General features: G+C 40.3%; 2 protein-coding genes across 2 annotated transcripts; both read left to right on the plus strand.

The window, feature by feature from the left end:
* Positions 1-26,150: 26,150 nt before the first annotated feature.
* Positions 26,151-42,404, plus strand: IFNAR2 (interferon alpha and beta receptor subunit 2). Its single transcript, XM_054383153.1, is given in 10 exon segments — positions 26,151-26,267; positions 27,698-27,750; positions 27,752-27,794; positions 32,116-32,157; positions 32,489-32,618; positions 32,803-32,966; positions 35,255-35,427; positions 36,962-37,124; positions 37,557-37,675; positions 41,655-42,404. Coding segments are annotated over 10 exon segments (1,602 nt in total). The 5' UTR covers positions 26,151-26,239; the 3' UTR covers positions 42,342-42,404.
* A 1,440-nt stretch (positions 42,405-43,844) lies between these two features.
* On the plus strand, positions 43,845-57,082 carry IL10RB (interleukin 10 receptor subunit beta). Its single transcript, XM_054388058.1, is given in 7 exon segments — positions 43,845-43,893; positions 45,856-45,979; positions 47,273-47,442; positions 50,810-50,988; positions 52,615-52,765; positions 54,449-54,606; positions 56,873-57,082. Coding segments are annotated over 7 exon segments (1,041 nt in total).
* The last annotated feature ends 5,436 nt before the right edge of the window (positions 57,083-62,518 follow it).

Raw genomic sequence — 62,518 nt, forward strand, 5'->3', positions numbered from 1 at the left:
ATCACTCTTTGGCATGATGTGTATCAAAAGGGGGATATTTCAATTAAAGTGTTTTATATTTTATGGCAGAGAAAAGACTGTGAAACTGCAAAACCTAAGCTCACAACTGGCTCTTCAGGAGAAAGGTGACAATACCAAGACTGTGTATGTAACTTACAAAGGCAAGGAGTACATGAGACTTCCAGATAAATCCTGTACTGTCTCCGCAATATACAACTAAAACTTTCCTTTTTTGTGCATAGATCACCTAGTCTGTCTCACAGCAAGACCACAAAAAATGACACCACTGAACCTGCAGTGAGAACCTGTGCAAGGCAGCACGTCGGGAGGACATTATATGAGGGCTTGAGGTTTATGCAGTTTTGTATTACATGACTGCATTAACTTGTTGATACATTCTTCTCAGTAAGTCTCATCTTTCTCCACTAGCAATATGCTCTCTACCTCATGTTACTTCCACGGTGTTATGACACTATCAGCCAGAACCACATTGTCCAGGAGAATACCTGCATCTTTCTATAGGAGATATGGCACACAGTGAGCTATGGGTTTCTTCTGGTGGCTCATCAAGCTGCTGCAAGCCAGTCCAATAATCTTCCTCATCCTTGGTATGTAAATAGTTATCTGGTCCTCACTGCAACATAAAATGTGCCAGCTCAGATCTCTCCTAGTGGGATTATTATTACAAGAAAAGAGGAGGATCCAGCTGTCATGGGATAAAAGGAGACTGTTTTTACATGCTCCTCCAGGTGCAGCTTGTAGTGCAGGTAGATGCAAAAAAGTGTTTTGAGGAAAGACAGAATCAGATTCCTTCTCCTTGCTGTGCCACTACCCACTCCTAAGGCAGGCAGCAGTTCAGAGAAATGAGACTGTAACGGGATTGGGAAGGGCAGGCTCAAATCAGTGGCTTCATGGCTGTCCTGATGGAATTGGTTGCTGTTTACATCTCTCCAAGGCAAAGACAACTCTGGGGCCAGGACAGTAACCTCCATGCTCCTAACCCTGCGCTTCCCTGCTGTGGCAATGAACCTGCTTGGGGCAGAATCATCTCACACCTAAGGGGTTCCCCATTACAGAGCTTTTACCAGAACCTAAGCAGTCTCTCCAAGCACAGGCACAAACCAGGACCACACTGCAATGAGGTGCTGCACAAGACAAGTCAAAGCAATAGCCTCTTTTCCAAAGAACAAGCAAATGATACATGCAAATAAAACCACAGGTGGTTGCTGTGCATCAGTAGACCTGCAAGAAAGCTGCCGGATGTTCTGTAGAAAGACATTATTTGTGGTTTATAAGTCTTGCTTTAAAACCTAACATAACTGATGTCATAGGAAGCCCAGCCAAGGGAAGTCAGAAGCCTTAAGACCTGCATAATCCCTGACACTTAACCACAAAGAACAAGCCCAGGCTAGTTGAAGCTTGTTTCACCAGACACACTTCACCCATCACAGCCACAGAAATGCAGCTTTGTGTTCACTTTGTAAGAAGAGCTGTGTTTAGAGGCAGAGTTGTGCTGATAATTAATTTGAGCTGATATTTCTAAGTAAAGATGCCACAAGACCTCCCCTGTTAAGAGTGCAGTCCCTAAAGCTTTAGGAAGCATTACCCATACAGGGCTGGTTCTGTCTCAATGCTGCTTAAAATCCTAGAACTGAGATGTTTTCTTTCTGTTAGCTGTATAAGTGAAATACTATACATGCAACATTTTTGTTGCATCTTGCTGTTTACAGCACTTCCTGTTTAAGAGTATTAACAAAGTTCTTGCAAAAGTACTTGGTTTCTGTGGAGAGCTTCTCACCTCCTGCTCAGTCTGAGGACCAAAAGTAGTGCCTTCACATATTATCCTACTTTTTACTCAGAATGAAAATCAACTTTAAAAAATTAAAAACTAAACTCCCAGGCAAGACTGTCAAACATTTTTTTTTTTCTTTTTAAATCTCCCTATCTGCTGGTGTGGCAATGTTCTCCTAACAGAGGTAACCATTCTATAACTACCCACATGCCAGCACTCCCACCTTGCACTGGAGAGGGAGGAGCAGTCAGTCCCCACACTCTTATCCAATTTCTGTATGACTTAGATTGGGTTTAGTTACTGCAGAAAAGAAGTTTAGATATTTGGGTACATACCATAAAATCAATTTTTAAATAAGGACTTGTTGCATTGAAGTCATTATTTAGTATCAGGGAGTCCCCATGCTGTTTCCCCATGAAGTCCCTCTCTTCACTGCTAAGTGCAGCTAATAGCAATAACAGTTGGGAGGAGAGAAAGGGGCTTAGAGGGTAAATATGGGCATGCTGTGGCCTTGGCAAGGCTCTCTTAAAGTGCAGCTGACAAGTGCTCAGTTGTCCACGATAGTTATGTTCTCCTCATTATGTAAGCAGAGCAACTGCAAAGGTGGTTGGGAACCCAGGTGTTTTCTAGGCTTTGGGAAAACTGGGATCACAAACCACCAATTTGGGGCAAGTTGTTTGTTTGCCCTTATAGTGCCTCAGTTCCTGGCCCCTGAAGTGGAGGTTCCTCACATGCCAGGGCAGAAGCTGCAAAGATTAAACGTGTAGTTCTTGTGGCAACAGCGACCCACATGTGAGTGTGTGATATGCCAAGCTCACTATCACACTTGCACACCAAGTAAACATTTCTGTTCCCAAGTCTCTCTCTCAGGCACCAAAGGAGACCTAGAGCAGATGAGAGACCAGGATTATAATAAGGATGTGTCCACACAGCTGCAGCCAGAGGAGACATCAGAGAAAGCAAAGGACATTGGAGTTGCCAGAAGCAGAGCAAGAGGAGTGGATGTTTTGTAAGCACTGAGCGTGCAGCCGTAGGGGAGGGTATTACCCTGTCTTTTATACCAACACATGGCAGTCTCAGTGTGACTCCATGTTGGCTGTTGTGCCTCCAGGAAAGCAGAGCAAGGAATGCAACTTTGGCACAGGAGACTACTCATCCATTCTTTGGAAGAACTGATATGAGCTTTGTGTACGCCTGCCAAAGGGAAAAAAATAGCGACACAATTTACCTGGCAACAGATGGGCCTTGCTAGGCAGCCAGCCTTAATTAACCAACAAGACAACTTAACAGCCTCCGGCCGGGGCGATTCACAGAGGCCTCGCCGAAGCGGCACAGGGCAGTAGCCCAGCCAGCAAAGACACACCGAGCCAGGAAAAGCCCTGGACTCAGCACAGCAGCTCAGGGGCAGCCGACGAGTCAAAGATGTCACTTGTTCTTTGCTCTCCCTGCTGCTCCTCCGTATCACGCTGCTGACACCGCAGCCTGGGGCTGGCGTTTGGGAGGAGAGGCAGCAACCCTAAAGGCCAAGGACGTTCCCCTTTCAGGACAGAGGGAGGAAGTGGCACGCTGTGTCGCCGAACCTGAAAGCTTGCCAGGAAAATGCCCCCTCCTCCCTGCTCAGAAGAGGTCACCTGCAGTGCCTTGTGCTATCTATTTTCTCAGTTTTATCAGAAGTTAAGAGTTGCAAAGTTAATTTGGAAGCACTCAAAGGCAGATGGGGAAGGGTAAAGGGAAGGAGCACAAAGGGATTGCATTCACAATGCTGGAGGAAGTCTTCTCACTAGACCATTTAACAACTTTCTCTTCGTTTTTCAGCCCATACATGGTTCTTCCTCACCAGCAATTCCTGTCAGGCTCAAGAACCATTAGTGGGTCCTTGTGTGTCCCCTTTGTAACAGTAAATGTTGCTGGTTATCAGACATGGCTGGGACTGTGTCTCTATTTCAGACTGCACATCTACTGGCTTTCAAACTCACACATTTGCTTTCTTACTCTTGTCCTTGAGATTTTGCTTGGCTAAAAAAAAATAAAAATAATTTTAAAAATAAAAACTAAAAAAAAAGGAGAAGAAATAAAAATAAAAATTAAAAAAGAGGAAGAAAAAGAGGCTCTAAAAAAACTTTCCTGCACATCTAGACAAGGAAACCAGAGAGGTTTTGCCTTTCGAATGATGGCACATACTCCTTTTCTACACACAGCTCAAACTGGCTAGATTAAATTTTTTAAAGGTATGAACAGACTGACACTGTAAATAATGAAATCTGTGTATGAGATCTGTTGGAAGTTTCACAGGGTTTTGTTGAAGCTGCTATTGGAAACTACAACACAAGAGCAACTGTAGGTTAAACAGTTATTTGGTTCACAAATAAGACAATTTGATCTTTTATATGTATTTATATATAAACATGTGTCTGTCTAGGTCTGTATACTCAAATACATATGGAGTCTGAGGATCCCACTCTTCCCCTTATTCCCTTCCCCATTTTTAAGAAGTATTTAAAAACTGTCATAAAGATGCTGCAGAGATTAGACTTGGATTATTCTGTATACCCAGCCAGTGAAGCACTGACCATGTAGCACATGACTATCTATAGTTTAACTTCTAGATAATCCAGAAAACAAGTACATCCTTCTCTACCCTACCCTGTGTTGCCATCCTGCCAGTGCTATATGTTTGTTTTGGTGAAGGCTACTTCTCTAAGCCACACCTGGTTATATCTGAGGGATCACATTCGTTTGACGAGGAATCTCTAAAAGCAGCAGGAAACTATTGTTCCCAGCACAGTAATTGTCAGAGTACATATGTTCCTATAGACACTGCTTAGCAATATGAAAAGCTCATATTCACATGGCTGAAGTAAAATTAAGAGTAGATACAGTAGTTTCTGTGATTATTGGATTATCCCTCATTACTTATGAATATAGTAATTTCACTCTCTCGTTTCCTTATGGATGGTTAAGCTAGAGTCACTTGTATAGTCATAAATGATTAGCTGATTAGTTGAAAATTTTGGGGTTTTTCCTACTGAAATCAGACTATTGGGTTTTGAGATAGTCTTCTCATTTTAGAAAGTGTCAACTGCCTTTGAATGTCTGGGATTTTCTGTTAAGGCAAATGAAGGAAATTTCTCATATACTGAGTAAAAGCTCATCAGGTTTATTTTTGTATATATAATTTAAAAGATGAAAAATATTCCCTCCTCTGTTAAATGCAGCTGATCAGAGCTCTCTTGTATATTATGAGCCAAAAGCTGGCCAATGTGAAGAGAGTCTTGCTCCCAACCTAAGCAAGTCAATCATCAGCCCCAGTACTTACAGGCCAAACATGTTCTAGAAGGTTGCAATCAGCCAGAAATATGAAGACAACATCATGAAAGGAGAATATATTTTTTTCTATAATATATTATTATATTACAGGGTATCCTTTTTTTTCCCTCAGATCTCTGTTATTGGCCTTGCATTTCAATGAGCTCATAGCATAAGACTATGGTTAGAGTCTTTGGACAGACCACTGTGGGTCTGACAATGTCAGAAAGGAGTCATGTTTATAGGAAAAAGAAACTGTCTTTTAGTGTTCCTCACAACCAGCCTGATGTCCATACCACATGGAGGGGTTTTAGCCCTCCCCCTTACCTCCCTTAGGCAACTCTTAAAAAGCGGCACAGAACTCCTGATCATTAATGATTCATTATCTGTACCCCTCTCTTTCTCTCCTTTGTCCTAACTGTCGCAGTGTAATTCTTTGTCTATTTACTGTGTATTATTGGCCAATAACACTTTGTAGAGTCTTTAAAAAGAGCTGTTTACTCAGAGTCAATAACACATTCATCCACGAGGAGTTAATACTCTCACATACCCTAAGGGGGACAGTTTCAGAGGGCTGCACAAATCCCACAGCATTGTTCATGGGGATTGGTGCACAAACTTCTGCTTACCCCTGCTTGGAAATCTACATTTAATTCTGTTGTGTATGGTAATGAGAGTGCAGTGTGCTAACATTTCCATGACTGGTAACCCAAACAATTTAACAGAATATACTTTTTATGTCATTGTCAGTCATTGATCGGGTGGTTGATTGGCTTTACTTGATAGGACAAAGGTGAAAGTCTATCTGCATCTTAAGAATTCCTAATCAGGAGAAGTACTGGAGGAGGAGATATAATCCAGCTATAACAATGCCCTGCAAATGACCAAAGAACATGTGTAGCAAGAGCAGCAGTCCTGTGCCTGCTAGCAAAAAGGAGCCTCCAGGACTACTTTTATGCTGCTTGTGTGATGGGTTCAAAACAGGGAATCTATCACAAGGAATTTCCATCAAAAGTGACCTTGCACAACAGCAAACGTGCAAAGTTTGGAAGGAAACAGCATATTAGAAACGTGTATCCTAGGCATGTATAGAATACAACTTCAAAGTGCTATGCAAATTTTACACCCACTGCCAAGCACAGTACTTCATTACTGACCCTACTCAGTAATGAAGTAGCAGTGGTTTTTTTCTACTGTCTCCATACTTCAGGAAAAACTGGGCTAACTGAAGTTACCCTCTTTCTTCAGCATTTTTACCACACAATGTATGAACCTACAAACACACAAAGGGCTTCAAGAGGAGGTGGACAGATAAAGCTCACTCACAGTTTATCAGACCACCTAATGATTGAAACAGTAACCAGTGCTTTCACTCAGCTCCCTCTTTCGTCAGACAGCAAATAATAATAATAAAAATAGAATGACTCAATAAGTCTCTCTTTGGTTCAGTATGTACTTATCTGTTCTTAATTTTTAATTCCTTATACCTACCTTACCACTAGCCAGTGGTCTCTGGGTTACAATGAACTATCAAGATACCCATTTTAGATAGCCTAGAAAAAGAACACCAGGATCTTGCCTCTTCTGTGTATTCATGGACTTTCTCACAGTCTCTGATGCCAACTGTTTCTGTCAGCACTAGCTAAACAAACAGCCAGGAGGACAGCAATTCCTGTTCCTCTGCTTTCCCAAACCTCTATGTTGAACACCAAACCTGAGACAGATCACATCACACTTACTGAGTCAGCCTGGGAGATCAACAACTTTCCCACCTGTGTCTCTAATTCACCAGTGTAGCCCTGCTTCATGATCACACATAAGGACTGTGAGCACAGCCAACATCACCTGAGTTTTTCCTGCTTCTCTGCATTGGAGATGGTGCTTGTAAAAGCTTTTAGGAGCATTCATGTGTACCTGGGGACAGCGTGGAGACAGGCTGTGGGGCATTCTCCTAGCTCTATATAAACCAACCCATATACATTACAGTGATGGCATTTGCAATATCCCAACTGACAAAACAGGCATGCTCAATTTACATAGCATGATTCGGAGGGAACAAATGCCACCCTTCTTTCTATGAGTCTACAGATTCCTTTCCCTCCAGGAATAATCAGGACAGGGACTCCCCACACAGTTATGTTACTGTCTCATTGCAAACCTCTCTTAGTGCCTCCTTTCCTGGATGTTCCTCTGTTCCTACCTGTTGAGAAAGAAGGAGCTGCCATTTCATTTAATGATTGCTAAGTTCTTCCTAGAGAAGAAGGTAGTGGAATTTCTTCATGAGTGGCCTATATCACACTCATACAGGAAAGTCTTTCATTCCACCTCAGAACTGGCTAGGAACAAAATCCAACGCCACCTGTGTGCTTTCTGTGCCACAGACAAATGTATTTGGTGAACAAACAAAACATGGTGATCTTTGATTAAATAGATAAATAAATAAATTCAATCAAATTATTTGTATCACAGAGAAGGAAAACAATGTTTCATTTCTACATGACAGCATAACTCTAAATATCTAATAAACATCTCAATAAGCTCTCATTTCACATGAAAAAAAATGACCTGACTATGTCTATTTCCCATCTTCTACCTTGTTCCACAGAAGAGTAACATTACAAATCTGCACTTCACCACAGACAAACTGGAGAGAGAATTTAGCAAAGGCTGTATAGGAACTACTATAGGAGGACTTAAGGCTTTTAGCCATGGTTTGCACCAGAAATTTAGGTATATCACACTGGAAATAATTGCTGAAAAGGAAAATCAAGGGAAAATATACCCTTAGAAAATGTAAATCTGACTATTAAATATATATACCATGTTGAAATTACCAGATTTAAAGCATCATACACATGGATTGTCCTGAACATTGTCCCTATTCCATGCCACTGTTAAACTAAACTCATCAAATGAAAAACCTGAAATTACTGCTCTGGGAAAGAAGAACTGCTCGAGGGCCCACTGTTAAATCTCAAATATGGGAAATCAGGGCTGTCTAGTTTGAAAAAGAGGAGGCTGAAGGGAGATTTCATTGCTGTCTACAACTACCTGAAAGGATGTTGTGGAGCAGCTGGTGCTGGTCTCTTCTCCCAGGTAATTAGTGATAGAACAAGAGGGAATGGCCTCAAGCTGCAACTGGGTAGGTTTAGACTGGCCATCATTGGAATGGGCTGCCTAGGGAGGTGGTTGAGTCACCAACCCTGGATGTGTTTAAAGGTCATTTGGATGTGGTGCTTGGGGATAGGGCCTAGAGGTGAACTTTGTAGAGTTGTGTTATTGGTTGGACTTGGTGATCCTGAGGGTCTTTTCCAACCTGAATGTTTCTGTGGTTCTGTGAAATTTATTACTGAGTTTTTGAAATCAATTGCATCAATCCCTCTGATAAATTCAGTGAATTAAACCTAACATCAAACTATTAGATTTATCAGTGGAAAACACAATGAAGGAACTGATAAAGTTTATTTTTAAAGAGTATTTTAGCATACCTCCTAGTTTAAGTTCACAAAGTTTTTGAAGAAAACACAGGCTCTGGGCATGATTTGTTCAGGTGTTTACAGCACAGTAAGAAAGAATACGATGAAAATTATTTCTCTTTTTTTCATTTAAAATATATTTTCATCTAAGAAACAAATACCGTCTCATAAAAGAAAAAATCATGAAAACAAAACAGTGAACTGGTGTTTTCTCCCCACAAAATCAGTTGCCCTTTTGAATCTTGTGAAGTAAAAAGAGTATCTCGCATCCATTTTCTCAAAAAACCATGATGCCACTGTTTTGAAACTCCTCTTTTATAATATATACTAATATTTTCCGTGATCAAAAATCTACTAAATAATATGAGATAGAGTTTCTTTGTTTTGAGCAATACAAGAGGACACATTTATGTGACCCACTTATGTTATGGATGTGGAGTGGATTAAAAATCAATAGATGATAAAAAGAATGCCTCAATAACAAAGGAATATTTATGAGGCAGGGTAACTCTCACACAGACACTGAAAAATACTTTCATCCCAAAGAAATTGTAGTGGTATTAAATTATTTCTACCAAATTTTACATTTTAAGGCAGCCCTCACCTGATAGAATAACTGTAAAATTATTTACAAACCATAACAAGGATTGAAGAGAGTTAATGACAGGAAACTTCTTTTTGAAAGTCAGTATCATTATTTTCATGTCACAGAGAAGAAACTGAGGGACATGTAAGTGCAGATCTGCAAGCAAGTTAAGAGACAAGAGCAGACCCAAGATCTCCCAGGCTCAGGGACATGAGACTGGGCTTACACAAAACTCAACAAATACCAAATAACCACCTTAGCTGTCTCTGAAACTTCTGGAAAGTCTTTTACAACTTCAGGGTTTTGTCAGCTGTAACACAAGGATAAATATGGACAACCTTACAAAAGGGATTATCAGAACTGACTGCTTTGTGGTATCTGGCACCATGTTATATGCAAGTATAAATATAGATTAGGGTAAATTTTATTTTCAAAGCAAATAGATGCTAAGGTTTCTCTAAAATAAAGTTTAAGAAATGCAGTTAGTTCATTATTTTGTAACTCCAGGAGCTGTAAAGCTTTAGCCTTTGAAAATGATCTGTTCCTTCATCGATTTTAATCCTCTCTGGATTTCCATCCATTGTTTAGAAGTGTAAAGTGAGTTGTTTATGCAAACAAGGAAAATTACAGTTTTCTGAATTTATATGCAGAATCATGACATTCCACTACAATCCATTATTAGCATGATAATACTTTGCACTTTTATAGTGGCTTCCATAGAAGGAATTCAAAGTGCTCTGCAGAAATTGCCACTTTGGCCATTCAAACTTATATTGCCAGATTGGCTAGGAAAATATGTTTCTGCAATCTTTCAACTGTTCTCAATTAAATAAACTGTGTTTAACAGAATGTGAATGCTTTATAATCACAACTGGTTCAGAAACTGTTGCTTTTGAATAAATACTATATGCAGATCATAATTTAATTCCATAGTAGTCCCCTGCAGCTCCCTGCATGTTGCAACTTTACAGATGTTCCTAGTAGCTCCACGGATTGTGAAAAAAAGATCACAATTAAGGGTTGTCTTGCTAAAGGTCTAAATGCACCACCAGGTCCTGCTGGCTTCCTATGTACCTTCAGTCAAGCAGAGATTTCATAGACATCTGCTTCTCCTGGAGCCATCAATTTAAAAAAGTGCAGCACAGGAGACTTGCTTGTTTTTCTTTTTGGAATTAAGAAATACTAGGGGGGTTTGTTCTCTAGACAACTGTCCTATGGCTTGGGACCTGCCAATTAACTGCAGCCTGGCTACACACAGGAGACACCTTCTGAGTAGGTGTCTGTGGCAAGCTGCACAGAAGCACTTCTATTGCTCTGCAGCTAGCTGTCATTTGTCTGTGCCCTGTGGTTGGATGATTTTTATTCCTGGCAAGTCGCTGGCTATAGAGTTACCATTATTGCCTTTGTGAAGCACTAAGTACTAAGCATTGCCAGCGATGCTTGTGTTGCCCTCCATCCCATACTTCAGAAGAGAAGGGACGAAAATAATGGGATATTTTTAAATATGGCTGAGACTAACAGGTACCTGACTCATATCTGACTCTCACTGACTTTCTCTGGGACCTGAGTACCTGCTGAGATCTCCCTCATACAGGACACCTATGAAAGCCAGTTCAAGAAGGATTGTAATGCTGACCCCACAAGACAATCACTTCAACATTGCCAAAAAAAAAAAACAAAACCAAAACAAAACCCAAAAAAACAGAATAAACAGTAGTGACCACAACTCACCATCACAAAAAACAATGCCAGTACAAAAAGTGAACAACTATCATCCTGGTGACATGGGTTTGTAGGTAACCTTCTGCCAAAGGAATGCATCTAAGAGCACCTGATAGTTTCCTGTGCATTCTTTCAGTTCCTGTGGCTACAGGGGCAAGACATATATATATATATGAGTGTGTGTGTGTGTGTGTGTGTGTATATGTATGTATGTATATACAGGCATAATTCTATTTGGTTTTAATCTGAGCTAATGAGGGGGGGGGGAAAGGCAATTTCATTCCTCAGCCTTGCAAATGTGACACAGTTTAAGAAGCAGCTTACTCAAGTCAAACATATGAAGGATATCATGGATCTGAGTGGCAAGAAGCTGCTTTTGGGGTTTTTCTCTTCTAACATTGTTGCCTAACCTGTTCTACTCCTTTAGAAATCACACAGTAAAAAATCTCACTACAATAACACTAAAATTCTCTGTGTTCCTTCCTATGCAGATATCAGCACTTCAGTCACTTAAATGTCACTTGCCATCACAAATACTCTTGAAAGTCTTCTCAAAATCTTCCTGTCTCCTTACACTACACCCCTCTTCTTGCTACACCCCATCTATCTCTTACTGACATCTGTGAGTCCTTTCCCTGTCCTCACCGATGCATGCAAAACTCAGTTACAATTTATTTCTTTTCTTTCCATTTTTTGTTTTTGGGGTTTGGGGGTTTCTGGCTTGTCTTGGGTTTTATTGTTTGTTTGCTTGCTTTTTCTTAAGATTAGAATGTGGATAACCCATACTCCAGACATGGTGGTCCCTATTTTTCAAATTTAGATAATAAGTTCCTTGAGTCTGAAACCTTCCCTTATTTCTTTATACTAAATAGAGTCAGATGCTTACTTGGAGATACAGTCCATGGGATGCATCTCTTTTGTACATTACCTCCATTGCACAGGTTCATCAGTCTTCTGTTTTGAAAAGCTTCCAGGATTCAAAACTAGGATCAGTAGATGAGTTTTGCTAACTGATTTCTATTCTCAGTAAAGCCCATCAATAAAGAGGTTGTCTTGTCCTCCAGACAGCCAGAACTATAACCATCCATGGGGAGAATTTGGAAATGAAAGACAGCACCTCAAATCCTGACAGCAAGTAAGAGAGTGACAGGAACTCCACATAACCCATCCCACAGGAGAGGGAGGGAGCACAGACCCACACAGGGGTATGTGACAGCCAGATCCACACAATACAGTGTACACTTCTGTCACGTTTCCCCAGTCAGATGTTACTGTCATTTTCAGGTGGATTTAAGCAGCTCCCTCAGGAAGGAGTCCAGGGAGAGGTGCAGCTGAGGGAGAGCAGACTGTTTCCTGATGCTAAACCTTTTCCTTCTCCTGAGGTGTCCTGGGAGTCCGTTGCATAAGGAGCTGCTTCTTCCAGTCCTCAATAAGAAGAAGAGAGTTCACAAATACATCCATCAGCAGACTCCATCAGGCCCTTAAATGAGTTCGGGTTGCTATTCCTTTGGAAAGCAATGCAAGGTTTTTGCCCCTAAGCTACCTAAGCTGATTTAAAGAGCTGGGCTGCACAGTCTTATGTTTCCCTCTCTTGAGTTTTAATATGTTTTGTTGTCTTCTTCCAAGGCCTTGTGTCTGCCAGAAGTTAAAAAGTCATCATTTCTCACATGTGTAAACCATGAAAATTACCAGCAGGAAATGGTTCACACCCACTGCACTTCTCACTGATATCTTGACATTTCCTGTGCCAGCATCCAAAGAGACAAGACTACCTCTGTTTAGTACACAGAAGCTACTGAAAGTTTAAATAATTACCTACAAAAAGAGTACATGTTTCTTTCATCTAATTAGACAATATGCCCAGGTGTTTAGCACCAAGGCATCTACTTCTTAATTGGAAAAAGGCAAGGACAGAAACTAATTACCAGAGTTAATCAAAGCAGAGGTCTAATGATAATTAACAAGACATTCCCATCACAAACCAAATCCCTTTGTTATAAGGTGTTCCAAATTGCAAAATTCAATGAATGGAGTTTTACACTAAATGTTTCCATTTGCCATCTTCTGGCAAAACTACACATTATTTGCCCAAAGTAAAGAATACAAATCAGACTAAAGAATGTAATTTTTTGCACAATAGCTGTGCCCATGTCCTATAATTTGAAGGAGGGAGGAAGGGAAAGAAAAAAAAAGGAGGAAAGAAAAAATGGAACTCCTATGTAACTCTCCATATTATTGCAGCCACTGAGTGCCCAGTGGTCAGACAGGTCTGTGTTCTTGATGGGGCAAAATGCTACCTACCATACTCAACAAAGTGCTCACTAGCAAAAAAACCCAAATCAAATCAAAACAAACAAACAAATAACAACAAAAAAAAACCACAAAAGAAATGAGAAGGGAAACACTGATTCTTGCAAATCAAAACAAACAAACAAATCACAACCAAAAAAAAAAAAACCAAAAACCCACAAACAAAGAAATGAGAAATGACTGAGTTTTGCTAAGGTGGTAGTTTTGCTGCTCTCCACAAGCCTGGGAAGCTGGCTACAAGTATTAAAAGCATTTTCAAAGGCCTTGAACTTTCCTGAAATAAAGAACTAATGAGCTACAAAAAAACAAACAAACCAAAACAAAAACCAACACATCTACTGTCCTCCTCCAAAAGCTTCTGGAGAAGTCAGTGCTGGAGGGAAGATCCTCCCTTTCCAGCACCCCACTTCAGCCCTGCAGTTTTCCAGGAGTATCAAGACATTCAGAGACATCCCAGAACAAAATTTAAATTTGACTGCTCAGTGTTTTAGGTTCGCTGGTGTTCAGGCTGCACTGGGTTGGCAAGAGAGAGAAATTGCTCAGTGGTCACATTAACTACACTCTTTTCCCTGGGACTCCCCAGGGTCACTCCTTCCACCCTCCCTGCACATTTCTACACAAATTCCTATTTTAACTCTGTTCTTTTCTGGATTTCCCATTACAGAGCTAATAAAAATGCATCTTCCTGGCAAGCTAAAAATTATCATCCCATGTAGAAATAATAGTCTGTAGTTGGTTACTGCCAGCTGAGCTGCAAATTATGTTATTATAATATTAACAATGATTTTTGTATGCTCTGACATGCCATTAAGTGATTATTTACAAGAAGGAAAGCATCAAGGGAGGGAAAAACATTGAAACAGTGTGACTCAGTGTTTGAGACCACCAGAGTTAACACTCTCAAGTACAGGATACCCACAGAAAGAGAAATTTCTGCCCACATCTGTAAAGTCTACTTCCCAGGTCCACCACAGCACATTTTGCACACAAGGCCTGCAGCCCTTCACTAGCTGAGTAACTCATAACAGGAGCAAGGATGTATGTAAGTGCTTGCAGGGATACAGTACTACCTGTGTTTCATTACTTCTGTTTAGCAAGCATACTGTGATTTGCATGCATGTTAGGTATAGTGCCTGGCAAACACTGAGAAAAAAATTTCCCAGGGATTCAAGCCACCAGCTTTCCAGAAGCTGAAATTTACAAAACTGAAAACAGACATAAAAGTCCATGAGGCACAGTTTCCACATGTCTCTCAAACCAAGGCTGTTGGTATTTTTCATTCTTTGCACCGAAGAGAGCTGCTATGCATTGTCCTTCCCCCAACTGACTAAGGCAAGGGACTTGGTTATTGAACACCACGTGATACAAAATAAACCTAACTACTCTGTCTGCCTGCTGCAGCTCCAACACCATCCTTTTTATTATTTTGGCATTTCCATCTTACATCTTAGCAAAGAGACAAAGCAAACCAGGAAAATTGGAAGTGTTCATTTCATGTGGTGTGTGAAGTAAGAATAGTTGCCATCAATATTGATTAACTCTTGGGGACACCACTGAATTTAAAACCCACAGACAGTGAAATCCCAGTCAATGCATGCTCCGCTTTGAGTAATGTTTGCTACATGTTTCTATGTTCATATTTCTCTGAGAAAACTTTGAAACTAAGGGTCCCACACTGGGAATAATATGCTACCATCATATGCTCCAGGATTGTGCAGTTTCTGCAGCACTCCTACCAGGTAATCAATGACACGTTGACTAAAGTTCTTCTACAAGCAAGTGTTATAAAAAAAAAATCAAACCATTTCTGAGTGTTTAGTAGTTCCAGAAAGCATTTGATAGTCTTCTAGCTCAGTGATGCCTTTTAATGAATATAAATTACCAGAGACCAGATTCTGTACCACCCTACTGCAAACCATACTAAGTTAATTGACCTCACTGAGGTGGCATGAATTCATGCAGCATTTGGCCTAAAAAGTCAAACCTATATTGTTTTAGTTGTTGCACTGTTGCATATGATGAAAACTATGGACTGGATATAAGATTCACTGTCAGTGAGATAGCAAATCAGATCTCAGCTCAATTATGGGACATACCAAGGCTTCAAAGGCTTGCAGAATAATTTTAACAAAGAGGACAAATTATTAGTAATATTGACCAGTCAAATTAATTCTTTGTAATCTACCTTCTAATTAATATGTATTAAACCAGACTTTTTTTCATAGGTATTTTATATTTAATCTTAACAATTTCATCTACAGCTTACCTCGTTCCTGGAAATGGATTGTTTCAGTGGGGTGTTGTAGGAAGGTTCCCATGTTTTTTTACATTGCACTCAGTCATGTTATCTGGTGATACATTATTGTGTTTAGTTACTGGAAGCAGTCATTAGAGTAGACTGTGCCAATATAAGGCAAGAATAAGTCCTGTTTCCTGCCCACCCATCTGGGAAGTACATATACACATGATTATTATCCATAGAAATGCCTATAACTATCCTAGAACTGAATGAACTATATTGCACTTGCTTAAAACTTTCTTTTTAATACCTGTCCAGATCTTCAGCCAAAGTTTTGAAGCAGGTATGAGTTATGTTTTCAAGTGCTCCCTTTTTCATAAGAACATTGCACTGTGTGCAACAGCCAGAGAGTGGGACCATGGGCAAGGACTGTCTAGCACTGTTTTCCTAAGTGTCATATAAAGTTGCACAAAAATTTAACCAAATTTTTGTTAAGACCTCTTAAGTAGTAAGCTTCCAATACTGAACATCCAAATAGAAATTAAAGTCTTATTCAGACCTCTATTTTCAAACACAAACCTCGAAGTCACTATAAAGCTGGGAGAATGCTTCCCATTTTTAGTTCCTTTCTTCCAGACAGAATACGGAACAGATTTCAGGGTGAAAAGTATTTACTAGGCAACAGGGAGTCACCATTCCTCTACTGCAGATCCCTAGTCCAAGGAAGGAAGTACAACATCATGTTTGCAGTTGCAATTCTCTGCATAATAAACCATATAGAGATCAAATTAAATTTTGCAAATCATGGTAAGCAAGGTTTCAGTCTAGCACCTGCATATCCCCTGAGAAAGTGAACAAGGTTACTTAAGTCAGCAATTTTCAGAGAAAAGTTAGCAGGTTCTCTAAAATAAACAACGTTGAGAGGTAGTATTTGTCATTGCTGCTGCAGAAGTGTCTCAAAACTCCACTCAAAGATCAGGACTCATCTTTTATACACCCATGGCCTGACAGCTATTGTCACCCAGAAAGAGCTAACTATCTACGTGACTCAAGGTAATGCAGGCAGGACACAGTGCAAGGCATCTAAGACAAAGTGAGCAGCACTTTGTGTATAGCAAAATTCTCCATAACCCATGTGCAGAGGCTTAGACAAGGAAAAGATCCGATGGACAATTCCTGAGCTATATTGTATGGTACTGCTCTGGCAGGGGGGTTGGACTCAATGATCTCTTTGGGTCCCTTCCAACCCCTGACATCCTGTGATCCTGTGATCCTGTGACAATCCATTTTCTGCAAATGTGAAAGAGAAACTTTCCCTGATCAGTTGAAATGCCACCAGGACTACATACCATTGTTTCACATGTCTTGGTATGCCTGCAAACTTTATTTCTTCTATGTGGCAGTTGTATGTAGGAATTCAGCTGTATTCCTAGAGTCATTATGCCTATTATGTTCACATGGAGTTTGGAACTTTCTCAGCACCTGAAATTCCACAAAGAACCTTTGTGAGTTCATGGGCAGTGAAACAGACCACGTTCACAAAATCTCGTTTTCCCTAAGCATGGCTGGCTTGGATGTCCTGCAGTCCAACTCTGTCCTCCTGAATTTGCAGGCGTAAGGACATAGGCTCAGTCAGACTGTCTCATGCAGCAGTCAGAAGCACAGAGCTCAGGAATAATGTAAAAACGGGTTAAGTGTCAAATTGTATCTTAACATTTAATTTCACCTGCTACTTTAATCTATCCAGTAGCCCAGTAACAGCTGCAAAGTATTGCAAAATACTTCTAGCCTGCATAATTTCACACTTAGCAGTAAACTTTGTCTTCCTATTCCCTTTCCCATGTGACTTCTGAATGTGCTGAAGAATACAGACCCAATATATTCATATGTGAAAGAATAACATCCTACACCTACTGTTTAACCTATCCTAGAGTTACACATGCCCTCATACTCCAAAAATAACCAAGACTTGTGCTCGGCACTTCGCCTGAAAAGCATGGCATCTCAGACCCTGCCACCAAAGGCAATAGGTGACACTTTTCCCCCCCCACCCAAGCTGAGGATGGAGCAAGTTCTGTCCCCCATTAGGATAATTTGTCTACGAGGTGAGGCACAGATGACAGAGGTGTCACCTGAAAGTGATAGGCCACATCCTAGAAACAGCAAAGACTGGAACTGGTTTTTAAAGCGATCTTCAAGAAACAAAAAAAGGAGAAATATCTCACTAGTTTGCTGAGCCTACAAAGGGGCAAGTTGGACCAAAATTCAGAAATTTGCCTGTTACATTACAGTTGGAGTCAAAACACAGAGGTGGTAATAATTGTCTGAAATTAGTCATTTGCAAGGTACTGAAGTAAAAACCTGCTCTGTCTCTTAGCTTTGCACAGTGAAACCTTTCAAAACAAATAAATGTAACCATTTTTTGTGAGAACTTGCACAGAAACCACGCCTCTCTCCCACCAACAAATCTGAAAGCATATCAAAGCATATAAACAACACAAGAAGACAGATTAAGGATACACATTAATAATAATAATAATAATAATAATAATAATAATAATAATAATAATAATAGAAAATGTTAAATGGCTGGTCAATTATATACTAGAATATTTTTAAGTATGTTTGAGTTCTGCTAAGAGTGGTCTCAGTCTTCCAAAGCATGAAATAAGTGAAATCTTATTAACACAAAGTCAAAGAGAATAAATTGGTGTATATCTAACATTAATGCACACACTTTCTACAAGACTTCCAAAGTAGTCGTCTTCAATGTTTTTCCAATACTTTTTCCTAGAGAAACAGCATCACCTTCAGGCCAAAAAAGCTCACATTCCAATTTTCTGGAAAGTGAAAGTCAGGAAAGACTTGAAAATCATGTATCACAATCTAGTACATGTTTTATTTCTTTCTGATCCTAGATTGCAAAGCATGAACACACACCCCCAAAAAAGGTGAAAATTAAATTTAGGGCTGTACAAGAGTTTTTTTTAAAATAGGGGGAAGGGGCAGTCTCTCCTAGTTTCAAATCCATTAGTCCACACAGTTGGGCTCCGAACAAAATAAAGACAGCAAACCCAGAAATAAGATCTAACAGAAATAGATGTGTGAGAAATAAATAATCAGAGAAATTCATGCAAAGATGCATACACTTAGAAATTACATAACACTGTCCCTAACACTATCACTAAATCAAGTGCACCACTACTGCTGTTGCCCTTAAACACAGCAATTGGAAGACAGGCTCACAGCACTTTATACTAGTTTTAATTAACTCCCAGCTTTTATATACTCATTGAAACTCTGCCTGTATAGAGGATTTGCCCTCACTTGATCTATCAGCAGTGGGAAAGTATGAAGAAGAAATGGAATAATGCAGGACTTGGAAAAACTGAGGAAATCTCAAGTGAATGGGTGTGTTTAAATGAGTACCCTGTTAATTCACAAAGAAAATAAGAGCACCTCAGTCCAATGTTTCTACATCTTTCTTTATCCTCTATACCTTTGAAATGGGCCATTTTTACCAACAAACCTATCAGGAGCCAACTACTATAAGCAATTAGTTTGCAGTCTAAAATCTCCAGAACAATAATACAGGCAAAAAGATCAACATGGCACGACAATGGCAGAAACAAGCTGTTTCAGGGTGTGCAAGCAGAAGAAGCTATCAGCATGTATTAGGTCTAGTCAAACAAGACCTACATGTACACTAAGAACTTCCTTCACATTGAGGAAGAAAAATCCAGATGTACCAGTGCATAATTTCAGCATAAATAACAGTTTGTTGAGCTGTTTCAAAATGATCATTTAGTTTTCATGCTACTGCCTCTCCTGGGGTATGGCATACACATATGATCATCTTTAATAATAGAAAACTGTTGAGCACAATTAGGCTGAGCAGTGCAAAAGTGGAGGTGTGATAATAGTCTGTTATTAAAACAAAAAGTTGGGAATTACCATTCTGTGCAGCACAGCTTGGGGACTGCCCTGTGTGTTTAGCTGTTGTGCTTACTCCTCCAATTCTACAGTAGCAGTTACACACACAGACCTCTCACAGCTGGTAATTTTTTCGCTTGTCTGGATACCACACTGGCTCAGAAAGGAATGGGCTGGCTTGTTGTGATTTGCTCAGAATCCTTTGGACCACCAAACAACCTCTGTAAGCTTTGGCCTGTGCAGACAGCAGCAGTCTGACCTTGTGTCAGTCTAGCCTGCTGGAAGAATTTTCTTCCAGAGAACCCTGCATTCAAAACTGAATAGCAAAGGGACAGTTGGAAAGAGAGGGCTTACTTTATCTAATTTTTAACCCTGGCACTGGGTGTTGAGATTCCTGCTCCAAATTCAGATATAAAGTACAGAGAAGAAAATGTTTCTGTCATTGTCCTAATGAAAGAGCAACCACCTCTCTCTGCCCAGAACAGATGAATGACAGTAACTTCCTCTATGTTAGTTTACCCTTCATAAACTTTGCCTTTCTTACATTAGTTTTGAATCTAGTTTTTAAATTTCCTGGTCTTTTAACAATCATGTATTTTGTCAGTTTGCAGTGGCACATTTAATCCCAAAGTATAACTTTACTGCAAATTAAATTTGTTTGATTCATGGTAACAGATGAATCACAGTGATTGATCCAAATGATCCAAATCATTTTATGTAAACATATATTGCAAGAAACTGAGAAATAGACAGGAGATGCCTTCACTGACTAGGAAATTCTGCATCTCAGTTACTTCCTTAAAATGCCTTCCTTCCTCAACAGTATCAGCTTTACACAGTGTGTTTCAGATGTAACAAGCTGCTCTTCATCCAGTGTTTACCTTGTGCGAGTAATGCATCAGATGCTCTCTCAGAGAGCAACTGACCAACTAGCTAAATGCACACAAACATATATTAATGTATAAACACACATGTGCACATACACAGACATGCATTAACAGAACTAAGAAAATAATTCTTCTGTGACACCAGTGTACTGAGTCTGTGTCATTTCTTCCCAATCATCTTTGAAGAGTAATGTCAATGTTTATTATGGCAGAGCTCAAGGCCAGGCTCCCCATTTCACTGAAAAATTCTCTATGCATTCTTCATATGAATCATAGGATTGTTTAAATTGGAAGATATAAAGATATAATAAGATCATTGAGTCCAAGTGTTAACCTATCACTGCCAAGTTCACCACTAAGCCATGTCCCTCCCTCGGTACCACATTTGCACATCTTTCAAACACCTCCAGGGATGGTGATTCCACCACTTTCCTGGCCACTCTGTTCTGAGATCTGACAACCCTTTCAGTGAAGGTTTTCCTAAGATCAAATCTAATCCCCACCTTGGAACAACTTGAGACCATTTTCTCTTATTTTATCACTTATTACTTTGGAACGGAGACTAACACCCACTTCACTGCCACCTCCCTTCAGGCAGTTGTGAAGAGCAATGAGGTCTCCCCTAAGCCTCATTTTTCCTAGGCCAAACAACCCCAGTTCCCTCAGCTGCTCCTCATAAGACTTATGCTTTAGAGCCTGCACCAGCTTCTTTGCTTTTCTTCAGACACACTCCAGCAATAGATGGAGCCACACTCTCTACATGAAAAACAAACAAACAAACAAGCAAACACATTCACAAAACTACTGGAGATTTCATTCGAAAATATTATTTCCTGCTATAGCTGAGCATCCCTGTGGCTTCAACACATTTTTTCTTCCATGTGAAATGTAAGCTGAGATGCCTAGATTGACTTACTTTGCACTAGCCAAATCTTCACTGTTCCTTGTTTGTAGCCCTACCCTCCTCCCCATCTGCATTAAGTCAGTACCTGCCAAGTGCTCCAGAATCAGGAACAGCAAGAAGTGAAAGTAGTATTTAGCACCTGAAGATACATTTACCTTTAAGTCACAGATAGACCAGTATGGGAGGCAATTTATGTTTACATTGGAAATAGCTGTGACTTGACCAAAAATTTAGGAGAACTGAGTTCTAGCTCTCCTTTGCCACCAACATACAGAATAACCTTGGACAAGTAATTTCTCCTCGTTACAAGAAGTGCCAACAACCTGTAACTCACCCTAAAATTGCTAGTAGCTGGAAGGGTCAAGCACCTTTGAAAATAGACATTCTTACCTCCCTGCCTTAGTTCTCCCCACTATGAAATAATAATATTTAACCCGTCCCCTGCAAACGGCTCTGAAGGCCATGGAAGGAAAATCCTACTTAAATAGAAACAACAAGTATGATATCATGAAAAAATAGTCCAAATAAGGAAAGACATTCCTTACTTTAAAAATAAACAAATGCAGAAAAGGAATAATTCCAGGAACAGGAAACAATGTAAGAAAGACCCTGAGGTTAGTTGGGGGAAAAAAAACAACATCCTGTGTGGAGTAAGAAAACAGAGCATTAACAGATACCACATGTAAGTGAGAGGGATTCTAAGTTATGGAAAGGGTCAAATGTTCTTCAGATAATTCAGCATGTTCTCAGCTCCAGGATGTGCTACTAGCCAAGGGAACAATTAAACTCTTGGTACTCTCTGTTATTCTGAACAAATAGAATAAGCCACAGAAAAGAAAACACAAAAGTACAAAGAGGCATCCAGAAGAAGCCAAGAAGTTGACTTTGAGCATGGGTAAAGGATAATACAGATATCAGCCCAAATCTGATATGGCAAACCACAATTTTATTTTAAGAGCTTTACGAACATTTATCAGCAGTTACTGCATAAATGTGAATGGTTCCCTGTAGCCGTGAGCTGGGGACCTATAAAAAGGGAACCTGATCCACAGGATCTTTGGCTACCCCTTTTCCAAATGGATTCCTTGGAAACATTTTCCAAGGTTTTTCTGGCTTTTTAGCCAATCACTCAGCCAGAAGGCTAGTGTTCTTACTCCTCTCAGCAAAATTCTTCTCTGTTTACCCCTACTAATACTAGGGAATAACAACCTCTTTTTTGCTGGCTTCCTCATCACAAGGTAGGCAGGTAGGTGAGGAGGTGAAAGAGTCCCTACACATGAAGAGTCAAAGGCAAAGGACCTGAGTCCTGCATGAACCCAAGCTGCTGACTTCTTTCCCTTCCTGAACCAATGGAAGATATACTTATAAGAAGTAGTGTGTATGCAGCAGTAATCCAACCTGAACTGGCTTTAGTGCCCAATAACCACAGAGCACATCACCTCTCCTGTCTTGAGTGACCACCGTAACAGATGCAGCCCAAAGTCATGGACTAAATTAACTCAGAGGACATTCGTGGACATTTTAAAGGCATTTTACAGGGGTGGTCCATAGACTAAGGGAATGATATCTGTGTATTATATCAGTGGAAGGAAGGGGGGCAGTGATTAATGAGGATGTATTGGATAGTGTGGTACCTGAGCATGATGTAAATGGTATGGAAGAAAGGGTGGAGAATCTGCTGAGACAGAGCTAACTGTCTTCCTAGTATCTAGTGTGGGGTTATGTTTTGAATTTGTGGTGAAAACAGTGTTGATAACACATGGATGTTTTCTTTATTACACAGTGTTGATAACACAGGGATGTTTTCTTTATTACACAGTGTTGATAACACAGGGATGTTTTCATTATTACTGAGCAGTGCTTTACACAGTCAGACCTTTTCTGCCTCTCACATCACCTCACCAGCAAGTAGTCTGAGGCTGCATGAGAAGTTGCATAGGGACACAGCTGGGACTGCAGACCCAGCTGGATATGCCATACTGTGTGACATCACATTCAGTATATAAAGCTGATCTAGTTGGAGGTGTCCCTGCTCATTGCAGGTGGGTTGGACAAGATGAGGGGACCCCTTGAGGGTCCCTTTCAACCCAATGCAATCTGTGAATCTATGGAAAGAAGGAAGCAGGTGATGTTCATAGTGATGGTGTTTGTCTTTACCTAAGTAACCATTAGGTGTGAAGGAACCCGCCTTTCCTTGAGACAGGTGAACACCTGCCTGAGAATGGGAAGTGATGGGTGGATACCTTGGGTGTTTTTGCTTGCATGCATAGCTTTTGCTTTACCTATTCAACTGCCCTTACCTCAGCCCATGAATTTTCTCACTTTTGCATTTCTGATTCTGTCCCACATCCCACCAAGGACAAGTGAATGAGTGGCTGTGTGGTGCTTGGTTGCTGGCTGGGGCTGGGCCATAACAAACTGGAATCAAAATACATGGCAAAATCATGCCACATGTAATACTCACTTATGAGACAAACTCATGCAAAGACACACAGTGAATTTAGCCTGTTTGGAGTTTCTAGTCACAATTAGGACTTCTTCAGTTTACATCTCAGATCTGAGGTTATTTCTTCATTAAGTAAAATGAAGGAAAGTTTCACCGCTTTTGAACTATTAATGAATTAAAGCTATATATACATATATACATTTAACCACAAAGTTTGTAGAATCCTAAAAAACGGTGATTGAAAATCCCGCATTTGCTTTGCCTTGTGTGGCTTAGGGAGATGCAGCATTTCCTCATGTCCAACTATCTGAACTACAAGTTACACATGTCCCATTCAGTGGAGAAAGAGGCTGAAGGACAAGGAGGTGCAGCAGGACGCAGCCACTAGCCAGACCTGGTTTCTTACCCCTTGCTCAGTTCAGGTCGGTACCAAGACATTCTCATGAAAATCCCTCACACGACATGATACAGGCTATGTTTACATAATGCCACATTACTGATGTTTCCACCATCAGAAAACACTTGGAGAGAGAACACCATCCATTTGGTAAATATTTACCAAACACTTAGCAGTACCAACACTCCCTCAACACTAACGACAAGGGAGACCACAAACGAGGAAGGGAACTAACTAGCAGGCACTTTCACAGCTTTCCACTGAAGCTTCCTTCACAACAAACATCAAAAACGGGGAATTAGGTGGAATTAGGGGGAATTAGCGGGGGGGGGTTGGGGGGGGCGGAGGGGTGGGGACGGGGAGCGAGGCTGGTAAAAGACAAGTAAGGACAGAAACCGCTTTCCGCGAGTGTAAGGAAGGAGGCTGGGCTTCGCCAGTGGAGACTGCATCCACGGGCGAAGCGCAAACCCTGCTCCCGAGCAAACCAGCAGCCTCCACGCTGTGCCTAACGGTCACTCGGTCCCAAGGCAGGCATCTCCACTGGCCCGGCGGCTGGGGCGGGGCCAGCCGCACGCCCTGCGTGGCAGCGCCCCTCCCGCTATTCCTCTTCGGCGCCCGTGTGGGGCTGCGGTTGGTGGGCCTGTGGGGAAACCATGTGTATCTATGAGGAGCTGGTGCGGAGCGGAGCCCGCAGGGATGCCGCTTGCTGCGAGGTACGACGGGGAAGGCGGTAGAGTCCGTGGGGATGGGGCGTCTGAGGGAGAGAGGACCCCTTGACATTAGTGGGTCGCCGCCCGTGGGCCGGGGCTGTGCACGTTGGAGCCGCTCCGCCGGAGCGCCGCGGTGCACTCCCCACTCTCGGTGAGGAGGCCGTGTCTGGGGGCTGCAGGCCTGGCGTCTCGACCTGCGCGGTGCTGCTGCAATTTCCTGGAAAGTGGTTTGGTTTCTGTTAGCTCTCTGCTGGGCGCGTTGTGAAGGCCGTCGTTGGTCGAAATCCATGTCCTCGCAGCAGGTTTTGGGGTAATACTAGCTGAATCGCAGGGTTGTTTATTCAGCAGTGTCACTTTAACGCAAAATTGATAGGCCGCGGGGTGCGCTGTGGCTGATTGTGCAGGTCAGCGTGTAGCTTTCCGGGCCAGGAATACGTAAGGAAACATACAGAAGGGTGGGCTCCCACACAGCCTATAGCTGCCAGCGCCGTTCCGCTGGAGCCGGCACAGGGCAGCCGGGCAGTGCGTTGGTGCAGGTTTAGTGCTGCACGTCCCACACTGGGGGCACGTCCGACGCACCAGGAGCACTGCTGACACTGTGTGGAAAACAGACTTGTGGCTAATGGACTTAGAATACTAAAGTTTAAATGATTTCACCGTGTTTGGGAGTTATTTATTCAAAGTCCCCCAGCAAAACCAGGAGTTAACGTTAAACATGAGCATGACATTACAACCCACTGCACGATTCCCAAGTTGAGGTGGTTCACCCAACCAAGTCAAGTTGATCCATATATTTTTTTTAACCTGTGTAAGTTTAGAACATTCCTCTGTTGACTTCCCTGTCAGCGTCTCCTGTGGTGTATATCTCTTTTCTGTCTCTCCCTCAATATTCTGATAAGTAGATTTCTATAAATAAATACACCGTCTTCTTGTTTCAAAGAACAGGATGTGTTCTCTGCTTTACTCATGTGGAGCTTTTCTGAAATACAAGCCAGTGACTTTTGTAACTACAAAGCCTGCTTTTTTGGTTTTTTTCTTTTCCCCTGACGGGAAGTAGATAGAAGACAACCCACTCTGAACTTCAGTTAAATATGAGCTGCTTCTGAGGATGTTGCAGAAGCATGAAGCTGAGTTTTGAAAACAGTAGGGGCTTCAGGCAGCTGCCAGGGGAGTTATTGTGAGCCGAGGCTGGATGAGTGGGGGCTGAACTTACTAGTATTTGCATGGCTTCTCTCCAGGGATTGCTGAAGATCTGAAGAGGAAAAGTAACAAAAGCTAATCAGAGTCCTAACAGAAATGGTTTTCCCCTGGAAGTTCACTGGCATCAACAGATCTGCAGAGGACGTCCAGATTTAGACAACTGCAAACTTGGAAATCAACCTGTTTTGTCACCTTTTTTTTTTTACATATTCTGTGATGCTAAGAATGTAATTTGGCTTGAAGGATATATCATGTAAGATACATGTGGTGTTCAGCCCACAGAGCCATACAAGAGTCACTTCAGATTCCAGGAGTGGTATAGCTGTTATTCATGACAGCATGTACAGCAAGGATCAAAGGTATACAAATATGTCTATTGCATAATACTAGATATGGAGCGCTTGTGATGGATGTCTTGTGATTAATTGCAAGGATTAAGACACAAAAGAAATGTTTTGCTAAGTGAATTCAGAATCCTCAAAGCCTTCTCCTTAAAGTAAAGTTTTGAACAGCCTGAAAAGTCAGAGCCTACAGGTGTAACTGTTCTTTAAAGTAGCTGTGAAAGTAACTTTGTTTGGCATTAGATTTGTGGGTGATTTCTGAATAAACTTTGCTGAAGCAGAAATATTTGTGTAATCTGTAAGCTCAGTGTACTTCTGTCACGTTCCCTAGTGCCAAAACTAAATGGACTTGATCGATATGTGTGATTTAATCTTGTTCTAATTTGCCAGTAGTGGTGATAAATGTCATCCATGTGTAACTAGTCCATCATTTAAAATTCTGATTGAAAAGAGGAAGACTGGTATTTTGTCTCTTAAATATTCCTCATACTTGGATGAATTAATAAAATGAACCAAACTGAAATGAAAAAAAAAGTTCTCTTTGCCCATGGAATTACAATTACCAGTTGCATAGATACAGGTTCTCAACAATTATCCAGTGACTTTTTGTATGCTTGCTAAAACTCTGAACAGAGGAAGATCAACATGTCACTTAGGCTTTTTTGTAATTAATCTGATTTTAACGTACTGTGTGAAGTTTGGCCACAGTATGTAGAGTATAATTTAAGTTTTATTTTAAATAAAATAAACATTTAAATAATATTAAATTAAAAATCCATTTTAATTATATTAAACCTAAGGAGAAGATTCTTTGGAAACGGTTGTGCCCTTGCTCAGCTGTCTCTAGATTCACAGTTGTGCTTTAGTACCTTGCCTGTAATTGAGAACCAGGACCTGTAAATATTAATACTAGGAGGATAATAAATACAGCAAAATAATAGCATCAAGGAGAGGGAATATTTTTAGTAGATCTTCTGTATTAAAAAAGTAACAATAGCTTCCTTATCATTAATAACTTTATAATTGGGCTTTTTCTAACCTTCATCTTGATATACCCTCCTTCTGTAAACATTTTTTGCAAGATGGTGAATTCTTTTAATATTTCAAGTAAAGCCAAGCAGTGTTTATTTTCATTGTTTTTAAATAAGTTGGAGTGAGTGGCACAGAATTTTCAGATGCTGCCTTCATGCAAAATTCATACAATTATACGACGCTTTCTGTATTTATTTGGAATGGCAAGAGCGAAAAAAGAAAAGTACTGCTATCATAAAACTGCCTAAACTGAGGATCCTTGTCCCTTCCCCATCCTGATAGGAGTAACTGCTTCAGTACCACTGCCTCTCCCCAAACATTGAAAGTATCAACTCTTTGAACAAGGTCCTTGTTTTTCTTTCAAGGAATTGACTAAGACAATTTGCTGAATGTGTTTGTTTTTGATACGTTTGCAGGCACAGAAGCAAAATGTTTGTTTTTCAGTCAGTGGGTTATAATTCCTAATCACTGTAGAAACATTGATGGACGGACCAATGCATTTTTATCAACTTGGTAAGCTACCTTTACCCTTACATTGTAAGAGTAGTAGCACTGCTAATTTTTCACTAACACTCCTCCTGAGTCTTATTATAGAATAATTCAGAGGGTCAAGAATGACCACATACTCCATTTTATACATAAACCGTGATTTTCTTATAAGAAAGAAATGTTTTGAGACCTCATACTGCATTCTTCCTCTCAATGTTCAGTGAATTCTTAGTTGGATGTGTTGGTTTTAATTTCTTATTCCAGTTTTTTCAAGACTCCATAGTTTCTGGATTAGCAGATACAAGAAATATAGTTTGTTGACTGAGCTGTAGCTCTAGTGAGAAACCATTTTGATAGGATCATTTAATTCTGTGAAAAGGGTAAGATGGTAAAGAAAATTCCCCATTCAGTTTAAAGACAATCTGTAGTTCTCCAGTCTTAATTTTCCCAGTTATCTGGTGTAAGCTTGGGGTTTTTTGTTTATTGTTGTGATTTTTGTGTGCTTTGGGGTTTTTTTTGTCTGTGTCTCTTAAGTAATAGTGTAGCCTGCAAAGTTTCGTGTTCACCAATTGTCTTTGCTAAATATGTTTATTGAAACAAAGTTGTATGGCAGTTCAAACTATAGATAGAAAGATTTATTTTTTATAGGGAAGAGTAATTTAAAAATCAACAATATGGACAGAGCAGAAAAACATTTATGTCAGCAGGAAATGTATCAGCAAGACAGCTGACACACAAGAGGTGGCTGGCCTAAGGGAGAATGGCAAAAAAGTGTTTGCATCTCCTAATCCAAAGGACTTGCTCCAAGGAGGTGTGTCATTACTTAGAGTCTGTGTGCTGACAGTATCTAGAAATAGCTTTAATGTGCTAAAGGCTGTGCATCCCTTGGGTGAAGGGAGGATTCCTGCCACAAATTATTACAAATCTGAGCTTGTGTTCAGGTAAAGAATAATAACTGTTGAAGTATTGTTTTGTTATTCATACCCACTATATTTTATTTTTCCTTAGATAGGTGATCTGTTACTACATCAAGAAATTAATTGTTCTACTTTTAACTGCACTTCTCTAAGGAAATGTTCATAATTCAGTAATAGTGTAGAAGAACAAGTGCAAGCAGAAGATGCGCAAGAGAGGATGTTTGTGGTTAGAATGGCAAAATGAATCTCAAGAGAGATGAGTTTTCTGGCTTATGGAAATAAATATTTGCTGCATGTGCAACTCAAGTGAGCCGCTTTATGCGTCTAACTTCAGGAGGAATGCTGGGAGCGTAGTCTATTGTTTGTGAGGTAAATATCCGAAGAGCCATATTTATGAGAGATACTTGGCTGAGTATCCATCCCAAATGATTTCAGCAAACTTACATGCCCACTTTTAAGGCACTTCTCTCTGTGCAGGAGATTGGTGGCCAGTCACTAGTGGTGTCCCCCAGGGATCAGTGCTGGGCCCCATCCTGTTCAGTATCTTTATTGGTGATCTGGATGAGGGGATTGAGTCCATCATCAGTAAATTCGCAGATGACACCAAGCTGGGAGCAGGCGTCTATCTGTTAGAAGGTAGAAGGGCTCTGCAGAGGGACCTTGATAGGCTGGATAGAGTCCAACAGCATGAGATTTAACACATCTGAGCACCAGGTTCTACACATTGGCCACAACAACCCCATGCAGAGCTACAGGCTGGGGACAGAGTGGCTGGAGAGCAGCCAGGTGGAAAGGGACCTGGGGGTACTGATTGACAGCAGCTGAACATGAGCCAGCAGTGTGCCCAGGTGGCCAAGAGAGCCAATGGCATCCTGGCCTGCATCAGGCATAGTGTGGCCAGCAGGAGCAGGGAAGTCATTCTGCCCCTGTACTCAGCACTGGTTAGGCTGCACCTTGAGTACTGTGTCCAGTTCTGGGCCCCTCAGTTTAAGAAAGGTGTTGAATTGCTGGAGCATGTCCAGGGAAGGGCAACAAGGCTGGTGAGGGGTCTGGAGCACAAGCCCTATGAGGAGCTGCTGAGGGAGCTGGGACTGTTTAGCCTGGAGAAAAGGAGGCTCAGGGAAGACCTCATTGCTGTCTACAACTACCTGAAGGGAGGTTGTAGCCAGGTGGGGGTTGGTCTCTTCTCTCAGGCAATCAGCATCAGAACAAGAGGACACAGTCTCAAGCTGTGCAGGGGGAAGTTTAGGCTTGATCTTAGAAAGAAGTTCTTCACAGAAAGAGTGATTGCCCATTGGAATGGGCTTCCCAGGGAAGTGGTGGGGTCAGTGTCCCTGGAGGTGTTTAAGACAAGACTGGATGAGGCACTTAGTGCCATGGTCTAGTTGATTAGATAGGGTTGGGTGATCAATTGGACTTGATGATCTTGGAAGTCTCTTCCAACCTGGTTGATTCTGTGATTCTGTGATTTTTCCTTTCCTCTTTCAGTACTCTGCAAAAGTAGCCAAGGATCAAAAAAAAAAAAAAAACCTGCTTTAATGGTTAGGAAATTCTCACAGTGTGTCAGGGATGGGACGTTTCCCACTAACCTGCTACTATTCTGGATCCCCTCTGCCAGGAATGTGTGTTTTGGTGTTTCACAGAGCTGGGGCTTGTAGAGGTCCCTTCCAAACTCAGCCATTCTGTGATAGTCCTGTCCTATCCATTACTTGTAGATCTCCATAAAAATTGTTTTTATGAAATATGTCCCATGTTTGTTTTTTTTTTCTCTCTCTTTTCATGATCATTCTTACTGTGTCACATCTTGACGTGCCAAGTAGTTACGTTGTATTATTTGTCATAGTGGGGCACCTGGGAATCTCAGTTGTGGACCAGAGTGAGGTGAGAATTAGAGAACGTATTAAGGCAACATTATTCAGCACAGTTGACTAGACATAGCAGGACAGCAGTGGTTTGGTTGTGGTCATATTTTTGAGTATGAGTGTGAAAACAAAAGAGTTTGTGGAGAAGAGTTATAGGGAAAACAATGCAGTAATTTCACAGCTATTTCTGTGGAGTTCATCTGAGTATGAGAAAAAGTATGCATGTTTCAAATTAAACGAATAACTTATTTGGCCAACTGAATACGTGAGTCAGTTGGTTGAAAGAGGAAAAGAATGACTTTGCAGATGGATTTATAGGGCACATGATTTATGGGTAGAAATACGCTGTTTCCTGTGTCCACCTTATTGGGTTGGACACTCGGGACACCGGAGGTGTAACTTACGTGGCAGTAACAGGAGGCACCCAGCCTAAACTGCCACAATAGAGCTGGGTGATAGGTTGGACTGGATGATCTTGGAGGTCTCTTCCAACCTGGTTGATTCTAGGATTCTATGATCTCATCAGTAGGAAGATAGGCCACAAAATACCTTTAAAATGGGAATGGGAAGTTTATATTTGTTGCATTCAGAAAGCAGAAGGGAGCTAAAGGATCTTGGGGGAAAAAAGAATGAAGAGTCAGAACAATAATTTCAAGAATATCTTGAAGCACCATGCTGAAAGGATAGGAATGATGCAAGACTGAGTGGGTCAAGGAAAAGAATTCTGGGGATAGTGAGAAGAGGTTATGCAGGAAGATGCAGGGACCTCTAGAATGTCAGGACCCAAAAAGCTGGGTTCAAGAGATTACTTAGCCTGTAGGCCTGACTGACATCTAAATGTGGCCTTAACCATGCCAGATAGAAGGAGAAGAAGTTGCAGCATCTGTCAGTGATTTATTTTTTTTCTTTCCTTTTCCAGGCAGAGAATAGAATGATGTGGAGTTAAACATCCACAGCAAAATGTTACAGAAACAGGACACCAAATAGAGGCAGAGTTACAAAACAGAGCAGACTGAAGACAGCGAGTAATATACCAAAGCTGTTAAACTACAGCCTTGAGGACTCCCCACATTTAGCAAAAACTGGGATCCATGGTGATAATTTAGTACTGTTCTTTCAGCACTAATAGTATCTTTTCCCAGGCTAGTTTTAAGAGTCTTTTTGTGATTTAAAATGGTGCTCTATAGAAACTGAGCTACCAGAAGTATAGTCAGAATCCTCTAACACAATATTTGATTACAGTGTTTATTCACACTGTCTTGAACCTCAGCTGGCAGGGATCAGCATATATGTGAACCACAGTGTAGCTATCAAAGAAAAACAGCTTCTAGGAGCCTCAAATTAATGATAGAAGTTGGAAAGGGACATCCCATGCTCTGGGAAAGGAGGGAAAGGTAGAGGAAAGTAGTAAGTGGGAAGACAATGTGAAAGAAAAGAAACAACCAGTTCCACTGAGGGAATATTGAGTATTATCTCTAATTGCTGCAAATTCACATTGCCAGTTATAAGCTAATAATCAGATACTGTAGACATACAAATGCATTAATACATAGTTTCATTTTCCAGTGTACATCAGTATTCTGTCTACAGCTTGCTGCAGCTTGGCTGGTAAGAGATTTATTGTCTTTCAAGTGTCTTTCCTAACAGTTCAAAAAGCTTGCATTTTCTCACTAAGCATAATTTTAAAACATCATACTTTTTAAAGGAAGGACTTAATAGAAGTACAATACAGGAGGACAGTTTCTTTCTTTGCATTGTTATTTCTACTGTGCTGAACTCTGTTTTATGGTTGCTTTATTGTGGGGCAAATATTGAGCTGCTTTAATTTGGTTTATTGCAATTGTTGCAATCTCATATTTGTTTGCAATTCGTGTTGGTGGGTTGTTTGGGGTTTTTTTGTGTGTGTCTTTGGTTGGTTGGTTGTTTTTTCTCTTTTTAGAGAGATTTCTAAGAGGCCCACCTGACAACCTACAAATGGAATCTTTCAACTTCCAGCACATTTTGTCCTGGCAGGCAAAAAGTGATCCAGCTGTGCCAACGTACTATCGTGTACTCTACACTGACTACAGGCAAGTCTCATTTTATAAGACACAAATTTTACTTCTAATGTTTGTCAATTAAAAATACTACATCTGGGGTTTTCTTGTTTATCCACTCGGAAATGCCTTCCCCCTCCACTTGCCCCAGTGATTCCTTGTATCAGAGAATTCAGATAGATTATTTTAATTTTTTTTAACTTGTTTTGAATTACAGTAACTGGAAGACGGCTAAACAATGTTCAAATATTACACAACTGTCCTGTAATCTCACAGATGATTTTAAAAATATTTACACTGAGTATTCAGCAATGGTTCAGAGCTTCATAGGACCTGAAGTATTCAATTCTTCTTTACTTCGTTTTGTGCCACATACTGACAGTAAGTTCTCTGCTCATTTTCTCATTTCAGTAGTTTTTATTCATCCCTGACTATATTCTGCTATCTTTACAGTAAGGCACTCCAAACAGACTCAGTTGGTAGCTTATTCCTTTAAGAGAATATGAATTTGTACATAATCTATCACATACCTGTTACAAGACATAGAATATATAGATATCTTTCTAAAATTAGTGGGTATGGTAGTTCTGATAAATAGATGAGGCTCTTGTTTTGAAATAAAATGTATATATAAATACAGAGGAAATGGTGTGTCAAGCACTGGCATGCATGCTCATAGTAAAAAATCTCCGAAGTGCATAAGATACATAACTTTTCAAAATCCAGCATTGTTTTTTATGTCTTCAAGTAGTGTTAAGAGTTAAATTCCATGTCTGCACAAGGTGTAGGGGAAGAGATTTACTTGTTTGTTTACCAACCTGCTTTTTTCCATTTCCTTATTGAAACCAGTTGCTTACTAACTGTGACATCTTCTAATGCCAGAAGTGGCATCACCCTTAATTATATTTAGTATTCAGTTGTGGAGTAACAGACAGACTGAGGAACAGTTGGAGGACTATGGAGGAAAATAGGTCATGTTACCTCTGAATTCAGCACAGAGGCAGCCACCCTACATCCACTTAATAGTCTAAGAAATGATGAAAAGTTGGAGAGGATAGGGAGAATGACCACAAGGGTAACTGAAGGATTTGAGAACATCTGTCTGAGGTGGAGATCTTCAGTCTTTCAGCAGGTAGTTTAAGAAAGAGAGGGATCAGAAGGTGCATTGACCACTAGATAATATGATGGCAGGCTTCTTCAGTCTTGTAAAAAAATGTGTAACACTATACCCTGACTGGAAGCTGAAGCTAGGTACATTTTGGACAGTCACAAGAGGCATATTTTGAATTGATCACTGGAACAAACTGTAAGGTGCTCTGACCGATTGTGCATCACTGGCAGCTTGTAAATTGAAACTGGATGTTTTGCCAGTAGTTCTGTGGTTCAAACCATAAGCAATTGAGTGATCTTGTTTTCCAGGGCACAGGACTTAGGTGAACCCTGTAGTGTTTAATTGTTTTACAGTGCCTGAACAGGAGAGTATCGGTATTCCGAGGTAGTTCTCTACTGGGTGTAGTCAATCCCTACCTTCAAATACCTGCGGTGGAATCTCATTTGTATTGATAGACAGATTTGAGCAAAGGAAGAAAGGCTACAGAAAGCAGCCACATTTGACTCTAATCAGATTTAAGGTGATATTTATTTGTAATTTAAAACCAAAAATGATGAAGGAGTAAGAGTGCAACCATTTGGCTAGGACATGCTTTCCTGTTTGAGAGTAGATGAGAGCTTGCATTTTTCTAAGTATTAAACTGTTGTTTAATACTTTCAGGAGTATTCAAAAGCCTCTTTCAGGAGTTATCAAAAGCCTTTTTTAAAAATTTTTGTAGAGGTTGGCAAACCAGTCTCCACCTTGATCAACATGTATACACTTCTGGAAAAGACAGACATGAAGTGCAAACTCTAAATGTTCATGGTTGTAGGGTCTTTTTTATTATTATTCCTACAATGTGCTATGCAGAAATGAAAGATTACGGAGGTGGTTTGTTCTCACAGCATTTTTCAAAGTTGCTACTTCTTTCCTGTGTTGGAGGAAAGAAGATCTTCTGATGTAGTTTCAGAGAAAGGAGGCAATTAGTGTACATGGCTCTTCAAACATGTACATGTCCTGAGGACCTGAGCTTGAGAGATTACTTTAAACTCAATTGAAGTCTCACAGTCTTCACAAATTTCACCTCTGCTCCCTGTCAGAGTTTTTAGTCTTTGGAGTTCAGTTGTAAAGTTTAGACCTATAGCCTTCCTTACAATCACAATGAATATGTGCAGGGCTTACACACCACCAAACTTCTACAAATATTCCTTTCAGAGAGTGACTAGACGGTGATAATCAAGAAAGTAACCAGCTTTTCCTATGCATTAACCTCAGCTTTCCTCTCAAATAGATTAAAAATCTCACATCTCTGTGGAGCTGAAGCACAACCTCTGTCACCTTTCTCCTTCATATTTCCCTACCACTGTTTTCTGTTCTTAAAATCTAGTTGTACAGGAAAAGATTGTTTAACTGTGGAAATTAAATGTTGTAAGGCCTTGTGGTTTTACAGCAATGACATACTCTGGAATCTGATTACTCAGCTATACTGAGTAATCTGTCCCCAAAGTAGAAATGGTACTGAATACATCTTGTGGGTTGTTTTCTATCATTATTTTTGGTCTTTCTTTTTTTTTGATAGCATTCCTGGGACCAGCAGAAGTTAATATCAGTTCCTGTCGAAACTGCATAAATGTCACAATAAAGCTGCCAACCTCTCACTTCAGAGAAAATGAAAAACTACTGTCTTTAATTGATATATATGAAGATCTTGATTATGTGATAACACTGAAAACCCTTAATCAAGAGCATAAGGTAAAGAACTTTGGGTTTTTTGTGCTTTAGGGGTGAAATACAGAAAACATACAATGGCTCTGATGGTTAGCAGATTCACAGAAGCAAATATGTAAATAGTAGATCCCTAAAGAGAATGGCAACTATAATCTTGGGTTCCTCTTACTGCACAATAGCAGACCTAGAAGAGGCATACTAGTTGTCCTGTAGCCTTACTTGAATAAAGCACAGGCTCAAGTGATTAGTCTCTGGGAAGACAAGGCAAAGACAGTTTACTACTAGCAGGCATATGCACAGCTGATAGGAAAAGAAGTTCAGGAAAACAGTCCAATAGTTTTCTGTCAAACTGGGAAAATGCATCCAGATATTTTCTGAAACATCCTGTTCTGGGACAGGTACTTTTTCTTTTTCTTTTATTTTTTCTTCTTGTTTTTCTTTTTTTTCCTTCTTGTTTCTCCCTTCTCCACCCCCCTCCATTCTTTTTTTTTATTGTTATGCTGAAATAGGTAGATAGGTGTAACTAGAACTTGAAATGATCCTCACAAAATTGGAGAAATAAAATAGGAGATAATTTAATAAGGATCAATGCAAGGCATAACACTTAATAATTGTGTAATGAGTGGAGTGGTAACAACTACACGGCATTAGTTTTGCTGGAAGGGATGAGAGCATTCTATAGTAATAACAGCTAAGCATGACTCACATGTTCCTGAGAGATTTTTTTTAAAAATCATATTTTTATGTGCTCAGTGTTTGTAAAGCTCACCGACTTCACACCAGTCTGGAGTTGAGAAAAGATGTGTATCAGCTGAGCAGGGTCTGGAAAGGAACAGTGAGCACTGTGGAAGATCCTAACATATGAGCTGTAACAAAATGCTGGAATAATAGGGAACCACTTAGTATAAGCAAGCAAAGCACAGTTGGAGGCCAGAGTCTCTGAGTACATAAACGTTTGTTACAGAAGAGGAAATAAACCATTCGCTGTGGCTGTGACCAAAACCAGTGAAGTCAAATTGATAGTTCTGAAGACTTCAAATTAAACATCAAGGATGACATTACTACCTCGGCTGGCAAAGCACTGGAATAACTTGCCTGATTAGAGCATACACTCTACTCGAAGTTTTGAACAGCAGGTCAGGCAGGTCCCTGTTAGGAATTTGACTCATTCTGCCATGAGTCACAGAAGACAGACGACAACAACTTGCAGGCCATGGATATTTTTCCTCTGATTTGTGAATCAGGATATCACTTGCAGTTTTGAATCTGTACAGTCTGTGAGGCTACTTCAAGGGGACATAATAGTGACCAACAGTTAGAGACAGAAGGCAATTTATCTTTGATAATAAGATATTTCACAAAGAGGTGTAAAGTAGGCATCTTGAACATCAGGTAGAATTAGAGATGAAGCATTTGCCTAGGTAAACTGTTGAGTTACTGTGTCAGTTTCTGCAGTTTCACATGCTACTGTTTCTGAAATTGCTATTGTGTTTTATCAGTGACTGGGCATCTCTTTTTAGGTAAATGGTTAATTTCAAAACATTGTCTTTTGTGACAGAGAACACAGGAGAAAACCACTGAAGAAATGTTTAGTACTGTCATTGAAGAATTGTATCCAAATCAAAATTACTGTGTATCTGTTACAGTCACTGCATCTCTAAACAAACATTCCATCCCATCAGCCTGGAAATGTGGCATTGCTGAGTCTGTAGCTCAACAAGGTAACTGTGCTGCTGTGGTACAGGAACAGATTGTTTGATTTTTATTGTGTGCAAGTGTTTGTATGTAGGAAGATTTATAAATCAATCCTAAAAATAGTAAGAGAGGAAATACCTTCTAAGTGATAATCATTGTGGGGTATTACAAGTGAAATATAAACATTTGGGGCTGCAAATCTATTGTTAATCCTATGAGCCATACAAATCTCCGTTACCTGTATAAATAGTTATCAAAGATGGTGTGTAACTTCAATTCTTGACTCTAAATTGATATTTGGTCTTGTCTTGACTTTGGACCAGATGACCTCCAGACGTCTCTTCTAACCAAAATTATTCTGTGATATTAAGTAGGTGTTCTGAATGTGAAATATGAAATGTGGTCATTGGAACCTTGATTCATGTATGTTTATTTGTTTGGGTTTTTTTCAGATGCAGATTATCACACAGTTACTATCGCAGCTGTTGTCTGTTTTTTATTGATCTTAGCTGTTTCCCTGAAGTGTATGCACACAGCAGGTTTTATTCTTCTTAACAAATTGCTTCCACGTACCTTGGTATGTAATAATTCTCATATTTAACCTTCCTAGTTGGGAGGAGGAAGTTTACTAACTGAAATTTTTAATCTTGTGCATTAGGTACAAATTATGTAAGTATATATATAGTGCTTTAATTTTCAGTTTACCTATGTCAATGTGTACAGGCTGCAAGTCATGCAGAACAAATATTCTGCAGAACAAATAGTCTTTTTCAAAACCATTTCTTGTTACCTCTGTGACAAGTTACTAAACAGAGATAGAGGTGTGATTGTATCACCCTACTTAGTGCTTGTCAGACTGCACCTGGAATGTTGCCTGGTCCCCATGACACAGGAAAGATGCAGGCAGATTGGAGAGGGGTCCAGAGGAGAGAACCATGAAGATGAGAAAAGGGATGGATAACCTGCCCTGTAAGGAAACGCTGAAGGAGTTAGATCTTTTCTCCCTGGAGGAGAGAAGGCTCAAAGGGTACCTCATTCCAGTAATCTAGTAATTGAAGAGTGGCTACAAACAGGACAGAGGCTCTCAAGACAAATGGCAATGGATGTAAGTTGTACTAGGAGAGGTTACATTTCTATATAAGAAAGAAATTTTTGACACTGAGATCAATCAATCACTGGAACAACCTCCCCAAGGATGTGGTAGAGTCCCCATCACTGAAGGCTTTTCGATACGTGTTTTGGCATGGTGCTAGATAATCACATCTAGGCTCGCTTTCCCATGAAAGGTTGGACCATACGGTCTTTCAAGGTCCCTTTGAGCACAGGCTGTTCTATGATTCTATGAAGTTAGAGGGGACAAGCAGCAGTGAAGGGGAAATCCCTCCCCAAAGTAACTAAATTAACTCTTTATGCTACAAAGAAGCAGGCTAGGGCCTATAGCAGAACACCCAGCATAGGACAATTAATCGCTTGCCCTTTGAAGATTACCTTATATGTAAACCCTCCCTACAGCAAACAAATATCTCCTATCTGAGCCAGGACAGTAACTCCAAAAGAAAAACCTACTCAAGTTCTTAGGTGAAATGCCTGGAGAGAAGACCAGTTCTCTGTCAAGAAGGATGCTCTAGAAACATCCAGAAGCAATGGATGCACATTAACAAAGCAGTTTCTGACACGTTTTGCCTCCGTTATTTCTCCCTGCAGCATTCTCTCTAAGAACAAAACAAATTACCCATGTATTTTTCATTTATTATACCAAAAAAAAAAAATCAGAGCATTTCCTGAAGATTTGAGGATAGTTTAGTCAGATTCCTGATTGCTGGAGTTTAAAGGCATTTTGAGACTCTGCAACTGAAAGCAAATATTTAAAACTTACTTTTAAGGCCTTTATTATGTTTCCGTAGAAAAGACAAAAGTTAGCTGTAAGATCCAGTTGGGTATGGGCATATATTTGTCTCAAGAGTGAGTATTATATGGGACACCATTACTTGTACCTCTTGATGACAGTTTATTATGGCCCAACCCCAGCAACCAAGCACCACACAGCTGCTTGCCTGTTCTCCCCTGGTGGGTTGGGAGAGCAAGTCAGAAGCCAAAATGAGAATACTTGTTGGTTGAGACAAGGGCAGGCAAAGCAAAACAAGGAATTAATTTGCTGCTTTCCATTGGCAGGCAGGTGTTCAGCCATCTCCAGGAAAGCACGGTTCCATCACACCTAATGGTTACTTGGCAAAGATAAGCACTGTCACTCTGAACATCCCCCAATCCCTTCTTCTTAGCCCCAGCTTTATATGCTGAACATGGTGTCATGTGGTATGGCATAGCTCTTTAGTCAGCAGAAGTCAGCTGTCACAGCTATGTCCATTCCCAGCTTCTTTCCACCCTAAGCCTACTCGCTGATGGGATGGTGTGAGGAGAAGTAAGCACTACTTAGCAATAACAAAAACATCCCTGTGTTAGCAACACTGTTTTCAACACAAATCCAAAACATGTCTTCATAGTATCTAGTATGAGGCTAATTTACTCTCAGTCTGTTGTTCCTGTGGTGATGAATGAAAATGGCCTAGAGTTGGCACTTTTGGTCAGATTATCCCCAAAAGATGGGACAGTTATTTAGGCACATCTGGAAAAGAAGAGAGTTACTGTTAGTGCTCTTAAGACTTTATTTTTTCTTAAACTTCGTGGTTATTGTCCACAAAAGAAGTCAAGGACAGCTTGTGAGAAGTACTAAAAGTAAAGGTCCAGCACCCTTGTAAGAGCAAGGTCTGGATGGTTGTTGGATATGATCTCACATTCAAGAATTAAGAACTTGTTCTCAGTACATCTCAACAAGGAGACAAAGAACAGACCATCAAAGACCTTCACAGAGATGAGATAATGCCTTGAGGAAGCAGCCTTTAAAGTCTGTTGTTTCTCAGGAAGCCTGAGTCTGCTTTGTAACATCAACAGGACCTCAGTCAAAGGAAAAAAAAACCCTCTTTACTGAATTCAAATATACCTTGCAGGTCCTCAGCCTTCTGGTTTCACAGATATCTCATGCCATAGGTTGGGATGCAGTTATGCACATGTTGTCTGCCAGAAAAGTATCCTAGTTGCTAGAACTGTTAACTAGCAAGTTCAGGATCACTTCCCAGGGTAGCTTGATCTCTGTCTTCTTGCTCCAAGTCTCAGTAATGATTTATTATCGTGTTCTGTTATAAACAGGCATTAGTGAAAAGGATGCCTTACAGTGGAGCACTTTGTAGTAAAAAGAGAATATTTTTATGGCGGTTATCTCTGCCAGAGTCTAGAGCTTGCATAGTCATAGTATCTTAGAAAATAACTCCTGGACCAGGCTGTCATGATCTTCCTGGATATTGGAGTTGAACGAAAACAAAAGACAAAGGAAAAGAAAAGCACAACGTAGTTCTGGAAGAAAACTTAAGTCAGGGCAGGGGTAGGGAGAAGTATGGGCATGTACAAAAGGTGAACAGCACCCGCATTGCCTTCCAAATGCTAAGGTATTCTCAGTAGTCACATACAGTGATCAGTAAGAAAGTCTATCATTAAGGAAGAGTACTTAAGGAGGAAAGACAGGTAATTGGTAATATATCACTCAAATCTTTCCTCTATTTTGAATAAAATTATTTCTTTGACTTTTCTGGTGTCATGTTTTGATGCTTGAGGAACCCAGTCTCAAGTCATCTTAATTAGTAATTTTAATAGAAGAGACTGATCTGCCAGTAAATTTCAAGCAAAAATAAAATGATTCCTTGGACTTATTTCTATCCAATTTTGGGGTCTTCCCCCCCCCCCTTTTTTTTTTTTTTTCCTTTTCTAGCTTCTTTTACATTTAATTCTATGGTGGATTTCAGTATAAATGTTCTCCATTTTCTATAAACATATCCAGAGGAGTTGGTATCAACTTTTTCTAATACTTTTTTTTCTCATGTTTCTGTCTTTTGCTGGGCTTCATCTCCCTAAGATTGGTGAACATGACTTTGCCAAGTAGTGTCTAAGGTTAATTTATTTTATTGTCAACATTTTCCACAATATTGTGAATATTCAATAAGCCTCAGGAGTGCAGAGTAAAACTGAGAAAGTAAGATTTAGGATGTTCCTTGCAAACAATGGTACATTTGTACAGGACATTAAAATTTATCATCCATGTAAAGCTTCTCTTTTGCTTGGTAACTGCAAGAGCTAATACAGAGTTGCAGGGCTCACCTCAGGTTCAAGATGTATTTCTAAAATGAGTTTAGAAGTCTTAGAAAGTTACCTCAAAAATGAGAATTAAAATGTTTCATAATGGACACTGCTTGGCTCTAGTTTCATATCTTTGAGGCTATCCAGTGCTGTGTGCCTTGATTTGTAGTTGAAGGCTGTCACGTTTACAGGAATGGAGAAGAGGGAACAGTCCTACATGCCCTGAACTTTATGGAAAAAGCCAAAAACATAGCACAGAATGAATGATTTGTTTGACAGCCTCATGATTGGAGTTTTGGGGGTTTTTTTCATATTTTTCTATGCATAGATGCAAATTTGGCTAATGTTTTTTTTTTACTTCAATATTTTAGGTATGCACCAGGACATTAGCCTATTCAACTTGGACACTGGAATCTGAAGACATAGCCTCTGTAGAGATCATTTACAAAGAGGTTAAAAAAAAAGCAAATGAATCCAACAGTAGTGTCAGAGATGAGGATGACAGTGATGACAGTGACAGTGATGCCAGAAGTAATCATGACTATACAAGACGTGATATCATAAGCAGAGTACCTCATTCCCCTGATGCACCAAATGTGTTTGTGCAGTACTCTACAAACCGTACATGTGATGACAGCAGCAGCCAGGCAAGTGAAAATCCAGATACTGACTCAGAAGACTTTGAAGAGCATGAGATGGACATTGAAGAAGATAAAGACACAAGTAGTGGGTTACTTAATTCTTTCTCTGATGTAGATTCTAACTATACTTTTAAACGAAGCAACAGTGCTTGCTTTACTATTAACTTAAAAACTGTGCTCTTGGGAACCTCTGAAGAGAAAGTGGATGGTTCTGCAGCTCTTCTTTCTTCTGAAGAAGATGCAGCTGACTGGCAATGTACTCATGGTTTTGAAGAAAAACTGGATGACACAGAAAGTGCGCAGAAACCACACTGCCGTAACAGCTCACGTGAATGGCAAAATTCCACTGGCTCTTCTGATGAGAGTGAATCATCAGATTCAGATATGAACCAAAAAACTGAATACATAAGGAGATGAGTAATTGAGAACCACTATTATTTTCTAACATACAAATCAATATTGGCCAACATTTATTTCTGGACTCAACATACAGATCTTGTCTTTTTTTTTAACACTCTGTGAATATATGTTTGAACACTGAAAATATGTAGCGTTCATTTTTAACAAATATTTCTCTGATCTCTCCAGATTGCTCCAGGTATGGTTCAAGTTGGATTATCTACAGAAAAACAAAAATGAGTGGCTGGTCTCTGAGCCAGACCACTTTTTAAATTGTCTTTTTTTTATTCTTTAACTCTGTTGATGGATTACTCTGAAACCTGCTTTGCTGGTTGGATTGCTACATTTGTGCAGGGAAAGCTGATCAAGTGAAATAATGGAGACAGGGATAAGAATACCTGGCTTATAAAAAGAGTTATCCTTACTGTGATTTTTTTTTTAATGTAATTTTGTGGAATTATTGAATATTACATTTTTTATAAATAACTTTTATGACATTTAAAAGTTACATCAGTGTACAGTTTTTATATATGTAGACATTTTAACATTTATGCTTCATAAAAAGAAAATTTTTCACATCTCTGTTTGAATTTTTATTGTAGTTCCTCCATGCCCCTGAAAAGCTGTGAGTTAGCCTATAAAGAATTTATTCCTAGGGGAAGGCTTTTAGGTATCACATAGCTGAGTGAAAACCCCAACTTTTTTCACCTTGTGTTGATTTGTTACTTTTTTCCCCACAAGCCATTTCTTGACTGCCATGGGTGGCAGTCATTCTTCTGATCAAGATAGCTGAGAATAATTTCTAAGATGCTGAAACATATTCTGCTGATGCTGTGCTACTGTTAAGTGTTAAGCAGCTGTAAGTACCTGACAGTCTGATTCTAGAAAAACTAATTGGTTGCAGATTTATGCATCCGTAGAGGCAGCGGGTGAAGCTTCCACTCGCACCGACACTGTACTGCTTTGCTGTTTGTATACTGTCACTGGTGTGCACCTCTCCACAGCAGTAGAAGCCCAGGAGCATTGCTCACTCAGAAGCCAAGGCATTGGGACTGTGTGTTCCGTGGAAGTCCTCATTTAACAACAGGAGGTGACAAATGGGCCAGAAACACGTGTATTAACACCCCGCCACCCCAGGAGCTGGTGTTTTCAGCCGGCGACAGTAATAGCTTAAGAAAGAACCTGTTGTACTCCGCTCCCCTCCTCCCCCAAGTTTTAGGTGTTGATCAGTGTTCTGGCAGAAGTCGTGGCTTTGGCATCTTTGGTCTTCAGGACAGATCCTGACTTCGGAGATGTCTTCCCTGTGATCGGAGGCGGGCAGCCTCGCTGGCTGAGAGTGAAGCTCTACAGCTCGGAGCGGCAGCGGTTCCCGCACATCCCGCCCTGCCCCGCCCGCTGCAGGAAGGCGGAAGGGTTTCGGGTCAGTCCCGCAACCCCGCCTGCGAGAGCAGCACCTGGTGCCATGGCGTGGCGGCAGCACCGGCACCTCCTCTGCTGAGGGAGGCCCCGCCGGGAGCTGCCATGGCCGCCACCCTCTGGTGCGCCCTCTGCAGCTGCCTCCTGCTCTGCGGTGAGTCCATCCTGGGCCTGGCGGGGGGAGGCAGAGGGGCACGGGCTGCCCGGGTGAGGGATCGTGATTCTGATCGCCGTGGTAGGGGGTTGGGGGCGGCGGGATCAAGGGTCGCTAGAGGTGGCCGGGATCGTTCTACAGAGTCGGCCTGCCCGCCGAGCCCGGAGGCGGGTTTCTGTGAGGCGCGGCTGCGGTGACGGGAGCAGGGAAAGGCCGGCAGCCCCCCGCCCTTCGCAGTGCCTTGGTCTAGAGGTGCTAAGGACCGCCGGGATGCTCCGCTGGCGGGGGCTTGACTCCTGCTGCCCACCCGCAGTTTTCTCCCCGAAGACTGTATCTTGTGCTGAGAAACGGAAACTTCCCTTCATGGTGTTGGACACTTGTGGGAGTCCCGGTGATGGAACACGAGTGTGGGTGGGAGACCGCTTTCTGCAAGTTAGAGTGCCCGTGGGTTGCGGATGCGTGGGCGTAGCCGTGCCTGCACCGCCTGGCTCGGGCCGGCACTCCCTGGCCCTGGCCGTGCGTCTCCCAACAGGCTGTATCTGAGACTCCGATGCGAGGTGCGCACAGATTGTCATTTAGAAAGAGCGAACCACAGAAGCGTTTTCTCATCTCCTTGGGTTTACAGCGATGGATGGAAAATCGCTACCTGGAGGCTTTTCCAATAGGAAAGGCTGTCACGGAAGTGAGCATTCAAAGGCATCAACGCTTTTTACTGGGAATTTGCCAGCCTACTTTAAACCCTTGGAGGGGGCTTCCTCAAAGCTTTGGTAGTGCCCTTGAGACGGCCCTTTGTAGCAAGGACCACACCGTGCAGGACAGGAGAAACCAGATGCCTTGTAGAAGGCATATATTGTTTTCAGCTGTGTTGTTCGCTTGCACCTATCTACCTTAGATTTTTCTGGGATTTTGCAGACCGGAGAACGTGTGGGAGCAGGGTGCCAGAGGTGCCAGCAAAGGGGCACAGTGTGTGCATAGGCAAAGATCTCTGAGTGCCCGAGGTGGGTACATGTGAAAACACATACACAAAGGAATGGCACCTCTCAAGAAGATGGCTGTGGGGCACAAGCAACTTCTGCTCACATGATGTGACGCACATTTGAGTTGATTTGTTCGGTGCAAGGGCAACATTGTAGGAATTAAGTCTGTGAAACAGATTTATTTGAGCAGATTTTTAGATTTAACACCCTTGTCTGCTAAAGGTGGGTGACACATTAATTTCATGTATTTATGCATTGGTTCTAGATATATAAAATAGGTTCTTTATCTTAGAACGCATGCCATTAGGTATTACCCCTGTGACATTTAAGCAATGATCTGGCCTGGCAGGGGGTTGTTTGCATTGATCATTTGTGTTGCAATAATGAGCCAAAACACGAGGACCAAGTTCTTCACCATGAGAGTGGTGAGACCCTGGAATGGGTTGTCCAGGGAGGTGGTTGAGGCCCCATCCCTGGAGGTGTTTAAGGCCAGGCTAATCCATGCAGTGATGATATAAAGATGGTGAACTTTTGGGTTTTGAGTTTTTTTTAATAATTTAAGTCTTATATCCAGGTCTATATAGGAAGACTTTTAAAAAATGCACAAGAAATCAGTCCACACACCCATGTTATTTCCATAGTGCTAATGGACTTTGAAAAACTTGCTTTTGAGAATTTCAGTGAGAGTTCATGCATGCAGCCTCATGGGCCCCACATCTTAAGCACTAACAAGCCGATCATGCATAATGAATGATCATATCATAAAGACTTATTGGAAATCATTGATGCTGGCTAATTTATTTTTGTGGCATAAGCTCAGAAGGAACAATAGGCATCAGGATTTAAATTGTATTATTGTATTAAGGGTTTTTTAAGTGTGTGAGGCAAGGAAAAGAAAGAAGGCTCTATTTAAGTTTTGGGTGACTGAGAAGTTGCTGGAAGAACACATACTAAAATGTTCACTTGGTTTTGTTTGCTTCCATAGTATCTTCAATGGTGCCAAAACCCCAAAATGCAAGAATTATTTCTGTTAATCTTCACAGTGTTTTACAGTGGGATGCACCTAGGTTTTACAAAGGGAACATAAGTTACACTGTCCAATCTAAGAGGTAAGTCTGGGGGAGCTGTGCTTTTCTTTAATTCATGTTTTACAACTGCATGTGTTAGTGATTTGTTTCCTTTCTAAAAGATCAGTAGCTGTCCTTTCCCCCCCCCCCCCCCCCCCCATTAAATAAGAGGTCAGAGGCATTTTCTACACATTTCACACCCAAGGCAGTTGTGTTTGTGTTTTTTGTTTTTTGTTTTTTGTTTTTTTTTTTTTTTTTTGTAACCAGGAAGGCATTTTAACCTTGGTTGTTATTAGGTCCATAGGTGCTTATTTCTCTACTGTGTAGCTGTTACCTGCCATTTAAGAGACTTAGTCCTGCTGGGTGTTAAGACCTTACCTGATCTCTCACTTCAGCAGGATTTTGTGCTCTGCCACCGATGGCAGAGCTTGCTGGTGCCTTTAGTGGAAAAGCCCAGAGAACTGCAGGCAGGTAGCTTGTCCATTCAATGTCTTTGGACACGTTTTCTGAGGTCTCCTTCTGTCAGTTTTGGTGGGCTGATTTAACTTTGATTTGGTTTTACCACTGCGTCCTTCCGAGTTGGTCTTTCCTGCTGAGAAAAGCGATCTGTGTTGCTCTACTGAGGAAAGCAACCACTTCTCCAGCCCAGCAGTGAACTCCTTCCCTCTGTGCTTGACAAGGACACCACACGTTGGGCCAGAGGTCTTGTGTTCCTGCTGAATGTTTGGCCAAGACAGGGTAGGATGTAAAGTGGAGAAGATGTCACCCACAGGCAGGTGCCTGCTGAGGAGAAACCCCAAACTGAGGGTGCAGGCCATCTTAGTCAAAAGGAGATTTTTCTGTGTTCTGGTAGCAGCTGCCTGTTGGATCGTGCTGCTCCTAGGTAGGCTTTTGATTCAAAGCAGAAAGAATATCATATATTAAACAGTTCCTGTCAGTTCTCAGCCTCTATTTTCTCTGTCTTTTCCTTATATACATCTCTTAAAGACAGTTCTGAGAAAAGTCCAAGTTAGACAGCAATGCTGTGCATAGCTGTCTTAGTCTTGCAGACTTGTCTGATAACTGTTGAATTGGTTTTGTAACCACTGTCTAGAAAAGGTCATCTATTTACTGAATCATAGTTCTAATCTGTAACCTTATTACAGACATATGGATGTGTATAAAATGCTTTGTGTATACATTAGTAATGGTGTTTCTTACACAGTGGGTCTAATTTTTCTTGTTCATAATTGGTTGTATTAATGAACAGATACACCACTTCTTCCAGTTAACTGGAAAGACATTTAGTCAGTTCTAATTTGCACATCATATACATTTTGTTTCTCTTCCTTACAGCATAAATTTCCCTGGAAACACATATGAAAATGTGGGCACAAACTTGACACTTACAGAGTGTGATGTCTCTTCTCTGTCTGCATATGGAAACTATATCTTAAAGGTCAGAGCAGAGTCAGAAAATGACCATTCAGACTGGGTAGCCATCACATTTAAGCCAATGGATGACAGTAAGCCTTTTTCTACCTTCCCACAAAAAATACTGTCTGCTATTAATGTGCCTTTACAACCTAGCTCCATAAGGGATCTGGCAGGAAAGCTGGAGAGGGACTTTTCATAACGATGTCTAGCAATAGAATGAGAGGGAATGGCTTTAAGCTGAGGGAGACCAGATTCAGACTGGATCTTAGGAAGAAATGGGTGAGACTCTGGAATAGGTTGGCCAGGGAGGTTGTGGATGCCTCCTCCCTGGGGATGTTTGAGGCCAGCTTGGATCAGGTCTTGAGTATCCAAGTATATTTGAGAGGTGTCCCTGCCCATGGTGATGAGGTTGGAGTAGATAATCTCTAAGGTCCCTTCCAACCTAAGCCATACTATGACAATAAGAAAAGCTATAGTGTGCAGATCACTTTTAAATTTAATTACATTGCATTGAACCATAAAGTCTTAGTTGTAACACTTAATCTTTTGAAGGCAGAAGTTGCTGTCAGAAAATATAGTAGGTTCACTGCTATGGTTAGATGTCAGTATTGGTACTTGAAACCTCATTTTGAGGAGGTTTTCAGAAAAATGTGTATTTTTCCATTAAAGTAATTTTTTTATAGTTTTTCAGAGGAAGAGCTTTTCTTCAAGGGTTCAGACTTCCTGTATATCTAAATAAGTTAAATTACTTTCTTCTTCATTGCTATGTCAGGAAACAACAACAACAACAAAAAAATCAAAATTGCACAGGATTAGGAGAAGGATTAATATTTTAGTCAAGAAATCTTCATTACACAATATTGTCATTCCCTTAGTGAAGATTTACAGTCTTGTGTGAGAGGTGATTTAGACATTGCCATGCAAAGTCTAAAGAAATTAACAGAGATGTTAATTATGTTGCTGTCAGCTGAGCTAGGGAATGACAGAGTAGTTTTTACCAACTAGCATAGAATCATAGAATCAAGAAGGCTGGAAGAGACCTCAAAGATCATCGAGTCCAACCTGTCACCCTAAACCTCATGACTATCTAAACCATGGCACCAAGTGCCACGTCCAATCCCCCCTTGAACACCTCCAGGGATGGTGACTCCACCACCTCCCTGGGCAGCACATTCCAATGGCCAACCACTCTCTCTGTGAAGAACTTTCTCCTCACCTCCAGCCTAAACCTCCCCTGGCGCAGCTTGAGGCTGTGTCCTCTTGTTCTGGTGCTGGCATCCTTTGTTTTGTACATTTTTTACACCAAACACAAGCAAAATTCAAATTATTTTATATTACGTAGTTACTGTTACACAAGGCTTTTTCCTCCTCAGAGCTGTTAGTACGAAACTCTGGAGGAAGCTTCAGTTACACCTCATCTTTGAGAAAACTTTTTTTTAATCCTTTTTTTTCACCTTACTCTGCCTCCATTTTCTTGAATTTTGTCATGCTGTTCCTTGGATTTCAGAATGTAATTTTACAGTTTACAGTCTTGTTTTTAAGGATGCTTTTATCGGTTACCTGTCCAAAAGCATAATGTTGATATAATTTAATCCGCCTTGAACAGAAGCACTAAAACATAGCATGGAAAAAAAATTACAACATTTGTCAGTATAAATTGCTGCCAAAAGAAAGTGTAATACAAAAAGTATGGACAGATTTTCAGAGTAGAGAGCAAACTTGTAAGTCATTGATGGATTTGTGGTTTGACATGCATTTGAAAGAGCATGTGGCCTTCAGAGCAGGCTAGGCTTTGAAAAGGCAGCTTGTTCCTAAGCAGGAAAATCTGTGTATAAAACTACCTGGAAAGAAAGAGCTGGGAGAACTGGCCAAATCTCTGAGGGTTTGTAATGTTGTCATAGCTGATCTGAGCAGGGCATCATGACAAAAATATCTGAAATATCTGATATTCCTTTCTATGTGTGGTGGTTTGGCCCTGGCTGGGGGCCCAATGCCCACCAAAGTCACTCTATCACTCCCCTTCTTAGATGGACAGGGGAGAGGGAAAATACAACGAAAGGCTTGTGAGTCAAGACAGAAGCCATTTAATAGATTGAAAATCAAAAGCAAAGGCCACATATGGAAGCAAGCTTAAACAAGGACATTATTCTCTGCTTCTCATCAACAGACAATGTTTGCTCACTTCCCAGGAAGCAAGGCTTCAATACATGTAGTGTTTGCTATGGAGGGCAGACGCCATCAAGGAATGTCCCTTCACTTCCTTCTTTCCCTTAGCTTTTATATCTGAGCTGATGTCATATGGCATGGAATACCCCTTTGGTCAATTTGGGTCAGCTGGCCCAGCTGTGTCCCCTCCCAAGATCTGGCCCATCGCTCAGCCTACTGTTGGTGGGGAAAATGCTGGAAAAGCACAGCCTTGGTGCTTGGCTCAGCAGTAGCCAAAACGCTGCTGTGTTATCAACACCCAGCTACAGCACTGCAAAACACAGCACTACAAAGATGCTCTGGGGTGGACTAACTCCAGCTCAGCCAAACCCCACACATTATGTTATTTCTGCTAGTGCTTTTTTAACAAATTCCACACTGTATGTGGGAATAGCATAAGAAAACCAGAGTCACCAAGACCCTCCTCACATTATTTTTTTTTTAAGTTCAACAACATGTTCATGAGCTTTACGTGAATGCATGGCCCAGCAAACAGAGGGGATTTATTTTTAATTATAGAAGTATATACTTACAGAGGAATGCAAAATTCTGTATATTAAGCTCTTCCTTTCTCAGATACTTTATAGTATGAATGCCATGAATAGTACGCCAGGCAGAACTTCAGTCAAGGCAGCCAAGGCAGAGCTGTTTGCTGTAATGACAGGATACTTCAGTGGAGAGCTCATTGCCTACACAACCTAGTTGATAACTAAGCTACTCATGAAATAATTTAGTGGCACAAAAATATAGTGAAAACAAGCCATTTGCAAAATGTAAGAATATAAGATTTGGTCTAAGGAGCACGATCAGTAAGACATGCAGAAATAATTCAAATATTTCCGTTTCTCAAAATTATCACAATGAAAGGAACATTAAAACACTTCACTAGAGAGGCTGCTCAGAAAAGACAGATATTGCGACAGCTTCGCCCAGAAGGAGAAGTGAGTAACAACCTATAGAAGTAGTCCTTCCTCTCCCAGGACTCACCACAGCTGGCAAAAGAGAACTGAGTTAATTTAGTGTATGGGAAACATAGTCTGAAATAGTATCTGTTATTTAAGTGCAAAAAATAAATCATTTTCAAGACCAGTTCTGTAAGGAAAGGATTTATTCATGCTTCTCCATGAAAGGAAATTACTTTCTTCTAATAGATACAATTTTTTAAAGCATGAATTGTATGAAAATGTCAAATTGAAAACAATGTGAAACTCAATTCTATTCTTTCTTCTCTTCTACCATTCTAATATATAGCAGTCATTGGGCCACCTGATGTAAAAGTGAAGTCAGAGTCTGGGTCCCTGCATGTGGATTTCATAGGCCCTTTTGCTGAACATGACAACTGGCCCCTAAAGCAATATTATGGCTCCTGGAACTACAGAATACTTTACTGGAAGAAAGACAGCAGTGCAGAGGTAACTTCTGCTTCATAGGTGTTGTCACTCCATGACTTTGATATCTGCTTTTCTCGGTAAAATGCCGTACTGACGAAGTTCTGAAAGCTGAGGGTACTAAAGTAAAAATGTATCTGAAGTAAAAATGTATCTGTACTAATTATGGTGTAATCAAGTCTAGTTACTACAACCACTGTTAAGAGTAAACAGCAGATAGTGAAATGGTAGCATGGATGTAATTTGCCCTTGGCATGATTAGAATAACTGCTGTGTTATGGCAGTTTATTCCCCCGCTTCCCTGATGTGCTTATTTAAGATGAGGTCTTCCGCACCACATCTCTGTATGTCACACATACAAGCAAGGGTGAACGTAGAAGCTGTAACATCAGCAGTGTCTGTGATCATGCCAATAAGCTCAATTAGATTCAAATCTCATGTCATTCAAGCATTTGTGCTCTTTGTGGGACTTTGGCCTTTGAATACCACCACAGGTGAGGCCTTGTATTAACTGTGGTAACCTTCACCTCTTCAGTTTCTATTAGTTGTACTTTACTTTCTTCCTCTTAGGGACAACATCTACCATAGCCTCAAAAGGCTTCTGTGTACAAAATGCATGGAAGAGCATCATAAATAATGTATTAATTATAGGGTCATGAGTTCTATTACAGGAATAAAGGAAGTTCTTTACTGGAAGATACCAGTCACAGTACAATTAGTGCTGTGTACATCAGTACAATTTTCATGTAATAGGACTACCCTCTAGGTAATTCTGATTTATATTTTTTACCCTGCAAAATTCTTTGGCATTCAATTCCAGCAAATGAAGAGTCATCATTTCCCAAAAACCAGACTGATGCTCTATTTCCAAACTACAAGAACTGGTGGTATTTCTGCATGTGGAATGCAAGTTTAGGTGGATTACCAGAAAAAGTGGGAAATTCAGGTAGAATTTGTGCTTGTAACACATCGGAGCAGAGGTAGTCTGGGAAAATTCATAGGGATCAAAGAAACAAAAGGTGTAGACTGTATAGCTTCATAGATTGCTTTTTGAAGTGGATGCTTGCTCAAAATTTTGAAACCTAGCTATAGAGTCTTCTCACCCCTGAGAAAGGGTCTAAGTAATGGAGCATGTAGGAATTCCTATACTCTGCAGGGACTATACAGTTACAGGGGAATAACCAACCATGCCTCTAAACAGTAAGTTGCTGTTGGTCACTTAATAGCTTCCACAAGCCTTTTTTTTTTCTCTCTCTTTTTTTTTTTCTTTTGTGCCTAGATCATCCATCCTACTTGCTCTGTCTGAAATTAAATTTTGTTTGCCTGTGATGCTCTTAGTTAATCACCTTTGCTTAAGCAGTTGCTTTTCTCTCTTTTATCACATCTCTGTTGATCTTTCTAACCTAAAACTTCATTAACGCTGCTTAGAAGCAGCCAGAAAGTCAGTGGTGTGAACGGTCTCATGTTCTCACTATAGGTGAAATCAATGTAGTCATCATTTCTGTGACACTGGCAGGGCATTTCATTCTGCTTGAAAAGCTTTGTTCACATTTCAACTATAGCTGCTAGGATTTGTCCTACTACGTGTAATTTTAATTACTTACTGAGTCCATTCCCTGGCCTCCTGCTTTTCAATTTTTTTTTTTTTTTGTTCTTCTCTGTTACTAGGTAACTCACATAGATACTAAACATAATTCTGAAATACTCTCTCAGTTGGAGCCATGGACAATATATTGTGTTCAAGTGCAAGCAGTTATCCCTGAGTGGAACAAAACAGGGGAACTGAGTGAAGAGCTTTGTGAGCAGACAACCCACGACGGTAATACCTCATGTATCACAATGGGACATACACTGTAGGGAACTGGGAAATGTTCAAAACCATTCAAAAGTAAAAGCAGTGTCATGTGTAAACCTTCCCAAAAATGGATGTGTTTGTTACTTTAGTATTGTTTGGTGGTTAATATGTGTGTGCCTTTGAAGTGGAGGAGTTGAAAATAAAGCAAAAAACTATAAGCAGTACAGCACTGGTGGCTTAATGCTTTGCTGCAGAGGTATCTGAGTTCCTCATACTCCGAAAATTGGAATTAAATGGAGACTATGCTCTTCACTGATCACACTGCATGTCTGAATTTCTTTTACCATCAGCTATATTCGTTATCTTACAAAAGCCTTTTTTCTGTATATTTGGAACTAAGAAAGGAATTGGACCCTGTGTTGCAGTCTGCTTCATCTGTGGTGATATTGCCATTGTCTGCCATGGGGCTAAGCCTTGATGCTCTTCCTCTGTGAAGTACAGTAGTTATTAATCAATAATAGAAAGAAATTCTTCATTTAGATACTTTTCTTCTCAGTTTGAAGGCAGTTAAGTACCACAGGTGCTTTTCTTTCCAGCCATGCCACCTTAGCTGCTGTTTGTAGAGTCCAGCAATAACCATCACGTGGTCTGACCCTTCATGAGCTTTGTGTCCCTATTTAAAAGAAACAATGGGATGTTCTCTTGTGCACAGCCATAATGTGTATTTTGGCTAATTTACACCCTCCTGTGTGGAAAATCAGAGGCACAAGCTATCTGGAGAGGCTACTGGGTTAAACTGTCTCTCATACATTTTTCATACATACTATCTGCATGCATGGCAGTCGAATTGCAGATGGGTTAGGGTGGTGGTGTGGCATGTTAGTTAATGGCTAGAACAGTGGTTAGCAAGTGTAGGTTGGTTTAAAATATTTATACAGTAAGGTATGGATACATCTTCATTCGCATTTCCTGTTGTGAAATCCCTATGCATGACAGAATTTTTTTAAAGGCTCTGTAGTTTAGAATTTGACAGACTTTTGTCCTCTGACATCATGGAATCACAGAATTGTTTTGGTTGAAAAAGACTTCTAAGATTATCAAGTCCAACCATCAACCTAAGACCACCATGGCTATTAAACCATATGCCAAAGTACCATGTCCACACATTTCTTGAACACTTCCAAGGATGGTGACTCCACCACCTCCCTGGCTAATTTATTCAATGCCTGACCACTCTTTCAGTAAAGAAATTGTTCGTAGTATCCAATCTAAACCTCTCGTGGCACAATTTCAGGCCATTTCCTGGCATTGTATCTTTACTTTGCTGCCATTTTTACAAATTTCTTGAAGGCAAAAGTGGAAGCCAAAGAGTATACAATGGCTTTTTGCATTCTATCACCTTGTGGATGGTTATGATGGCCTTTTTTCCTTTAATCATTTGCCTAGTATTGCAGGTAGAATCACCAGCATGTGTAATTGCAAGTGGTGAATGTCTAAATATAGTAGCTTTCAAGCTTACCTTACTGAGAACTTCCACAGCCTACACAAACAAAAAAACTTTAAGAGATATTTTGCATCTGGAAACAAAGGTTTATGTTTGCAGATTTATATTTTTTAATTCCATAGAAAAAGTTATAATTGTAAAAGAATATACAATAAAATTAATAATCACAATTTTAATTTAATTTTCTTTCTTGTCTCCTGCAGGTGTAACTCCTGTGTGGATAATTGTGACTGTTCTTATTGGATCAATGTTGGCCATTGTAATCTGTGTTCCCCTCTGTTTCTTTGCATTTTTGTATCTATATCGACTGGTCAAACATGTTTTCTGCCCTTCATATATTTTCCCACAACACTTAAAAGAGGTTTGTTTTCTACCTAACACAACAGAATCGTAGAATAGAATCATAGAATCAGTCAGGGTTGGAAGGGACCACAAGGATCATCTCGTTCCAATCCCCCTGCCATGGGCAGGGGCACCTCACACTAGATCAGGCTGGCCAGAGCCTCATCCAGCCTGGCCTTAAACACCTCCAGGGATGGGGCCCCAACCACCTCCCTCCAATCAAAATCAGACTTTTCAGCAGAACCTCCTGCTTCTCAAAGGCTCTCTGTGCCAAAACCTTTAGAGTCTTCTTTTATTTTGCCTTCCTTCATTTGCACCTGATTGTTAGCCATCTGTAAAGTGCTGATTATTCTGAGGGGGTTTTAGACTATAAGCAGCAGTGGTGGTTATCTTTTCTTATGTAGTTGTTCTGTATGGTGAAACTCATTCTTCTGCCAGTCATGAGAAGCTATTCAAAGAAGTGTAAATGATGAAGCTGTAAACTTTGGGAAAAGCTGACAGATACTTTCCAGTGTGCAAAAAGTAGTGGAAGTTACTTTATTTAATATTTAATTTCTGGCATTATAAGGCAAAAAATTTTGCATGCATGGTACCCCATGTTTTTCAAGGAGTTTTGTGGCACTGCATAGGCATAAGTAAGAAGCAGTGAACTTAGACTTAATTTTGAACTATACTGATGTATAATAAAGTCTAATATACTGTCATTTTGAACAGTTCTGCACAGAATGGTCTAAACTATTTAAAAGCTGAACAATTTGAAAACTTGGCATATACTTTTATTCCTAAAGCAACTGCATAATTTGTAAGATGAAGCTTTATATGGCTTAGAAACAGGATGTTTTCTTTAATTTTAAAGTGAGAGAATAACAGGTGCTAACCTTCAGTTCCTCTTTTTAGATAGCAAACAACAGATAACTGTCTCCCCTATCTCCTTTTAGACTTAAACCTACACATGTTCTCCTGAAACAAAGATCTTTCACAAATAGAATAACGAGGAAAAACCACGAGAGAGTTTTAAATTAGGTAAAGAATGTAGAGAAGTCTAAACATTTAAGATAAAATGAGAGCAATAAATGTTAGCAGTTACTGCTGGGGAATACCAACTGACCCTGTTACCTATATAACAACATAAAAAGGCTATATCAGAATCTCCTCCGAGAAATAAGCCTATACAGAGTCTTACATACACTGAAGTTAGTAACCTATACTCTTCTGAGTTTCCTGCAGTTTCTCTGGGTCTTTTATTTTGAATCATTTAGAATTCAGTAAACTAAGGTTTTGCAGCTGACTTAGCAATCATCTTGTGCTTTAAACTGAGCCCATGCTCAGCACAGAATAGCTTGCTGAACCTGGAGCTCAGCTGTTGGGAAGGTAGCATTGTTCTGATCAGTACATGATGTAGTCAAGTTTCATTTTGCTCACAGGTTTCTCACAAGAAAGGGAGAATTTTCATTTTGTGCTGGTAGGAGGTTTTAGTGGTTAATCACAGTAATCAAAGGTCAACCATGCTTACCAAAATGACATGTATCAAAGGCAGTGGGTTTGCTACATGAATATTTGAGATTGCAGGTTACTGACAGAACATTTCAAATCAGTTTGCTAGAAAAAGCTCTAATAGTAATAATATTAGTATTAATTTTGTTAACAGGACTCCTGATAAAGCAGCTTGTTTCTTATGTAAAAAGCACTACGGCAATAGACAGGGATCAAATCACAAGGACAAAATGCAGTTGTATTCCTTCAGCCACTACCAATAAAATCAACTGCCACTTCAGCTGCCAAAATGAGTGCCCAACATGTCATTGCTGTGTTGAGTAGGTGTGCTGTTCTTGTGTTGACATTCAAAATAAAGCCATGACATCCTGCAGAACACATGTTGATTGCTGAAGCTGGTTCCATCTTACCAACAGAACAGGAAATGGGAGGAATTTATAATATTTTTGTATTAAAATTAAATAATCTTTCTCACTGAACTGCATAGTCCTATAAATCTCCCTCCCTCTCCTTTATTTGACTAAATGGTTGTGGTTTACATTGACATTTAAAGCATCACTATTTAATATCTGAGCAGACAGCTCTGAGATGGCTGGAACTATTCACATCTTTTGGATCTATTTGGCAAATTTCAATGTTATAGCAGAGAGGTTATTACACTGTCACCACTCTGGGACCTCTAAGGATTAAGACAGCCAGCTGATGTGTGGAAAACAATATAAAACCTATTTCTAAGTAAACAGGATAATATGTCTGGTCAGCCTAATTCTCATTTCCTCTTTCCTTCACAGTTTTTGAGCAAGCCTCCCAGTAGTTCACAGTTTTTTTCTGCATTCCCACAAGAAGAGCATCTTTTTTATGACAAGCTAACTGTCATTTCAGAAGAATCAAAAAATCAGAGTGATGAGACTGGAGATGATGCCAGCAAGACAACAGAGCACCTTCAGGACTCTGAACAAGATTCAGGTTCGGGAATAGTACCAGCTTCAGAAGAGGCCTAAATGCATACTTCACTCAAGCCAAAAGAAAAGCAAACGGACTGTTTTTATCTTCTTATTGCTGCATTCTTAATACAGTAAAAATCCACCTACAAAATTGTGCACACAGATTTTAAACATAATCATGGGGGTTTTTAACGTACAAAAAACTTGACTATAAAGGAGGAATTAAATGATACATAATTTTTGCTTGTAGCAATATCTACTTGCTAGTAGCAGTATCTAGGACTGTATTATGACTAATTTAAAAAGCAAATAAATACATAATACTAGTGAATGTAACTTTGATGAACTATTTATTTCCAGATGCTAATCAAAACAGCGTATGGTATAAGGTTTATAAAAAAAAACCATATTTTGTAGAGAAAGACCTGATCTGACTAATTTTTTTACATGAGATATTGTGTGTATTTCTTAAGGATGTCTCTAGTGGCATAATCTTTCTATTGATTTTTTTTTTTACCCGATGCAAAATTGTAAATTTTTATGACGTTAAAAGCTTGGTATGAATAAACCAAACACAAGTATTCAGAGAGTTTTGCATTGCAAAGTGTTTCTCAATCTTCATTGCTAAGGATAATGGGAATGTGCTAGTGCACTGCCAGATAGCTCTCTACATACAGATATTGATCAATCCCCTGAGCCTCAGCCGTGAAGTTTCTATGGCTAATTAAATTTTGTCTACCTAATCCAGAGTCCATTGAAGCCTGTGGAAAACTTTGCAGCTAAAGTAGGATTTTAAAGGTAGGTTTATTTTATTTTTCTACTGATATATAGTCTTATTTAAAAAAAAAAAAAAAGTAAATCTACATAAATACAATCTCACCTGCATAGCCCCATTCATGCACATGAAGGTTATGTCCATGCTAGCATTAGGGTATAAAGTTAGACCTTCACACTGTGTACTGAGTGATGTAAATTTTTCTGGTATGTATTATATGAGAGTGTCAGCAAAAGTAACTTACTATGAGTGATCATAATTTGATGTGATTGTAACAACGTGGGAATTGCAAAATTTTTTGACTATACTTTCAAGGTTTGTCACTTCTTGGAAGCTGTTGCAGGAAGAAAAGGTAGAACAGGCACTGAGTCTTTGTACCATCCAGCTGTATGTAATCTACACATGGTTTTTCTGCGTGTTTTAGTTTTCAGCATGTTCTGGTTTAATGTGGAATATGGAAAAAAATGGGGAAGCACTTTCACTGTGGTTGTTTTAAAGCATTTTGTTTCATTGATACTTCACCTCTCACCAAAGCTGCTTTTTGAGTGCTGATCTTAATGAAGGCCAAGGTCCTGAGTCTGGTTCACCCCTCCACTCTAAAAATTAAGTTCCCTCTGTATGTTCCTTATGCCTCCTTTCACAATAGTACCTTCTTCTGTGTAGTCTCTTTTTCTCTCTCTTTTTTTCTTTCCTTTTTTGGCTTTCAGAATGGCAAAACCCCCATATCATAACTCATATGACCAATGCATGTGCTCATTGGCTGGCCAGCTGCTGTCAGAAGAGATAAGACTTGCGATTTCCCTGCCATTTCCTCACATTTTTAGTAGATCTAGTTTCATCTGTCTGATGGCTAATTTTCCTGGAAGAGCAGAAAGTTGCTGTCTATGAGGTGTGCCTGATAGGTGGTTCAAAGGTTACCACCACCAAGGCACTCCTACATGCTGTTCCACTTCATTATAGGTTTATTGGTAAACCAAACTGGGAGAGAGGAAAAGAAAAAAATCTTGGCTATTCAGAGATACAGTCTTTTTAGATTAAAGTAGGAAGAATGTGTGCAAAAATACAATCTTTGAAATTTTGAGATGTTGGCTTCCCCCATTTAAAAAGGGGAAGTGTTTCCCCTCATGTCTTTGCCAATACCATTTGTATTATCACATGAGAGGGAAAGACTGTTCTCAGAATACTGCTTCCTCTTTTATTACATCCAGTGGGGAAAGGGAGGGTTGTTCTGACTGCTTCATTTGTTTAACTTTTTAAAGATGGATTATGATGTCTTTAAAATAGCTGTTTTAAGATGAGCCCATCTTTAAGCTACTCTCTGTATCATTATCAAAAAGCCTACAGTGAATCCCAAAATGAAAACAAGATACCAGGTGCACCATAACTAGCACAAAACAGAAATGAATTCCCCAACTCTGCATCTCAGAGGTTCAGCCATGCTCAAGTTGTCCTGAGGACATTGTTAAACGTTACTCTAATGCAGATAACTTCATAAATAATTAGGAGATTATACACCACACAGAGCAGAAATGAAACCTCAGATGCAGAATATATTAATTAAAGATCATCATGACACGGCACTGAGACATTCTGTGAATTCCTGATTTCATTATCTGGTGCCAGAAATCTTACTTTATGTAGAGCTTACTTTTTGTGGTCAGGGTACCCTCTAATGCTGATGTCTGCTTGCTTGTCAGCTCTCCAGTCATAGAAGCATCCAGCACGTGAATTTGTGTGGTATAGCAAAGCATTTTTTATATTCCTGTGTATAAAGAAATTCAAAAACTAGTGTTAAATAATTATTTGCCCTAGTGGAGGACTGTGACTAATGCTTCCTTGCAGACTTCTCACCTTATGTTAAATCACTTGGCTGCATTGTCTATGTAATTCCCAAAGTTGTTAAATGAAGATTATGGAATGCAGATACCACACTGATGGGAGACAGAAGCTCTCTAAGTAAGCAGGTGGACATTGTGTGAGTAACAACAGAGCAAGCAGGAAAGGGTTAAGGCCTGTAGCTAATGCATAGAGCACCTAAGAAATCTCATCATGAGTAGGACAGTGGAAGCTCTACATTCACTGGCTGTTAGAAGACAGGTTTGGCTTGCTGAGCCAGGCAAGGAATTTCTTGGATGACTACTGTTTTCTTTGCTAGATTTCACTCTGCTGATGTCAGAGAGGGTTTGCAACTAAAAAAGAGTGATAAGGTTTACTTCAGAGCTCCTATATGTGGTGCTCATTGAAACCTGATTTGCACTAAACACGGAGTGTGTTCACTTCCAGCAATTGAAGGACCCTCCCACAGAAAAAGAAGGTTCTTCCTCTACACATAGCTGAAATTTAATGTAACATTTCAGGCACATGACACGAAGTGCAAGTACAAAGCATTACAATAAGGATAGGAAGAATTCACACCACTACAAAAAGGGAAAGGCCAACTCATTTTTCACTTCTGATTTCTCACCTCTGATGTGTTTTGTTTACCCTATTTCATATTAACTTGACCTAAACCCAGCTAAGCCATGAATGCCTGCAGCTTTTACTCACGTGCTAGTAAGCAGCAATTCCTGAGATCTGGAGGTTTTCCAGTGTTTTGTTATTTAATGGGCCAAGACCCAGTAACTCAGATAAAAAGACTAAGTGACAAGGTGTGATGCATTAAGAAACTCTAATTTAAGCCCCATAAGGCAAATCCTCCAGGCTCTCCCAAGACAGTAGCTCCTTCAGAAGGCAACTGCCTAGGATTCTTCTCTGAAGGAGGAGTATCTCTTTCTTTGATGACTATGAAAAAACCCTAGGTTACTTTTTCGTTTAAGGCAAGCTTAGTCCATGCAAACATCTCCTTGGCATCTTGTATTCATTCTTTCTGCTCAGCAGGGAAATCAAGAATCTAGTTGTGACTGGCACTGAGGCCAGACACAGTTGGAAGTCAGATACCGCAGTGCCACTTGAGAGGAATTGAAGCTGACTTTTACCTTTAAAAGTAAGCCTTCCAAGAGCTCCTAAAAGCAATCTAGATTTTGGTTTTCCTTCAGATTGACCTGGGTAGATGAGAGCAGTCTAACTCAGCTTCAGCAAGGCTTTTGACATTGTTTCCTGTAACATCCTCATAGGTAAGCTTAGGGAGGGTGGGTTAGGTGAATGGACACTGAGCTGAATTAAGAACTGTTTGAACAATAGAGCTCAGTGTTGTGATCAGCAGCAGCACAGAGCCTAGTTGGAGGCCTGTAGCTAGCAGTGTTCCCTGGGACTCAGTTCCGGGTCCCATCCTATTAACACATTCATCAATGACTTGGACAAAGGGACAGAGTGTAACCTAAGCAAGTTTGCTGATACAAAACTGGGAGCAGTGGCTGACACACCAGAAGGCTGTGCTGTCATTCAGTGAGACCCGGACAAACTCAAGTACGTGGCATTTAGTGCCACTTCAAAGAAGAGTTGATCTTCACCTAAGCTTATGGAGAGTACAATGGAAAGTAATCAATAAAATAGGTGAACTTCTAATCGTTATGATGTAAACTGCAAAGTATGGAAGTAAAGTGCTAGCTCTGGCAGAGCATGCCAGGAGTTTTGGCAAAGTGCTGAATAAAATAGACTACTTTGAAGATCTGTGAGTTATTGGAAAAATATTTTAGACATGAAATGTAAAGCAGAGCAGGATGATTAAGGAATGGAGAAGTGGGGGAAACTGAGGGAGAGAAGTCTAGGCTTGTAGTGAATAGTTTATAAAAGAGAGCAATAAGGTAAGACAGCAAGAGAAGGAACAGTTTAGCATGTTTCAGTCAAGGGAGTGGAGTGAGTGTTGCAGGAAGAAAAGGAACACGAAAGTCTATTGCTAACCAAAGGACTAGGGCTGCAATTGCCCACCAGCTCCACATTTTTCTTTGATCTCTCCACACTGGCAATTTCAGTGTCTTCCTTCTCTGGCCCCTCCTGGTGACAACAGTGAAGGATAGTTGGCTGGGCGGCTGGCTGTCTGGCTGGCTGCAGAACACAACTCTGCGTCTGCTGGCTGCACAGTCAGAACAACATAGCCAGAAAAGCCTTCAGAAACTTTACATCCATGACAAGCTACACAAAAAAAGCTTTAAAAAGATTCTTAAACATAAATACATCATAAGAATTTGTGATATTATTACCTTTTTTTTTCTGATGCAAGTTGGGAAATAACCATTATTAATATAAATTTCTAGTAATCATCACTTATTGGGTAAATGGTATAGAGTGCCTGTGCAAATCAAGCCCCTTGCACTCTTGTGAAACAGAAAGGTGAAAACAGCTATTTTACAGAAAGTACTGTGAATAATCAACAGGCTTAGATGAATGTCTACATACAATATACTGGAAATTGCTTACTTGTGCTTCCCTAATGTGGAGTCCTCTCTTATTTTGTCCTTACAAATTGGATTTCCTTAAATTAATTTTCCTGCTTTCAAGAAATTACTGTAAAAGACAAAAGGCATGGGATTATAATGACATCAGAAAGACAAATGAGAAGCCACTGGGGAAATCTCACAGAGGAAATCCCAGCTCCAGCAATACTGATGTGCATTCACCACTGCCAGGATTTCACCCTGGAGAAAGCACCAGACCAAGGAATCTATTTAATAACTTACAGCTCTTCCATTTTCCCTGACACTGTGTCATTCAAATACTGCCTCTCATTTTCACTCTCTTCTCTCAGCTCCTGTTGTTTACATCAAACTTTTTAAAACTAA

The sequence above is a fragment of the Indicator indicator genome, chromosome 1 (assembly GCF_027791375.1).
Source record: "Indicator indicator isolate 239-I01 chromosome 1, UM_Iind_1.1, whole genome shotgun sequence".
In the NCBI taxonomy this organism is placed as follows: domain Eukaryota; kingdom Metazoa; phylum Chordata; class Aves; order Piciformes; family Indicatoridae; genus Indicator; species Indicator indicator.